We start from the raw sequence: 72,089 nt of genomic DNA, 5'->3' as shown, positions 1-72,089 counted from the left end.
TACTTCCTACGTCACGCGTACCTACAGCTGATCGAGCGCTCAGTGCGAATGCACTGACAGCAGTAAACAAATACTCAGTCTAATTTCTCCGAATAAATTCAGTATAAGGCTACAGTGACTTGATAAATTATGTTATTAACGTTCAGTATTTTTCAGGATACGGTTGTATAAAATATTGAACAACTTCAGGTAAATTCTGTGTGTGTCCGACGTTAAGAGGACTTGCAATCGAGAAAATTTCAGGAAGAATGTACTTTCGAAGAAGAAACTAATAAACTAAAAAGGTAACTATTAATTGAGTTTATTTTTCAGGTAACATATTTCCACTTAGGTACGTACTTTAGACGTAATTTGCTGCTTGCGATTACGTGATTTATACTTTGTGCTAAATTTTATGTACTATGAATTTACTTGTGAAGCGACGTGCTTGCGTACATTAACTGAGTTTGACAATGATTGATTAATGAACAGGGTTGTTACTTGTGTATATTATGCATCGCTTGGCTGCACTGCTTTTTCACTGATGTCATATTTTTCTATTATGTGCCTGCTGTGCTTATTTATTTAAATTATAATTGTCACCTGATTAATCGTGCTGATGTGGTTATGTATGTAGGTTACACTTTGTGATTTATCTGCTTGCGCCTTCGTGTTTACTTATTAAGATTACATATGAACATTTATTTGCTTATGCTGATATGATGCTAATGACCTGTTTATTATATAAGATACATAACTGCTGCTTGCGTATGGATTGCATATTTACACATTTCTGTTTGTTGTTATAACTACTCTTTAATGTGGTATATAGAAATGCTGATATACGGTGTACATACATGGAGCTTAGGTCACACTATGGTATTAATTATAGATTGTTTGGTTGGCAGAGCTTCGTTGTAGGAATTGTGCTGCATCCACTTGTTGACATTCTGTTCTCTACTGGTACATTTACTCGCTGTTGCATGTTTGCTTATGCTCAGTGCTTTATATTTTTAAGATAAGAAAATGAACTGCTATAATTCGACGAACGACATTAGTACAAGAAACTTCATAGAAGTCACATGAGCTGGAGGTTTTATGGAAGCTGCATAAATTTATGCTAATGCGAAGGAAGCTAACGACATGAAATACCAACACTAGGGTTAGACCATTGACAGTTATTACACTGCATTCTTCATGAGCAATTGAAATAGGAAGTGACACTTGACACAAGAAATACTCCACGTTTGCTTCTGTTTGCCATAATTCTTGAAGTGGTGTACACACTGAAATATCACGATTATTCACACTGCGTAATCGTACTTACTTACTGAAAGTTCTTCGAACTAAAGGCTGTTAGAGGTCATGTATGGATTTTTTTTATTTTATGATGGACAAGGTAACCAAAATGTATTTATAATTCATAATGAGTAGAAGATATGGGTCAGATGGATTACACAGAGGTTGTGTGTGGACATTGTGTCTACGGATTGTATGGGATGATGAAGTTTGCACTAGGATTTTATCTGTACTTGTTCGAGGAGACTGACTAGAAGAAAGAGTTGTTATGGAAGGGAAATGATATTGGCGATAAGGTTTATATGTGTCGACGTATTGAAGAGATATTATTGAGGTATTGAGATTGTGTGAAGTTGATGATTATTGGAGTTTTGGTGGACAACAGGTAAGGTAAATGCTATTGATGATAAGGTTTATATGTGTCGACGTAAGAGGTATTATTGAAGTATTAAGATTATGTGATGCTGATGATTATTGGAGTTTTGGTGGATAAGAGGTAAAGTAAGTGAGGAGCATTTTTTTTTTTTTTTTTGTTGGTCAATATGGAACAAGGAGGATGAAGATGGCAGACTAGAACACTCAAGTAGAAGGAAGATTGTCTACACACACACTTCGTTAAATCACTAAGCAGTATATACTTTTTTTTTGAGAGAGGAAGCATTAGCATATCTTGGCTCACTGACAGTTGTTCAGCAACTGTACATTTGACTTGGTTTGGCAAACATTGGTCTTGACATGATGACTATGACGTTGACTAACTATTATTGACTGTTATACACTGTGCCACTACTACTTGATACACAAGTTGAACATCAAATTTTGACAGAATTGCATTTACACAGTTAACACTATTCAACTACACAGTAGCACTTAATGTGGATGAAAGATGAGTGAGTATGTTTTGTGTTTTTTCCCTTCCTAATCCCAAATAATTGGTACCGACCTATCTCCTAAATATTATTTTACTTGTTTGTTGTGGCTTGCACTGACACACATAAATATTATAGGTTTACTGATATTTGTGGATTTGTTATAGTTAATATGACAATCATCTGATATCATTTGTGTGTTTATTATAATTTGTATGTTTAGTGTAAGAGCATTGATAATAATTTTGTAAAAGCAATTGTGTGTGCATTCAAATTGTTGTTCACACCCGCACCTGTTCAACATTGATGTGTGACTCATAGAAATGTTTCATTTCTGGTGATGAACTGTGTGATTAGTGATAGTGAATATTATGGACTGTTACTTGTACTTTTTCTACATGATTGGTGCCACTAGGACATGTCTGCTGATAAACTCTGATGAACAGTGTGATTAGTGATAGTGAATATTATGGACTGCTGTCTGCACCTGTTCAACATTACTGGGTGTCACTAGTGGAACTGCTTATACTGAAATGATGTCACTTGTTGCTGTCTGCACCTGCTCAACATTGCTGGGTGCCACTGATGGACTGCTTCTACTGAGATAATGTCACTTGTTGGTGTTTGCACCTGTTCAACAATGCTGGGTGCCACTGATGGACTGCTTCTACTGAGATAATGTCACTTGTTGGTGTCTGCACCTGTTCAACAAAGCTGGGTGCCACTGATGGGCTGCTTCTACTGAAAAGATGTCACCTGTTGGTGTCTGCACTTGCTCAACATTGCTGGGTGCCACTGATGGACTGATTCTATTGAGATAATGTCACTTGTTGGTGTCTGCACCTGTTCAAAATTGCTGGGTGCAACTGATGGAACTGCTTCTATTGAAATGATGTCACTTGTTGGTGTCTGCACCTGTTCAACATTACTGGGTGCCACTGATGGACTGCATCTATTGAAATGATGTCACTTGTTGGTGTCTGCACCTGCTCAACATTGCTGGGTGCCACTGATGGACTGCTTCTACTGAAATGATGTCACTTGTTGGTGTCTGCACCTGCTCAACATTACTGGGTGCCACTTTTGGAACTGCTCAACCAGTGATGAGATGTCACTTGTTGCTGTCTGCATCTGTCAACATTACTGGGTGTCACTAATGGAACTGCTTCTACTGAAATGATGTCACTTGTTGGTGTCTGCACCTGTTCAACATTGCTGGGTGCCACTAATGGAACTGCTTCTGCTGAAAGATGTCACTTGTTGCTGTCTGCACCTGTTCAACATTGCTGGGTGCCACTGATGGAACTGCTTCTACTAAAATGATGTCACTTGTTGGTATTTGCACCTGTTGACCACTGCTGGGTGCTACTGCTGGAACTATCAACTACTTGTTTTTTTGAATCATTGAAAGCATTTTATGTAAACATTTTTATAAACTGATTTTTTGTGTATTGTGTAAACTTTTATGTAAAGTCACATGTATGAAAGAATTTGTATTGCTTACTGTATTTTATATATTAGGTTATTGAAAGGTCAGTGCAAAGCCAAAATTTTATCTAATTATGTGATATTTACGTATTAATATTATCTTTTATTTTTGTGGACGAATTTGGGGGTATTTTCACCACCAATGCTGGCAAAAATACCATCAAATTCTGGCCCGTGGAGGAAGGGCATATGAAAGGTGGCTACACTGAGCCACAGTGCCAGAGAGTTTTATTCCGCCGCCTCCACTGGCAGTGCTTGTCGAGATGTGGCAGTAGTCAGTGCTTGTTGAGATGTGGTAGGAGTCAGTCGGTGTTGATATGTTGTAGTAGGGACACCACATTTCTCATGTAAAACCATTTATTGACAGATAATCTGCCTTTTAACTTTGTCTTTGCCATAAAACGTTTCACTTCACGTTACTAGTATGCTTTAGAAACTGTTACCATGCAACAATGTTTGAAGTTAAATATCCAATCAAGAACCAAGAGAACTTATTTAAACAGAAATGACGAATGCATTGTTATAGTAAACAGACGTCACAGTGTTATTGTGTGTGTACATTCTTGCTTGTTTGTTGCACGATTACGTAACGTCCGCCGCCTCCACTGGCAGTGCTTGTCGAGATGTGGCAGTAGTCAGTGCTTGTTGAGATGTGGTAGGAGTCAGTCGGTGTTGATATGTTGTAGTAGGGAGTGCTTGTTCCATGTTTTATGCAGTTGTTTGATGGGCTAGACAGCAGATGTTGTTCGAATGGAGATATTGTAATGATCAGAGTGCTTTTCGTCAATATATATGAAGGTAAAAGAATTCCCTTTTTTTTCAATATTTTAAAATGTCTTAAATAATGCGTCATTACAGGTTCAGTCAACAAAGCATCTGGCTTGTGTGCTTGTATTAGAGTGTAATTCTGGTTTCCTTACGCAATATAGTATTTCTATTTTTTTTAATTACTTCAGTATAAATGGTATTTAAAATTTCTTCTCTTATTGAAGAAGAACCGTGCCAGATGTGCACGTTGAATCAAACTTCCACACACAGAACAGTTACACTTGTGCTTTGGTTTCGTACGTTTTATAGTTGCTGGGGACTTAATTAATTAATTGTGTTAGCGGAAATTTTCATTTCATTCTTTGTTGTTGTTCTATGCAGTCAGATTGCGTACAAATACTAGTCAGGGCCAACCGTTTACGAGGCTTCGTAATCGGACTTACAGCTACGAAAAATAAAAATTATTTGCATTAAATATAATTAAGCCCCCATGCAATATCATTGGAGACCTGAATTACGAGTTTATCGTTAAAATCTTAGTGATCTAGTTCAAATACTTTTGGAGATTTAACATTTTCAGTCTTATAAACACGGCCAAAAGATCCTGTTTTTTCCGACTAAGATGTTTTCTTTCTATAAAAGTGCAAGTTCTACTGTTATTGCCGGCCGGTGTGGCCGTGCCGTTCTAGGCGCTTCAGTCTGGAACCGCGTGACCACTACGGTCGCAGGTTCGAATCCTGCCTCGAGCATGGATGTGTGTGATGTCCTTAGGTTAGTTAGGTTTAAGTAGTTCTAAGATCTAGGGGACTAATGACCTCAGATGTTAAGTCCCATAGTGCTCAGAGCCAATTGAACCATCTACTGTTATTGAATTTTAAATGCTGCCTCATCACAGCATATAAATCACAACAATAATAATACAACATGAGAAAAAAATAATACTGATTTGCTTACCTCTCAAACAAGATTATCTTTAAATTAGACCGTAGGAAGTACTGCAGCCAGCCACAAGTTTTTTTCAAATGATCTTAGTGTACAATTACTAGTTTCGGGCTTGAGCCCATAGTCAGCTAAAGGATGTCTTTCCAGGCTGACACAAATGTAAAAGAAGCCCACGCCACCATGAGACTATGCGATCAGGACCGAAACTGGTAATGGTGTAATAAAATCATTTCAAGAAAACTTGTGGCTGGTTGCAGTATTTGCTAGACTGTAATTCACAAAAACAGCAGCGGTGTTCTCCAACCAAAATGGATAAAATAATAAGACTATTATTCCCCGGTGAATTCGGTGGGCCGGCCGTAGTGGCCGAGCGGTTCTAGGCGCTACATTCTGGAACCGCGCGACCACTACGGGCGCAGGTTTGAATCCTGCCTTGGGCATGGATGTGAGTGATGTCCTTAGGTTTGTTAGGTTTAAGTAGTTCTAAGTTCTAGGGGACTGATGACCTCAACAGTTGAGTCCCATAGTGCTCAGAGCCATTTGATTTTGAATTCGGTGGTAAAATTGGTCAGATTCGCAAGATTTAAACGAATACTCATCACGCATTTATATTCTCTGTGTCTTGTTTGTAATTGATCAGCAGTCCAAATGGGTCTAACTGTTGCCAGTTGGGAGTTACCTCGGAACGAAAGAGACAAATTTTGCCACGGAATTAAATGGGGAACGTTTTCTTAACGAGACTACTAAATGAGTACATAGTACTTGTATGATTTCTATGCAGCGACAAAACAACAGGAAAAATTTAATACGTGTAGGAGTAGCGATTTTCGAGAAAGGTAACATTTTAGTTACAAAAACAGGACTTTTTAGTGTTAGTGTTTGTATGATTTCTATGCTGTCATAAAACAGCAGGTAAAAATGTCATAACTGTAGGAGTAGCAGTTTGCGAGAAAGAAAACATTTCAGTTAGAAAAACAGGATATTTTAGCTCTGTTTACAAAACGGTAAAACATTCCATTATTAGAGCTAAAAGTAATTTAGGGACACGTACGGATTCAACGAAATTTAGGCCTGTTCTAAAATTTCCTGAAGCTCTTTAACAGACCAGATTTATTTTTCCTGAAGGCAAAGAAGCGGAAACCACTGGCAGAATGAAGCAGTCTTTGAAAATCTAGAAAATTACTTATTGTCTTCCGTGTTGAACTGTACCCGGGAAACCTAGTGCTCATACAGAACTCATTTCTTTGGTTTCACTAACACATTTGATTCTGTTCCAAGTATTCTTTTTCTTCTGTTTCTATGACGTGAATCCATAATGTTTGTTCTATGTTCTTGAAAATATCACTTAAGTGCCATGAAGTTTTGAGTTATTAACAATAAAAATGTAATAGCTTGATTATCTTTCTTTGGGTTTTTAACAACGGGAGAATCTTTCGCATCTCTGTTACTTTCCTTCCGAATCTCTACAGAATACACCGGCAGAATTGTGGAGGAAGTACTGTGCGCATTTATCTACAAACTTTCTCCTATTAATTTCCAGTTCCTTGAACAGAAAAACTTTTGGAACAACAAAGGAATTGTAAACCAAATGGCAGTTTTCCAATTGCGATGGTGCTGGAAAAAAGCGCCCTTGCACTTATGATGGGTTAAATCTAAAGACACTGATAGTGAGAGACTAGCTAGCTTCCTATGAGTGTCTCATTGCAGTTCTTTGGGTAGACATCATGTGACAACACCCGTTCGAAAACCTCAGTCGCGCGTCTTTCATTGTACCACTTGTCACTGGTGCAGTGCTGCGACGACATAAGCACCAGCCCCGCGTCGCAGCCCAAACTTAAACTGCGCATACGCATACAGGCAGCCCCTTTCAAATGGTTCAAATGGCTCTGAGCACTATGGGACTTAACGTCTATGGTCATCAGTCCCTTAGAACTTAGAACTACTTAAACCTAACTAACCTAAGGACATCACACAACACCCAGTCATCATGAGGCAGAGAAAATCCCTGACCCCGCCGGGAATCGAATCCGGGAACCCGGTCGCGGGAAGCGAGAACGCTACCGCACGACCACGAGCTGCTGACGCAGCCCCTTTCATTGTGGTAATTCCTGTCACTGCCGCAGGTCTGTTTCACCTTGGACAACGCATCTTGACTTGTCAAGTGTTCGTATCTTTATCACTAGGGCACTAGCTACACTTAATTGGAATTCCTAATTCAGTTCCATTACTGAATTTTCTTAGAGGAAAATAGGAACTCCTACTAACTTTCCATTTCTGAATTTTCGTGCCCCTTGTAAGACTATTAAAGAAAAACGGTATTGCTCAAACTGCTGATCACGAAGTGCTGAATTGACTGAGTGCCTACATGTGCGTTGGATTTTTCCTAGTTTCCGTTTTCCGATTTAATTTGAGATAGTGTGATTTTTCGCCCACGATCCCATCATGTTCCCAATTTCTGCCATTTCCGATCTGTACATACGATTATTTTAACAGTCAAATAACACCGAGCATACTCATTACCAACGCACATGGGAAATTTCTTACGGTTACTGATGTAAGGGTTTTTATCCCTATGTGGGTACTGTTTATGGGAGTATCTCTTCAGGCGCGACGCAGGTCACTAACACAATTGTTCTCTGCCCACGGGAATCAGAACAGATTTCAGGGTAACTGTTCATGGTTTCAGCATGTGGATATAAGCAACTGAATTGAGTGCATCTTGCTTTTTCTCTAATATGTCTCCCCATTTACGAAAGCCAGTCTAATACCTTCTCAATGTTTTGCAACGTACATAATTCAATGCAATCACTTATAACAAGGTTAGCTGTAGAGTCCAGGTGTTTGTCGAATGACATTACCTTTTACACCCATGATTGTATGATGAGGTGGCTCGTAGTTGCTAAATCACTAAATTCATACTGTGACATGTGAATCTCAATCTATACAAAAGTATCCCCAAACTGTACATCTTCAAACGGTAATTCATTTCATAAGATGCTCAGAAGTACTGATGAGCACAGTGCCTGATATTGGGACAGAACAATTTAGTATGCTCACAAAACACACGCCGTCTGTATGTCAGCATCCATTTTCCTCAGAGGCATGTCGCGAAAAAAAAATTTTTATCCAAGTTTCCATTGCGCGTAACAAAATTAAAAGAACTTTGATAATTCGGCAGGTTAAATTGCTCCAACACATATCAACTGTCATGGGCATGATTGACTGTGTATGTGACGGTCACGATTGCCCAAGACGTCGGGATATTATCCCCAGAGAAGTACGACTCAATAGTGGATTCAAATCTGTAGTTCAACCATGGATAGACGGTCAATAACGTGTTTCGAATGCGTCAGCATTATTACTTCGTGCCAGGAAGGGCTCTCAACAAGGGAAGTGTCCAGGCGTCTCTGGGAGAACCAAAGCGATGTTGTTTGGACATGGAGGAGATACAGAGAGACAGCAACTGTCGATGACATGCTTCGTTCAGGCCACCCAAGGGATATAACTGCAGTGGCTGACCGCTACCTACGGATTATGGCTCGGAGAAACCCTGACAGCAACACCACCATGTTGAATAATGCTTTTCGTGCAGCCACAGGACGTCGTGTTACGACTCTGTGCGTAATAGGCTATATGATGCGCAACTTCACTCCCGACTTCCATGGCGAGGTCCATCTTTGCAACCACGACACCCATTGTGGTAATGATGGGCCCAACAATCGATGAGTATCGCATATGCCTTCAACCAGACAATCGTCGGAGACGTGTTTGGAGGCAACCCGGTCAGGTTGAACGCCTTAGACACACTGTCCAGCGAGTGCAACAAGGTTTAGGTTTCCTGCCGATTTGAGGTGGCATTATGTGGGGCCGACGAACGTCGCTGATGGTCATGGAAGGCGCCGTAACAGCTGCACGATACATTAATGCCATCCTCCGATCGATATTGCAACCAAATCGGCAGCATATTGGCGAGGAATTCGTCTTCGCGGACGGATATTCGCGCCCATATGGTGCACATCTTGTGAATGACTTCCTTCAGGATAACGACATCGCTCAACTAGAGTGCCCCAGCCAAGCCTGGGATGGACTGAAATGGGCTGTTTATGGACGACGTGACTCACCAACGACTCTGGGGTATCTTCGCCGAATCGCCGTTGAGGGGTGGGACAATCTGGACCAATAGCGCCTCGATGAACTTGTCAATAGTATGCCACGACGAATACAGGCATGCATCAGTGCTAGAGGACGTGCTACTTACAGGGTATCAGAGGTACCAGTGTGTACAGTAAACTGGATCACCACCTCTGAAGGTCTCGCTGTGTGATGGTACAACATGCAACGTGTGGTTTTCATGAGCAATAAAAAGAGCGGAAATGATGTTTATGTTGATCTCTCTTCCAATTTTCTGTACAGGTACAGGAACTCTCGGAACCTAAGTGATGCAAAACTTTTTTTGATGTGAGTATAAGACGTAGCAAAATTTTTTGTATACTTCCCCCTTTCAGTGAGGTTAGCAATAAGTTAATCAAAGAGGGCTGTGAATGTGACGGAGGCGGTTACGAATAATATCCTAGGTTATCCAGGACGTCAGGACATCATCCCCAGAGAAGTGCTATTAAACAATGGGTTCCAACAAGATATATAAAAAAAGACGCAAAACATTTTTTAATTTCTCCCTTTCCGTAAGGTTAGCAACAAGTTTAAATTAAAATGCAGTACTGTGTAGTAGATGAAGTGTTGGAAATCACTTATCTTAGAACCAAATTAACGTTTTGAAGAAATGAAGATACAGAAAGGTGACTAGAACAAGTAAAGAGGGAATTCGTCGCGATAAGTCCTCTTGTATATAACGTAGTCTTATATTTGATAATTAATTTTCTGGAAATGTACTTATGGAGAACTTCTGAACGATGGATTGTGGAAATACCGGAGAAGAACAGACTCTATGAGTTTGAGATGTGATTTTACAGGAGGTTCTGAAAATTATAAAAACTGATACGAAAAGAAATGAGAAAATTCAAGAATCGTCAGGAAACTGAATGTTTGGGAAACAATAACTAGAAGCGCAGGATGGTCGGACATGTATCAAGACATGTGTCAAAACATCAAGGAATGGTTTCCATGCTACTAGAGGGAGTCGTATTGAGGAAACCCTGTAGAAGAAGACGGAGACTGAAATAATCCTAACAAATAGTTGAGAGTGTTGGATGTAAGTGCTACTATGGGATGAACAGGTTGGCACAGGAGACGAAGTCATGGCTGGTGGCAAATAACAATTTCATATAATAATGACAATAACCTCCGCCCCCTCACCCCCTCCTCATACGCATGGAACTGCTGAAATCAACTATGGTCCTGCTCCTAGTAGCTGTGTCGTTATACCGAAGACGTAGAAAATATGAATTAAGCCTCCTAGGCATTACGAAACGGGGAAATCTTCCAGTCTAGTGAGACATAACATTTAAACCGAATTTTGGCACTAATAATATCGTACATATGTCATACGCTAGTCCTGTGTAAAACAGTCCAGCTCCAAACAAAGACATGGATGAATCTATTTGTGGGACATGTATTTTAGTAATATACAGCAAAAAATATTATAATACTAGTACACAGGTGAACTCATTCAGCATAACGATGATCCTCTCTTCCTAGTTTAGGTGTGATTATGTCACTACTCTGCAGTGTACAGTCAAGTCTACTCTCGAATTGAGTGCTGGAAAAACTAACGCCTAAATTTTCCGTGCAAGTTATTATACCTCTTATTTTGTCAATGATCATCACTCTGTCTGTAGATGGACCCCAAAAAATATTTTCGCGTTTGGGGGAAGCGATGTTGGAATGTCGGTAAAAATATCCTGCCGAAATCAAAAACGCCTTTGTTTTGATGATTGGCATCCCCTCTTGTGTGTCATACCTGTGACTCTTTCATCCATGTTTGGCGATAATACAAAAAGAACTGCAGTTGTTCTAACTTTTCCGATGTCCTCCATCAATCCTGTCTGATGATCCTGTCTGATGCGCAGCACTACGCCAGAACAACATGGACACGTGCAGTGTAGGCAGTCTCTTTAGTAGACCTGTTGCATCTTCTAACTATTCTGTCAACGAAACGTAATCTTTGGTTAGCTTTTACCACAACGTCATCTATGTGACCATCTCAGATTAAGTTGTTCGTACTGTAATTGACAGACTTTAGATTCGTGTGATGTGTCGTGTAACCGAAATTTAGCGCATTCCTTTTAAGACTCACGTGAGTCACTTCCCATATTTCATTACCTGAAGCCACTTTCCACATTTCCCACCATACGGATATCTTTGCCTAAATAATTTTACAAGTGGTTTGGATCCTCTGGTGACTTTCAGGGGAGGTAAATGCAACCATCATTTGCAAACAATCTTATAGGGATGCACAGATTGCCTCCGGAATCGTTTACATAGATTAGGAACAGCGGGGGCCTATACCACTTCCCTGGGGAACGATCACATCTGTTTGACTCGTCATTTACGACGAACATAAAAACTATTTCTGTTGTTGCCGAAAGCTTTTATAAGACACATCGCTGATAAAATTTTTAGTGTTCCGCAAATAGTTACTACATGTCATTGCCAGGAAGATGAGGTCATACTGTCCAAACTTTACGCAGAATGCTAAAACTTTTGCAGCGTTGTCGTGGTTACACATCAAAACGTCATAACTACATTTCGAAGCCAAGTTAGAATATTTTCTGAATCTCATGGAGTTTCTTCATGGAAAAGAAAATGAAATTAATGCTCCAGGACATTCTGAAACCAGATGACTGCGAAACTGAATAAATTCGAATAATTCTTAGAAAGATTAAACTGCAGTTTAATAACGGGCTACCAGTACATACACGTTTTTATGTGGCTCCGAGAGAGATATAACAGCGTGGAATTTCAGTCACTCTTACTTGATGCACAGCAGACCGGCTCTATTCCGCTACCGGAATTGTAGACGCAGCGTGACTCTTAAATGTTTGTAATAATTTATGTGTTCGACCACAGGGTGAAACAGCGAATGCAAGTGTTGTCTAGTGGATGTGTGACCAGTAGGTTGCTCCTGTGCATTACTGTGGTTGCGAGTGTTTACTGTCATTGACCACAACAGGAAACTCCTCAATTTTGTTTCTAGCTATTGCTTGGATTTTAGGGCAAAAAGCACTGGTGACTCTAGAATTGTAAATAGAGGCACATTTTGGAAGGAAACTCAGCCAGGTGTGGTTTGGTGATGTGAAATGAAACTGAAAAAATATCATCAGATTTACAATGTGTTTATGTGTAAGAAATGCATTCCTTAAAATGAATATACATTCGTATGGTGACATGTTTGTCCGCACGACACCTCCATAGAAGTCAAAAGTAAAAATGTTAACCCATATGATATAAACAGTGAACATATGTTAAGAATAGAAGAGTGCAGATAGATGGCAGGAGTTCGTCGAGCACCGAGCGAGGTGGCGCAGTGGTAGCACACTGGACTCGCATTCGGAAGGACGACGGTTCAATCCCGCGTCCGGCCATCCTGATTTAGGTTTTCCGTGATTTCCCTAAATCACTCCAGGCAAATGCCGGGATGGTTCCTCTGAAAGGGCACGGCCGATTTCCTTCCCCATCCTTCCCTAATGCGATGAGACCGATGACCACGCTGTCTGGTCTCCTTCCCCAAACCAACCGACCAACCAGTTCGTCGAGGACTTGCACAGTGAAAAAAAATTAGTCTTATTGTGCGGTGGAAGTAAAAAGGAGGATATTTAGGTTATGACGTCCCATCAGAGACGATGTCATTAGTGGTCGAATACAAATGGAAACAGGTACTGCAGTAACGAGGTCACAGTTTGACGTAGATCAGGTATAAATGACATCAGATTTCCAGAAAAAGAATTATCACCAAATATTCGAAGAAGATACGAAGAAATAAACTGTCTGACGAGCAAACTGAAATATCCCGCGTGTAAACTCTTAACCTGAACAATGGACATATGATTAGAAAGAAAAATCTGAGAGTAACTACATGAGATTAGGAGAAGGAAAGTGTGCCAGAGAAGCAATTCATAAATATTGCTTCATAATGGAAGTAAAAATAAAGAAATTTCTAGCATTTGTGGGCCTACTGGTTACTTTCGGTTACGTGAGATGAAATAATATGTTTATATATGAGAGATGAAAGAGCTAAGCTTCAGAGAGGTGCAAGTAATCTATAGCATTTACAAAGCCTACTATCATAGGGTAATGGGAGAACAAGAAAGATCGCATTAAGAATGGTGCGCTTCGGATGCGAGGTTTACTATCACTATTTAATGAACAGTAAGATAAAGACGCAGGAAACAAAGCACTAGGAAGTTAGAAATAGGAATGCAAGTAAACTGGAGACATGTATTGTTGTAATAATAACCGAATACAGATGAGTGTATAACACAAAGCTGTGCCTGTTCTACCTCCAATCAGGGTTATTTATCTGCAAAACTCCTCAATTGTGTGCAGTCCATGTTTGAAGGATAACGAATCTAAATATCTGAGAAGCATAAGTCACTGATAAAATAATATCCCGTACCAGATCCATAAAAGACGTAAATGAAACACTATATGGATAAAAACTACACTAAATCTGCTGTAAGCAATATTATATATTAACAGATGCAGTACGTAATATTAACAGATGCTGTACATACCTCTCCATATTTTCAAAACTAGTAGATGGTGTCTTGTGGAACGTTTTTCCCATATTCGTCATAAAAAGTTCAAATGTGGAGTTTCAATGAAGTGACTAAGGCTCAACGGAATGGACCATCATAGTCACCACACTCTCAAATGATGCGAAAGGAACATCAACATCGTATGTGGACCTCTACCACGCATGTGTTGACATAGATCTATACCTATGTTCAAAAACTTGGCTGTAGATAACAGATTGATGGCGGATGATGAAATATGGATCATGTAATGTGACCTGTGGTTTGTCAGTTTGCGTACAAAATGAACAAGATGTCTGTAGCAGAGTTTATACAGTCTAAAGAAGTATATATCGCAGTATGTGACTCTCTTTGGGGACAGTATCCGTAAACATAATACTCTGTTTGGGAAAACATTCTTCTGTCAGACTGTAGTCTTGGTTCCCTGATCAAAAATATCATAGACCGTTCTCACCAACATATTCATAAAGGACCGAACTGAAAAACGTTTTCAGGTACTCATTTTCCATTTTTTTTCAGGTTTGCTCTCTTCAATATGGATGTTCCGTAGCCACATTGGTGATACTTGCATGCAACCTGCGGACCTATGTTGCCTACTTGTTCAAAAATGTATCATCCATCTACACAGATACATCCATTGCGTAACCGTGTGCCCTTGTGAACAGACTGTGCTACACCATGTGTTGAGTTTTCACCGCTGTGTGATATTGGAATACATTAGAACTTAAAAAATTCCCTCTTGACAGTAATCCACACAGGTGCTTTAACAATGTTTCTGTCTTTAACGAACAAGTTTATATCTGCCACAAATGTTTCTGCAGTTTTCTCATAATATGATCTTCCTCAATCTCTTTGCGAGCTATGGCCGCTGTGATAAGTCTGGTAGAAATGATATATTACTCTTTGGAGCTATTAAAGAAATGCAAAGATGCTTTAAATTTTCCTAGAGCAACTGCTCTAACAGCTTCCAGAGCCTACGCTTGAATGTGCCAGTAGTGGACTACTGATGTATATAGTCTCTGGATTTGTCAAACTGTGCTCTGATACTTTCTTTTACAGCCGTCAGTTACGATATTTTTTGAGTCGCCTGGGATAGATTTCGAATGGCTGCAGTTACAATTCTTCATAAGTTTCCTGTTCAGAAATAAATACTTCTTATTAATATTGTCCAATGTTCAGTCATCAATACATTGTAGCACATGGCGTCTTGATAGTTTTTGGGGTGCAGGTACGTATTTACTATGGCCTACAGGTCCATCATTAGCGGGCGACGACGTTCCCGAACTGTTTGAACTCCCATACCCATGTGCAGTTCTTCTCCACCGTCGGACTCACAATCATTAACACCATTCATTGTGCCAGTGTATATTCCTGTTAAATCTCCATAGAATTTTTGCATTATGATATCTCGTAACATGCATGCAACCTGCTCATCCTCCATTCCAATTACATCCTCATTATCTGGTCTATAAGTTCGTTCGACGTCTTTCCGCTCAGCATGTTCACAACGTTCAGGAGATTAATTGACTACAGCTATGTTTGACGTCAGTACCTGCAGTTCAATGCCGCACGCTATAACGGTCACGCTCGTACTGCCTAAAGAACTACGGCACACAGGGGCTAGTGAGCTGAACGTCAGATAGTGCTAACCGACGCACGCGTAGATTTAGCGATGAATGACGATTACAGTTATTATGAAACTACAATATTATGTTTGAAACGTGTTTCCAGTCGGTTTTGGCCGTACGAACAGAGGTACACGTCTTGTAACAATAATATAAGGAACAGTTAGACATGTTGAATGGTATAAACGATATGCTCAGCGCAGCATATGGTTTAACCGTAATCACTGCTAGGTGATGTGAAAGTAAGACTAGAGTAAATAGCAGAAGCAGAGGAGATGTAGGTAGTATATGTGCGCATTTGGTAACAGCATTCATCAGTAAAAGAGCTCTATTGGTGACAAATATTGATAAGGAACCGAGGGGAAACTATCTCGAAATATTTGTGTTGAAGTGAATCGAGATATGAGGGAGCAATTGGAAACTGCCACAATTTTAAATACAGTGCTGTCGAAGGGTGTTAAAAGTTAAGGGACATCATAAGCGTGAAGTAAAGAAATACTAAAAGGGAAGGTAAAGAAATAATTTCACTAATGAAACATGGCGTATGCTATTAACGTTTTATGCAATCCGTGATGTTATAGTGGGCCTTCGTAAAGCATGAGCGAGATTTCTATTTTTTTCTCGTTACGCTCAAACTATTTGTCTTAGAGAATAGTTAACAGGACCTTTTTGTAGGACATTTCATGTAGTTGAATTTTGTATTGGGATAAGTTTCCGTGTAATTATTACAAAAATGCAGAAGTGACCTTCAAACGAGCCTTCCCCCCTGCCCCCATCTCTCGCCAGTCACGATTACTAGTTCGTTGTTAGTGGCACTCCACCCTACCACTGTACAAATATTTCCGACTACACGAACTATTCCCGATTCCCCGACATTTTTTGGTCGGTATTGATTGGGCTGTTAAGCCACAAGCACATTCGGCTGTTTCGTTAGCAATATTAATTCAACGAGTCCACGAGAGTAATTAGAGAAAACTTATTTTTGTAAACATTACGTTAAAACTAAGTACAATGTCGGTAGTTGTAAACGTAATACTTTAAAGTACAGTAGTTTTGAAGTCAGAATGCCAGGCGAATAAAACGATGTAATTATTTTATGCTGTTAAAATTCACCAAATTGTTAGGTAAAATTTACAGAAATGGCAATTTTACAAATTGTACGAGCGCGATTAAGCCGGTGGCGTAAGAAGATCAATCATGAACATGAAAATAGGGAGAATACGGGATATAATTCATGCAGTCTCAAATTTTTTTACAGTGTGCACAGTGATTGGGAGGAGTGCCGTGAACAACATACTAGAATTCCCTAACGATGGGGGAATGAGCGTGGGACAGCGAATGGATGTTTCTCTTGAGTAACTCTAGAACTACGGCCTCTAGCAAAACCATCCCACTACAAAATTTAATTTCACTACACTTCCTGCAAAATCTTGCTGTGGATCTTTTTGTGTAGGACTAATAGTTTAATAGTAGCAACAGAGAGCACATGAATATCTCCTGTATGGTTCATGAAGGCCAGGGATAACATGGCGGGTTGCAAAATAACAACATAGATAGGGGCAAGTGAATCACCCTTCGTGTATATGTAAGGCTATTTTAAAATAGGAAGGCATGGGACACAACCTCACACTGATTGAGTAATGAGTGCTTCTGCAGTGTAGTTTGACTTCGCGTTCTTACACTTCTTTTAGAAATGAACATGATGAATGTTGGTGCTATTTTATAGCTTGCACTTCTGGAATCGCATCGAGGGATTAGTCAGGCAGAATGTCCCCGCATGATCGATGGCTCATCACCGAAGCGTAATGCATTCATTCCACAGTGTTTAATCCTGATAACAGGCGTGGATTCTATTGAAAGGGACACGAATGTTACCTTTCCTTTTTCTTGTCAGCCAAGTTATAGTGAAAATCCATTCCAACGATTTGATTTGAACGGTACCGCTACCGCACTAGCATTGGCCGGCAGGGTAGGTTACTAAGGTTTCGAAATAAATCATAGCAGCCATTTATTAATACATTTTTATTAGGTCGCTTTCTTGTCTGTTTAACTGTTCGGTACCAATTTTGCAGTTTATTTAAACTAACTCTCCCATGAGACAAGAACCTGAAACTTTCAGCATATTTCAGAACCTGTTGACAAATATTAACTCGCTCTTTTGCCTGGTGGGTGGTAGAGGCTACTTTGTATTTCGGTCTCTCTGTTTAGTACAAATTGGGCAATTGATTTTAAACCAACTTCTTGACGAGCTACAGACTTTGAAGTTTCAACGTACCTTAGAACTGGAAAACGATGTAATATCAAATCACTTTCATGTCTGTTGTTTGGCGAAGGCCCTTCGATTTCCTGTCTGTTCGCGTCCTTGGTACACGTTTTGCAATTACTTTCAAACTAATTTCTCGATGAGCTAGAGACTTGAAACATTAAATATAACTCATAAGTATCCAGCAGTGTGATGCTGAGTAAACTTTTTGTCTGGAGTGTGGTGGAGGGTGTTTTGTGCACCACAGCTACTTTTACTTTTCGTGTTCCAGTAACCAACGTTTCACGTTATGGACGATTGCTGGGAAGCCTCCTTATGAGTTCAGGTCTCTAATTTTTGCTGTCATGGTCTTTCCGTAGGATATACGCTGGATTAAGCAATACATTGTTTGATCGAGGTGAAAAACTGCCGGCCGCAGTGTCCGAGCGGTTTTAGGCGCTTGAGTCTGGAGCCGTGCGACCGCTATGGTCGCAGGTTCGAATCCTGCCTCGGGCATGGATGTGTGTGATGTCCTTAGGTTACTTAGGTTTAAGTAGTTCTAAGTTCTATGGAACTGATGACCTCAGATGTTAAGTCCCATAGTGCTCAGAGCCATTTGAACCATTTGAAGATAAAGTGAAATAAAGCAGAATTTTGTCACGAGTCTCCGCATCTCTGCAAAATGTTCGAAATCGAGTGGAAAGATTCACACATACAAGACCAAAAAATCAGAAAATACTTAATAAAATAAAACTTTGTCATAAAATACGTCGTCAAAATGGATTAAAAAGTACTGAATACTTCTTTACTAGTCCCATGGAAAGGTCGTGAAATTTTGTTTTTGCAAATTCTTAATAGCTATGACAGTACATGTAAAATTTGGAAGGAAAAGTGGAGGCCGCATGGAGTAGATAAATGATGTATGAATGGTTCACCCTATTCATTGAGACATTTATTGTATGTTTGAAAATGTGTGATTTTTCTCAACAAAATCATGTGCCCCATGTTTTACGTTTTAAGTTTTTCGAGTACTCTCCTCCCTATTAACAATTCGCAAGCACATATTTTCAGGACTACTTGTATAGGTTAGGAATCTGTGTAGGGCAGGAGAAAGTATTTTATACATTTTAATAATTTCCCAAAACGTCTTATATTAAAAAAGTTTTAATTTATATAAATATTTAATATAATGATTATTTTCATGTGTTTTGGGGATGTATAACCGAAATTGGTACTAAGCACATCCTTAGTTTCAATGGAGTAAGAAGTAATTTAGGACAGGTCTTTGCTGTATAATCTAATCATCCACGTTTGTTGTGATCCTGAAAATTGAATCGTAGACGATAAATGTTCTGAAATTTGGTGATCTCGCACCAGCAAGGTTCACTGTAAACATATGCTCTATGACGTTCGACAACTCATTCAAATCATAGGAAACGAGACTGCAGAAACTCTATAAACTTAAACGTAGCAGGTCAAATTACTTATCGTAAAATATTTCATTTCTTTATAAAGTTCTGTTCAAAGCTCACCTTAACCAAACAATATTACAATAACTATATCCAAAACCAGGCTACGATTGGTTCAGGAAAGAGAAATCGTGCCTAGTAGAAATTGTTAATCTGAAAATTTCAATGAAACAGTTTTGCAAAGCTGCTAATAATAGTCACGTGATTACGTTTGTGGAATTCAAGAAGTATGAGAATTTTACGATCACTAGCCGAATTCTGATTAAACCAAAGGCAACAAATATTGTCAAGTAAACACGACAGGGGAACAGTGTATCCCATGTCCTCTTCAACTGTACCCTTCAAAATTTTTTTAAAGAATCTGTAAGAGCAGGTTTTTCAAAATGTAGACTAGGAATTGAATACAAAGGTGCACAACTAGACTGTACAGTCTTAGCAGATGATATAGTTCTAACTATATCTAATGCACAGCAACAACATTCCACGTGTAAGGAAGGGAAGCTGGGCTATTGATTTCATCTAGCAAAAATCACTGGGTGCGCTCAAATTAGTAATGACAAAGTATGCCGCGTAAAATAACTTCAATACGTAAGTCACTGTATCACTGAAGACTGTAACAAAATGAAGGCAATAGAATCCCAAAATTTAAACTTTTATCGTCTCTTCTGTTGCTAGACTAAATTTATTATTATTTTTCTTGTTGATTTAAAAGAGCCGTTTCCAGTACGAAGTTTTTAAACGATGAAGGACCTCGACTTGTAAATAGGCCAACGTTTGTACTCTGTTTGCAAACTGTAAACAGACATTTGGCATTTAGATTCAGAACAATATTCTACAAGCTGCGCATAAAAAAATTAAGTATAGGTGCACAGTATAAAGAAACAAATATCCCTTCATGACGTAATGCCAAACGAGATTTACAAGCCTTCGCTCGAAAATAGTACGGGATTAAACCATTCACTGACGTCTATAGCAAAACTTAATATTGAACGATATTTTTGATGGATTTGAAGCAACTATATACAAAGAGGAACCACGTACGGAATTATGTGAATTTCCATTGAGAAAATGGTTGCTAAATATCTGTCGTTAAAATTTTACAGACATGTAACATGAAGAAATTCCTCCAGAGCGTCGTCTATTTAATTTCACATGGCGCTACGGACTTCTGCAATTAAGAAATCTCTTGTGCGCGAAGGAACTTTGACGAAAGTGAACTTACACTTCACAACTTTTTATTAGCTCTCCTTTCCTCAGATAAATCCCCTTTTGACCCCGTTATTGACGAACTTCGTCTTCGAGTCTGTGACTGTATTTTAATGGTCGATGGCGAGAGACCCTTGGGGCACAGATGCCGCGTTTTGTGAAGAAATGTTAGTCGGCGCTTGCTAGTGGAGTTTGTTCATAGATGTCTTCATGAGAAATATTACTTTTTATTACTTTACACCTGTTTACTGTTAGAATGCTAAGAAATAAGAATACCAATAACTGCAGTACGAGTAAGAGCCATAGTTGTTACTAATATTAGCCGAAATGGCTAGAAATCGTTTGGCCTGTATCTTTTCGCCTGGATGTAAGGACTTAAAGCTGTCAGCATCTATGAAAGACACACTATAGACTATCCCTCTTCTATTTTATCCATGCGAGATTCGAAGCCAAATGCTGGGACAATCAGTAATTGAAACAGTACGATGTACTTGTCAAAAACACTCGAAAGATTTGTGAGAATATTAAGTATCAAAGCTTTGGAGTTATATAGTATAACCATGTGCAGATATATGAGTATCGTTGTGGTCTTGCGGGTTAGATTCTCGCTAGATGCAACATTTTTATTGCTTCTCAATGTCAAGCTTCACCAACAACCGTATACTGTAAGATATTTTGTTTTATTCTGAAAGAAACCAGTTTCGGCAATTTAATTTGCCATCTTCAAATGAATTGCCGAAACTGGTTGCTTTCAGAATAAAATAAAACATCTTAAAGTATACGTCTGTTGGTGAAGTTTGACACTGAAAAGTACTTACCGATGTCCACTGACCATGTTGGACTAACAGAGATTTTTATTACTTTTCTTTGAATTCCATATATAATATCTTATTCATATTTTAAATAACACATATTGAATCATAAATTCCAATAAACGTAACACTTTTAATTACTATCTGTGTGACAGTATCACTGATAAATTAAATATCTGTTAATCGATTGCAGTTACTGGCTGAATTACTGAACAATATTAAGTAATTAAAATGTAGATCATCAAAGGCAAAATTAAGCACAGGGCTACTATAAATGATTTAGTCGTTCTCATGGCTCAACATTACAGGTGCAAATATATTTTATGCATGAACAGAATCGTAAGATCACCTTGTTTGTATTTTACACTCTACAAATTTTCTATGAATGCCCCTTTGGCCACACCGCACACGTCCAGGTAGTCAAATTTATCTGTACCTAATAACCGACATCCAGAAAACGGTCATCACAGCAACGTTGATAAGTTCTCTGAGCCTTTCCGCTGTTCTTTGTAGTGAGGGTACATAAACACGGTCCTTAATACATCCTTAAAGAAGAGATGTTACACCAAGCGACCTGGGTGGCCAAGGGAAGAAAACCGTATTATCCTCACCAGCCCAGAAACCGATAGTGGTTTTTATGGACCAGACTTCGGTGTGTCACAGGGGCACAATTGTTGGCGATTAGGTTCAAAAACACTGTACAATTCGAACGACTGATTTTGCCACCCAGATCTCTCCACGTGAAGCCCAACGACATTGATGGGAAATAATGGAGAGGTCCGTTCGTGACAAGACTCTGCGCTGGCAACACTTTCGTAATTATTGACGGCTCTGGAGGCAGCGTGGCTCAATATTACTGCAGGGGACTTCCAACGACTTTTTGAGTCTACAAAATGGTTCAAAGGGCTCTGAGCACTATGGGACTTAACTTCTGAGGTCATCAATCCCCTAGAACTTAGAACTACTTAAACCTAAGGACATCACGCACATCCATGCCCGAGGAAGGATTCGAACCTGCGACCGTAGCGGTCGCGCGGTTCCAGACTGTAGCGCCTAGAACCACTCGGCCACACCGGCCGGCTTTTGAGTCTACGTCAAGCCGACGTGCTGGCCTGCACTGGTCATGTTGCAATTTATCCCAAGACTTTTGTCATCTCATTGTATATAATTGAGGCAAATGTAAATCGTAGTTGCTTCTGGATGGATTAACTAGCAATTTCATGATTACAAGACTTCTGATACACAAAAAGCTACAAATATTAGCACATCCATTCCGCACGGTTGTTTCGGCAGTAGTCTTCAAATGCAATAAGTACAAAGGAAATTAAAGGCAGCCAATCTATACAGTTCTCTACTAAGTTACAGTAATATACTGTAACAGCATTCAGTCATAAAATTTATAACAAACTGATCATTCAAAATATTAAGAGCATATTGGTTACCATATAACTCAAAATGTGTAGAGCAGCGTCGGAACAAAATATGGTATCAACGGAAACACAACAAGTTACCATGCCTAATATGGTATAGAAGACCCGTAGGCATTAAGAACAGCTTCCATTTATCTCGGAATGGATCAAAACAAGTCCTTTCCTCCTTTTAAAGGCATCTTAAAGCATACTTCCTGCAAAATAGTGGCCAGTTCAGGTAAGGATTGTGAAGCTGTAATGCAATCTCACATCCTTCTCACCGAATTAGACCTCATAGTCTCAGTAATATTGATATCTGATAACGGGGATGGCACAATTCATTCTTATGATCATAAAATCAAACCTGGATGATGCGAGCAGTGTGAACGCAGGCCCCGCCATCTTGGAACGCAGCATCACAATTGGGTAACAAATATTGTACCATGGAAAAGATCTAATCAGCCAAAATGTTCCACAATCCTTAGCAGTAATAGAGGCTTGCAGGCTAACCATGGGTAACATTCAGTACCACGATATGGCTGTCCAAATCATCCCAAACTCCCGCCATGTCTCACTCACGGGATGTAAACTGTGACGGAAGTTGGAAACAGCGTGAAACAGGACTCATTGGACCAAATGACCTTGTTTCACTGCTCCTTAGTCCCGGATTTCTGGCTTGTCCGTTATGGGCATTTTTGTCAGTGATAACCGGTTCTGGAATTTCAGGTCCCTTGAAATTTCCCGCTTATGAACCTGCCTTCATATTGTTTCGATGCCGACAGAGTTCGCGAGAGCGATATTCAGTTCTGCAATGATTTTCACAGCTGTCCAGCGCGAGGCGACACTCTTATTTTTCGTCACAGTCCTCTTCAGTGAGCGTCGGTTATGATCACTCAACAAGCACTTTCGCCAGCGTTGTGACTTAGTGGATGATGTGTTTGTGCTTTCCTTGTATGTCGTACTAATCTTCAATAGGGTGACTCTTGAAACACGAAACAATTTGGCTTCCTTGGTGACGGAAGTTCCCTCACATGGGCAGCACATTCGTATTCAAGCAGCTTCTACGTCATGCACTCACAACTACACAGAACAGAGTTCTGACAACTAGTGACACTTGGGGATTATCATGTAGTGTACGTTCTCTCGGCTGGTGGTGACATTACTTAAGACTTCGTCCGTTGTCAGATACTAAGGCGCAGCCTGCCGGCTTCGCCAGCATCGCGGTATATGTCAAGCACGCATTTCTCAGGGTGTTTTCATATTTTTGTCCAAACTTGATACATGGTTTTAGTGTGATGTGAGGTTAGTGTAAGTATTTTGAAAGGTACGAATCTCATACCTGTACTAAGACTTGTGAGGAGACTATCACATTGCAAAAGACTAACATCCAAATATACTAACAAAAATTTTCAGTTTTATGACTGCGTCAAGTTAGACCGATGATTCGGCGAGAAGTGTAAGAGACCATCACGAGGATTGTGTATCCGCTAGAAGGAAATGCGACAGAAACGTTTATAAAATCCTCGACATAAATAAGTAGCAATGTACCCGATCACTTTTCATCGGATCTAACAGCGGCAAACCTGATCTTACGACTGCCAGAACATAATGAATTAAGTAATCAGTATCTTTGCCTTCATGCACAAGCCATATTGTCCAATTTCATCTGTTGTCTTCTTCAGTTAAGTTAGTGCGCTATCTGTAATGACATTTCTGAGCCGCCATGTAATGAAATTTTTCCCTAACAAATTTTCATTACAACACCCTGTAAGACATTGTTAATATAGTATAGAAATTCCTGAAGTTGATGGACAATAAACCGCAGTGCGAAAACGTTCGTTGCAGCGATATTATACGAGGTTTCTATGAAACAAGTAATGTCTGAAGATTATTTCATCGAAATAAGCAGATTTTTGTAGGACTACGAGATATTTTTGATCCTTAATATCGGAGTAGGTATTAAAATCCATGGAGAAGAAATAAAAACTTTGAGGTTCGCCGATGACGTACTTCTGCCAGAAACAGCAAAGGACTTGGAAAACCAGTTGAACGGAATAGACAGTGTGTTGAAAGGAGGATATAAGATGAACATCAACAAAAGCAAAACAAGGATAATGGAATGTAGTCGAATTAAGTCGGGTGACACTGGGGGAATTAGATTAGGAAATGAGACACTTAAAGTAGTAACGGAGTTTTGCTATTTGGGGAGCAAAATAACTGATGATGGTCGAAGTAGAGAGGATATAAAGTGTAGACGGGCAATGGCAAGAAAAGCGTTTCTGAAGAAGAGAAATTTGTTAACATCGAGTATTGATTTAAGTGTTAGGAAGTCGTTTCTGAAAGTATTTGTATGGAGTGTAGCCATGTATGGAAGTGAAACATGGACGACAAATAGTTTGGACCAGAAAAGAATAGAAGCTTTCGAAATTTGGTGCTACAGAAGAATGCTGAAGATTAGATGGGTAGATCACATAACTAATGAGGAGGTATTGAATAGGATTGGGGAGAAGAGGAGTTTGTGGCACAACGTGACTAGAAGAAGGGATCGGTTGGCAGGACATGTTCTGAGGCAGCAAGGGATCACCAATTTAGTACTGGAAGGCAGCGTGGAGGGTAAAAATCGTAGAGGGAGACCAAAAGATGAATACACTAAACAGATACAGAAGGATGTAGGCTGAAGTAGGAACTGGGAGATGAAGAAGCTAGCACAGGATAGAGTAGCATGGAGAGCTGCATCAAACCAGTCTCAGGACTGAAGACCATCTACAAAAATATTTTCGGTTGTTAATATCATAATTTCTAGAATTTTATTTACATATTAATCATTTTATTTTTCGTGGCATAATGCGCTCTACCTATGTCCCATAGGTCATTGTAACGCACGTCATGTAAGAAGTAATACATTTAATATGTGATATAGCAGTTAAGAAATAATTATAAGAAACTTAGTAGAAACAATAGTAAAAAAAAGAACAGTTTACATTGTTTCGTGAAAGAACAGCAAAAAAAGTATAGAAAATAAGATTTAAACTGAGCAAAAGTGGCAGTGGACATGAGTGTGAAGGTGGTGGAGGAAGAGAAAAATGGAAAGCGATGGAACGCTAGTGAAGATAACAAGGGAAAATAAAGCAGCATGACCGCCTGGCAAATGAGTAGAGAAAGATGTGGAATAGAAGAAGATGGGAACATTGGCTTTATTATTTAACGGAGGGCAACTGGTGATATATGTTAATATAAGAGAAAATTTTTTGATGGCTTCAAGATGAGTGGTTAAGCATTTTAAAATACGAAAGAGCTCTCTATTGTGCGCAGAGTGCAGGATACTTTGCTTCAGAGGCCGACAGCAGCAACAAAAATGATTGAATCGATGCTTCTATGGATGGGAACCGCTATGATGTGTGTAAGTGCTAACTTGCGTTGCGATTTCGACTACGAGGTCACTGATATTAGGTGTTTAGGTACCCGTGCAGTGAAGACCTGACGAAGACGGAACTGCATATATGGTAGTCATGTAACTTGTCCGGCCGAAATTGTCCCACCTCGGTGTCTGAAGCAATAACGTGGTATGACAAACTGACGTCGCAGGTAGCGCAGGCATACTACTTCGTGTTAGGCTTGTGGGCATCGAGGTTGGACTGGTGAAGCAGTGACATTGCAAGTGTCGGAGGCCGTGCTCCGAAGGTGATGCATGCTTCATCCTGAAGCCCGATGGAACCCGGGAAACATATGTGCTGCAGGCTCAGGCGTCATTAAGGAGTGGAAGACATAGCACTCAGGTAGCTCACATAGCTTGCGGCAGGTCAGGTACACCGCCCGACAGCGAGGCGTCACACAGACACGCCTCTGTGGATACGATGAGCCTCAGCACTCTCGAATGCGGACGTGTAATTAGACCTGTGCCCAAAACATCTTTTGGTTATCAGTTATGAAGGCAGAACCCAGAACTCCCTCAGCACACACGCCATACAGCCAGGGAGGCAGTACACATACAGTCTGGGGGCAGCCTCCAGATGCCCACCTAGCAAGCAAAAGATTGCAGTTTAATTTAAGTCGGTTTGACCCAGTAGGTCTGCATCTTCTGTCAGTCAGGCTGCGACGCGTCGGTAGAGGCGGCATGGACCAGTGAAGTCCAGCTACATGCGCCAGGCTGCAGTCTCGCAGTTGCAAACAGGCAGCTAGCAGCACATATGTTTTTGCCAGTAAAGTTAACCTGGAAGTAGCGAGACTCCAATTCTGTTTAGATCGTTGATGAAGATGAGATGACTAGAACCTTAGGACGATATGTCTGGAACAGTGGTTATTAAAGCCATGTGTCACGTCACTGCAGCAGCTTTGGCGGCACTTGTCCTCATTTAACCGGAGGTGTAAGCAGTCCTGTCCGCCGCGGGGTATTTCAAGTAGGAATGATTTTTCCTGCCTCTGCATTTGTCATCGGTACTAAGGTAACATTTTATGTGTATGATAAGCTGAAGTCAGTAATTTGAAAGCTACTTTCTTCTTATTATATGAAAAATAAAAAAGTTACTTTTTCTTCTTGTACTTCAGTGATCTACATTACTATTCCTTCGAAACGGTATTGAATTTTGTGCAGCATATTACACGATGAAATTAATATACTATGGTAACGTAGTCAGCATGTTTAACACTTTAAACCGTGTCTAAGTGATGGTCGAGATTAAGCACTGAATGCTTTTATTCATTTTGTCCAGCTAAATTCCAGTCGTGGAACGGGTCCTTCCGGATGCCATGAAAGGCACAGGGTGCAGGCAACTGCAAGTGGTGGCTCCTGTCGGTACCAACGATGTATCTCACATTGGATCGAAAGAGATTCTCTCTGGTTTCGAGGGGCTAACGTAAGTGGTAAAAGTGGCCAGTCTTGCTTGCGAGACGAAAACAGAGCACACCATTTGCAGTGTAGTCGAGGGGACCATTTGTGGACCTCTGGTACAGAGCTGAGTGGAGGGTCTAAATCAGAAGCTCAGACGGTTTTGCGACCGTGTAGGCTGCGCATTCCTCGACTTAAGAGCCATAGGTTGGTTCGGTTTCGGGTTCCAATGAATAGGTCAGGAGTCCGCTACACGTAGGAGGCGGCTACACAAGTAGCACGTGCTGCGTGGCGTGGACTGTGCGGTTTTTTAGGTTAGAGGTTCGGGAAAACAAAAAACGGGCTTAAGTCTCAAAGGGCGCAGGCCGAACACAGTAAGAACGTAGATACAGTAATCATCGGTATAACAGTTGTGAATTGTAGCTGTGTTTGTATAGTACCAGAGCACCTGCGCTAATAGAAACCACTGATGCTCAAATTATTAAAGGCACCGAAAGGTGGCTGAAGTCGGAGATAAGTTCAGCCGAAATTTTTACGGAGAACCTGACGGTAGGTTAAACATAGTTGGCGGAGGCGTGTTTGTTGCTGTTAGAAGTAGTTTATCCTGTCGCGAAATTGAAGTAGATAGTTCCTGTGAAGTAGTATGGGCAGACATCATTCTTGGCAACCAGAATCATATAATAATTCGATCCTATTATAGACCTCTCAAATTGCTAAAAGGTTCCTAAAAACTTTAGTTTGATTTCAGACACGTGCACGTTTCAACAATTATAGTTAGTGGTAATTTTAATTTATCCTCTACACGTTGACGAAAATGCACTCCTGGAAATTGAAATAAGAACACCGTGAATTCATTGTCCCAGGAAGGGGAAACTTTATTGACACATTCCTGGGGTCAGATACATCACATGGTCACACTGACAGAACCACAGGCACATAGACACAGGCAACAGAGCATGCACAATGTCGGCACTAGTACAGTGTATATCCACCTTTCGCGGCAATGCAGGCTGCTATTCTCCCATGGAGACGATCGTAGAGATGCTGGATGTAGTCCTGTGGAACGGCTTGTCATGCCATTTCCACCTGGCGCCTCAGTTGGACCAGCGTTCGTGCTGGACGTCCAGACTGCGTGAGACGACGCTTCATCCAGTCCCAAACATGCTCAATGGGGGACAGATCCGGAGATCTTGCTGGCCAGGGTAGTTGACTTACACCTTCTAGAGCACGTTGGGTGGCACGGGATACATGCGGACGTGCATTGTCCTGTTGGAACAGCAAGTTCCCTTGCCGGTCTAGGAATGGTAGAACGATGGGTTCGATGACGGTTTGGATGTACCGTGCACTATTCAGTGTCCCCTCGACGATCACCAGTGGTGTACGGCCAGTATAGGAGATCGCTCCCCACACCATGATGCCGGGTGTTGGCCCTGTGTGCCTCGGTCGTATGCAGTCCTGATTGTGGCGCTCACCTGCACGGCGCCAAACACGCATACGACCATCATTGGCACCAAGGCAGAAGCGACTCTCATCGCTGAAGACGACACGTCTCCATTCGTCCCTCCATTCACGCCTGTCGCGACACCACTGGAGGCGGGCTGCACGATGTTGGGGCGTGAGCGGAAGACGGCCTAACGGTGTGCGGGACCGTAGCCCAGCTTCATGGAGACGGTTGCGAATGGTCCTCGCCGATACCCCAGGAGCAACAGTGTCCCTAATTTGCTGGGAAGTGGCGGTGCGGTCCCCTACGGCACTGCGTAGGATCCTACGGTCTTGGCGTGCATCCGTGCGTCGCTGCGGTCCGGTCCCAGGTCGACGGGCACGTGCACCTTCCGCCGACCACTGGCGACAACATCGATGTACTGTGGAGACCTCACGCCCCACGTGTTGAGCAATTCGGCGGTACGTCCACCCGGCCTCCCGCATGCCCACTATACGCCCTCGCTCAAAGTCCGTCAACTGCACATACGGTTCACGTCCACGCTGTCGCGGCATGCTACCAGTGTTAAAGACTGCGATGGAGCTCCGTATGCCACGGCAAACTGGCTGACACTGACGGCGGCGGTGCACAAATGCTGCGCAGCTAGCGCCATTCGACGGCCAACACCGCGGTTCCTGGTGTGTCCGCTGTGCCGTGCGTGTGATCATTGCTTGTACAGCCCTCTCGCAGTGTCCGGAGCAAGTATGGTGGGTCTGACACACCGGTGTCAATGTGTTCTTTTTTCCATTTCCAGGAGTGTAGATGTTTAAATCCGGAGATACATATAAAACAACATACGAAATTGTGCTAAATGCGTTATCTGAAAATTATTTCGAGCACCTAGTTCATGAGCTCAAGCTAACAGTAAACGGTTGAGAAAAAACACTTGGCCTCTTAGCAACAAAGAATCCACAACTAATAAGCATCGAAACGGATGCAGGGATTAGAGAACACAGGTTTGTCATAGCGAGACTGAATATTGTAACCCCAAATCCTACAATAATAGATTCAAGAAGTCAGATAAAAATTCGCTTGACGCCTTCCTGAGAGACAATCTCCACTCCTTCCAAATTAATAATGTAAATGTAGACCAGATGTGACTTGAATTCAACAATCGAGAGATTTATTCTAATTAAATTAATAAACAACGGAGTTGATCCTCCTTCACTCACAAAACGGGTCAGAACACTGTTGCAGAAGCAACGAAAAAAATATGCCATATTTAAATGGACGCAAGATCTCCAAGGTTGGCAATCTTTTACAGAAGTTCGGAATTTAGCCCGGCCTTCAATGGGATTTGCTTATAATATTTTCCATATCGAAACCGGGCAGATAATCCAAAGAGTGTTTGGTCGTATGGGAAGTATGCTATCGGCAAGACACAGTCAATGTCTTTTCTGCGCGATAGCAACGGAAGTAGTATTGACGACAGTGCTGCCACAGCAGAGTTACCAAACACAGCCTTCCGAAATTCGTTATCCAAAGAAGGCGATGTAGATATTGAAATCGAATCAAGAACAGCTGCCGACATGAGTAACGTACAAATAGATGTCCTCGGAGCAGTGAAGCTACTTAAATCACTCAACAGAAGCAAGTCTTCTGATCAAGACTCCATACCAGTTAGGTTGCTTTCAGAGTATGCTGAAACAATAGCTGCATATTTAACAATCATGTACAACCGTTCGCTCGACGAAAGGTCCGTATCGAAAGACTGGAAACTTACACAGGTCACAAAATATTCAAGAGAGGTAGTAGGAGTAATCCACTACATCACAGGCCCGTATGATTAACGTCGATATGTAGCAGGATTTAGGAACATATATTGTGTTCGAAAATTATGAGTTACCTCGAAGAGAACGGTCTATTGACACACAGTCAACACGAATTTAGAAAACACCGTTCTTGTGAAACACAACAAGTCTTTACTCACGCAAAGTGTTGAGCGCTATTGACATGGGATTTCACACTGATTCTGAATTTCTAGTTTGTAGCAATTGAGTGAAAGTCAAGGAGCAAAACAGAAGTGATTTCTGGCTTTCTCCAAGGTAGTGTTATAGCTAGTGTTATGGGCCTTATCTATACAAACGATTTAAGAGACAATCTGAGCAGCCGCCTTAGGTTGTTTGCAGATGATGCTATTGTCCATGGACTAGTAAATTCATCAGAACAACAAAACAAACTGCACAGCGATAAAAAAGATATCTGTATGGCGTAAAAGTTGGCAACTGACCCTAAATAACGAAAAGCGTGACGTCATCTACATTAGTGCAAAAAGGAATCCGTTAAACTTCGGTTACACGATAAATCAAGTAAATCTAAAGGCCGTAAAATCAACTAAATACTCAGGAATTACAATTACGGGCAACTTAAATTGGAGGGAACACATAGAAAGGGTTGTGGGGAAGGCTAACCAAAGACTGCGTTTTGTTGGCAGGACACTTAGAAAATGTAACAGAGCCACTAAAGATATTGCCCACACTACGCTTGTCCGCCCTCTTTTGGAATACTATTGCGTGGTGTGTGATCCTTATCAGATAGTATTGATGGATTGCATATAGAAAGTCCAGAGTAGGGCAGAACGTTTTGAATTATTGCGAAATAGGAGAGAGAGTATCACTGAAATGATACAGAATTTGGGGTGGACATCTTTTTTTTTTTTTTTTTAAAAAAAGGCGTTTTCCGTTGCGGCCGAGTCTTCTCATGAAATTTCAATCACCTACTTTCTCCTCCAAATGCGAAAATATTTTGTTGATGCCACAGGGAGAAACGATCATCATAATAAAATAAGGGAAATCACAGGTCGCACGGGAAGATATAGGTGTTCCCTCTTTCCGCCGCTGTTCGAGAGGAAAAATAGGGAATTATTGCGAAGGTGGTTCGATGAAATCTCTGCCAGGTGTACTTACATGTGATTTGCAGAATATCCATGTAAATGTAGATGAAAATGAATCACTCCAAAATACGAGTACATCTCCATTGGGTATTCTTGAATGAAACATTCTACTCTTCGTTGAGATGATACAGCCTCTATAGTACTCCACGTGAGTCCCGTTAGATCTCCCACATTGTGTATTTGCGAACTTACCCCGAGGTACCCCGTCCATTCCTAAATACCAGTCAAGAAATTATTCCCATTCGCCTAGTTCAGCGGTTCGTGGGGATAGTGTATCATATTTTTTCCTTACCGAAACTGGAACAATTTCTTTTTGTATATCCTTTACATTTAGTTTATGGGAAGCCTGCAGTTTTTAATATTTGTTGTAATGATAATAATTGGCAACCGTTTAGCAGTGACCTTGGGAGAAGACGTTTCGGCACCTCGGAGTTATATGTCCGCATTCACAAGAAAACTTAATCTTGTGAAAACAGTCAGGAACAAGTGCAATAAACTAAGGAAAGTGGCTCATCCACCAGATAGTATTCAAAGTGTGGAAGCATGGTTAGGTACCAGTATCACTATTCCTAAAATCCATACCAATTCAGCGTCACTATATTCCACATCTAGAACTCTGACATTGAATCTGAAAATAATAAAATGTTATGTCCTAGCCAGTAATGCCACCCGAGCCCGCTGCCAAAAGGTTGGCAGCATCAAAGTCCGGACGCCGTCCGCATAAGCAGCGCCAGCGAGACAGGAAATCGCCGCAAGTCTGCGCGCGCCACCGCTGGCTTCTGGGTTCTTAAGCGCTGGAGTCGCGAGCGCTAGGACAGTTCTGTATTCGCCGCTCAGTTGTATACTCGCCACCGAATTGTGTACTTGCTAGTGAGTTGTTGTTTGTCGTCAGCCGACGCTGACCTAGCCGCTCCGACTCGAACTAGCCAGATTTCTGTAGACACAGAGTTCACTACTGTGTCTCTGTATCTTCGTTAATAAAGATAAGTACCGACTTTTATTTAATCAGAGTGTTTGGGTTTTCATCTTTCTGTTCACTGTTCCAGCGGACCAGTCGACCCACTATTAAAAGTGTGGCGGTGACTTCGTAAGCCGTTTCTACAGCGAATTGCTTGTCGCTACGAACGCCGCCACAAAACTGGCGACGAGGACTTCCGAACTCGTGTGCAGGGCTGGTTCAACTTGTTTCTGGTTATACTAATTATAGCGATAAAATTTTGGGGGCTGGTTTAATTTGTGTTCACTATGTCTGCCGACTTACAACAGTTGATCTTGTTACAGGGTCAGCAAATACAAAGTCTGGTGGAAGCAATCGCCAAACAAGCGGCTAATCCTCCAACACAAAAGGAACAAGCACAGGCAGCACCACCTTTCCGTGCTTTTGATGCATCACGAGAAGAATGGCGAGAATATTTCGCGCAGTTGCAGGCGCACATGACAGTCTACAAAATCACAGGTACTGAGCGGCAGCTTTATTTAATTTCCACTGCAGGCGTGGAAGTCTATCGACTACTTTGTAAGTTGTTCCCGGAATCCCAGCCAGAAGCTTTAGACTATGACGTTGTTGTTAACAAGCTTGCTGAGTATTTCGAGTCGCGAGTTCATGTGGCAGCAGCCAGATTCAAGTTCTTCAGATTACAGAAACTGCCACATCAATCTAATAAACAGTGGTTAACAGATTTACGGGGCCTCACCCGTCAGTGCCGATTTAATTGTGTGTGTGGAGCTTCCTACAGTGATGTCATGTTACGAGACGCTATTACTCAAAACATTGCAGATTCTCGTATTCGTGCTGCTATCTTAAAGTTGCCTGACCCGTCATTAGAGACTGTGATGAACATCATTGAAGCCCAAGATACTTTTGACTATGCTGAGTGTGAGTTAGATCAGCCATGTATTTCTCAAATTGCCTGTGCTAAGCAAGTTATGTCACGCCCGCGGCCCCACCGGCAGAGTCAGACTGTAAACACTAGCCGGCCGCGTCATGTTAAACACATTCGTCAGCCGCGTGTGCAAAATGATAGAGTTAAGTCTTGCCCTAAGTGTGTTCTTGCTCATCCTCGTGAACGTTTCCCGTTAAGAAACGCGGTTTGTCACTTTTGTCAAAGGAAAGGACACATCCAGACTGTTTGTTTTCGTAAACGCAAGAACAATTCTAGTGCTGCCCAGCCCATGGATATTCATGTTCTTCAAAGCCAGCCCGCCCAGAAGGTCGCGTTTAAAGACTCTTCCACGGTTCGTGTGGGTAATAAACTTGTTCGCAATCAGCCACCCACCCAGCCCTCTGCTATGCGACCCAAGCGTAATTCAAACGCTGTAAAAAGTAATGTACAGACTGCAAGTGAAGCGGGAGTTGTTGTTCCACCCGCCCAACCCACGAGTTGTCGTAAGCAGCGAACACGCGCTAAACGCGCTGATTTTGTGTCTTCCGCCTCCACTGCACCGATCCAGAGACAGTGTAATAAACTATTTGTGAAGCTACGCATCCAGGATAAGACCTTCAATTTTCAATTAGACACTGGTGCGTCTGTGACTCTCATAAATAGTGCTACGCATGCGGCTATCGGCCGCCCTAAACTTTCAGCGGCAAAACATTCTTTGGCTACTTATAGTGGAGAACAACTTCCTGTGTTAGGTGTATGTAGCGTGCCAGCCACATTCCGTGGCACTACAAAAACAGTTTCATTCACAGTGCTCCGCGCTACAGACAGTGTAAACATTTTCGGATTGGACTGTTTTGACTTGTTTGGCCTGTCTATCCAAGACAATGTATTGCAAATTAATTCTGTTGTTGTTCCTCAAGACAGCATAACCGATTTGTGTAAACGATACAGTGACATATTTCAAGACGAACTAGGTTGTGCTGCGAACTTTGCCGCTCATATTACGTTAAAAGATAATGCTCAGCCTCGATTTTGTCGTGCTCGTCCGGTGCCTCACGCCCTCCGGGCACCTGTAGAAGATGAACTTCGTCGTTGGCAAAACAAAGGTGTTATTCAACCCGTTTCAGCGATCCAGTGGGCTTCTCCCTTAGTTATTATAAAGAAACCGTCTGGCAAGTTACGTTTGTGTGCTGATTTTAAGTCGACAGTTAATCCTCAGACTGTCATTGATTCTTTTCCTTTGCCTAGACCGGACGAGCTGATGGATAAGTTAGGGGAAGCTCGTTTCTTTTCCAAAATTGACCTCCGTGAAGCATATTTGCAATTGCCCCTCGACGAGCAATCACAACAGTATTTTGTCATAAACACGTCGTTGGGGTTGTTCCGTTTTCTGCGTTTGCCTTTTGGTTGTGCGTCAGCTCCAGCTGTTTTTCAGCGTTTTTTGTCACAACTTCTGGCTAATGTGCCATCGTGTTGCAACTATTTAGACGATATTGTTGTGTCCGGTCGGACGCCTGCTGAACATTTCCGCAATTTGGAGTGTTTGTTTAAAGTGTTGTCTCAGGCAGGCCTACGTTGCAACATCGATAAATGTTCATTTTTCCTTACGGAGATGGAGTATCTGGGACATGTTATTAATGCTCAAGGCATTCATCCCTCCCAGTCACATTTAGCAGCTATTTGTGATTTGCCCGCCCCTCGCAATCTGAATGAATTGCAGCCAGTTCTTGACAAATTGACGTATTATATTAGGTTTATACCTAATGCATCACAGATTGCTGCACCGTTGCATCGTCTCCGCCGTAAGAATGTTCCGTTTGTGTGGTCAGCTGATTGCCAATCAGCCTTTCAGCGGCTTAAAGAGGCTTTATTGAATGATCGTTGTCTGGTCCATTACGACCCTAACAAGCCTCTGGTGTTAGCTTGTGATGCCTCTTCTTTCGGCCTCGGTGCTGTGTTGTATCACCGAGTCGGTAACACCGAACGTCCTATTGCGTTTGCATCTACATTGCTAAACAAAGCTCAGTGTAATTATAGCCAATTGGACAAGGAAGCGTTGGCTATTGTGTTCGGTGTCACAAAATTCCATCACTACCTCTATGGTAGACCATTCTATTTAGTAACAGATCACAAGCCCCTGACGTCACTGTTTCATCCATCTAAACCAGTTCCTCAGCGGACAGCTCAGAGACTACAACGTTGGGCTCTTTTGTTATCACAATACCAGTATGAGATACTGTATCGCCCTACAGCTCAGCATGCAAACGCTGACGCGCTTTCTAGATTGCCGATTGCTGCGGATGATGTCTTCGATTCCTCTGAAGACTCTTGCCATCAGATTGACGCCGATGAGCATCAATCCCTCCGGGATTTTCCGATTGATTATCGTCAGGTGGCACGTCAGACAGCTACGGATCCTCATCTGAGTTTACTATTACGTTTTGTTCAACGTGGTTGCCCGTCCAAGGCAAAGGACATATCGGATCCTGTGGTTCGTCGCTATTATCCGCAACGTCATCTGTTGTCTGTTTCGCACGGAGTTTTGCTGTTACGCACCGAGAATGACCAGCTTCGTGTAGTGGTTTCCCAAGTGCTCCAATCCAAGGTCCTCGACTTGTTGCATCAAGGTCATTGGAGAGTGGTCCGCACCAAGCAGCTTGCCCGCCGTCATTGTACATGGATCGGCATTGATAAGCAGATTACGCAGATGTCTACAGATTGTTCGACGTGTGCCGAATACCAAGCTGCTCCGCCTCAACGCTATTTTGAGTGGGCACGCCCTGCCCTGGCAGCGAGTACGTATTGATTTCGCTGGTCCATATTGGCATTCTCGTTGGCTCATCGTGATAGATGCATTTAGTAATTTTCCGTTTGTTGTGCCCAAGCAGTCTACAACGTCTGCACAAACTATACAGGCGTTGACTTCAATTTTTTGTATTGAGGGTCTCCAGAAGTTTTAGTGTCTGACAATGGTCCACAATTTACCTCTGCTGAATTTGAAAGTTTTTGTTCTGCCAATGGCATTCGCCATGTTCATACTCCGCCGTTCCACCGCCTTCGTGCTACGCACTCTCGTCAGCAGGCCCTCATCACGTTCCTGTCGTCGTACCGGACCACGCCACGCGACGGCCCTTCGCCTGCGGAGCTTCTCCACGGCCGTCGTCATCGCACCCTACTACGGTTGTTGCACCCCCCGCATCGACCCGCCGCTTCTGAGCATCGCACGCGTTTTCAGCACAACGACGCCGTTTTTTTCAGAGTTTATCACGGTCGCCGTCGTTCGGAACGTGGTACCGTGATAAGTGTCCAGGGTCGCGGTTTTTATACTGTTCAAGGTGCTACTGGGGTGCACAGGAGGCATCAGAACCAGTTGCGCCGCGCTGGCCGCCCGGATTCTGCCGCTCGTTCTTTGTCCACAGATTTGGTCCGCGGCGGGTTCCAGCCGCGTCTTCCGACTTCGCTGCCGCCCCCAGGGCAGCAGCAGCAGCCGTCGCCGCTACCACGCCGACAGCCCGTCCCGTTGATGCCTCCCGCGCAGCTTCATCCGGGAGCGCCCCAGGTGATCGCTCCGGCGCCTGCGGTCCCTCTTCAGTCGCCACCGCCTTCGGAGCTGATGGACGTCGACCCCTCAGCCGGGCCGCCTTCCCAAGCGGTGGCTGTGCAGCCTGTCCTGCAGCCGCTTTCCTTAGGCACCCCCAAGGAGTCTGACCCCGCAGCGCCTTGTCCGGCGCCCACTCAGCAGCCGTCGACGCAGCGTCAGGAGACGCTGCCTCTCTTCGTGGGTCCCGATGCCCCGTCGCGTCCAGTACCAGAAGCTGCGCCCGTGGTCACAGGCATGCACCCTGACCTCGGTCTTCAGTCGGTGTTTCCCGAGGCCCCGCGCAGCCAATGCTGGGGTGCGGACCGGGGACTGCCGCCGACAACAGTCTCCGCCCCGGTCTCTTCTGCTACGCCTGCGGCCAGACCCCTCCCCCGCCGTCGACGCTCGCCACGTCATTATTCAACGACGGTGCGGCGATTTGGGGGGGGAGGAGTGTTATGTCCTAGCCAGTAATGCCACCCGAGCCCGCTGCCAAAAGGTTGGCAGCATCAAAGTCCGGACGCCGTCCGCATAAGCAGCGCCAGCGAGACAGGAAATCGCCGCAAGTCTGCGCGCGCCACCGCTGGCTTCTGGGTTCTTAAGCGCTGGAGTCGCGAGCGCTAGGACAGTTCTGTATTCGCCGCTCAGTTGTATACTCGCCACCGAATTGTGTACTTGCTAGTGAGTTGTTGTTTGTCGTCAGCCGACGCTGACCTAGCCGCTCCGACTCGAACTAGCCAGATTTCTGTAGACACAGAGTTCACTACTGTGTCTCTGTATCTTCGTTAATAAAGATAAGTACCGACTTTTATTTAATCAGAGTGTTTGGGTTTTCATCTTTCTGTTCACTGTTCCAGCGGACCGGTCGGCCCGCTGTTAAAAGTGTGGCGGTGACTTCGTAAGCCGTTTCTACAGCGAATTGCTTGTCGCTACGAACGCCGCCACAAAATAAAATATAGACCTTCTTAAGTAATATATACTGAAACATTTACTTTTGAAATATGACCGAGATCACATAACTGACAGAGGTCTGAAACACAACCGTTAGAATGGCAATGACATGTGATCGTGTATTTTATCTCGCCGCTTCTGCGCTTCGTCCTGTACTAACGTTTTCTGAGTGCGAGAATGTTAATTAAATTTAGCTCCGAGAATATAAACTGTCAATAACTTAAAAGCAAACCACAACTGCATGAATTTTCGTAACAATAAAACTGAATCTGATGCAACATTGTTGATTTGAAATTGGCTCGGATAATAAAACAAAATTTTATCAATTCGAAATTAATGCACCCTGTGTCTAATGAATGCTATCCCTGAAGCAATAAATCAGAGCGATGGTAACGCTCTTCACACTGTTCTCTGTTAGTATTTTAAATTCTATCTTTCTCGAGAAAAATAGTTAATCAAAACCGACATTGATCTGAGAACTGGTGTCGACTTGGGGCAAGAAACAGTATGACACTAACTTTAAAACTTGTATTTAGACTCTTTGAAAATTAATAATGCTCAGCCAACATATTCAATATGCTGATTATAAATTGACAATTAGCTTTACAAAATAACTGGATGTGATTGCTATACATCCACTCAATCATCACTTATGAATACGCGTATTGAATTAGTAACAAAACAGATTTCCTTACCTTAATTACTTCGAACTTCTGTTGAGATTCCTTTTACAGTTAGCAAACATCACAGTATCTTGCAAATAAAAATAATCGTTACTCCCCGCAGCGAGTAAGTATATATCCAGCACTCAACAGATACAACACGTTTTTACACTTGAGAGTCCTCCATACATCACCCGTTATAAAATCACTGTAATCCATTACCCATAACACCTTGAATCAGCGATCTCTGTGGAGAAGCGACGCCACTACACAATAGATACTGCATTTGACCATCTCTCGTTCAGTATAATATTTTCTTACAGAGCTTGAATTAATTTACCCGGATATATGCCTTTGAGTACCACTAAAGTAGAAATACGGATAGCAGTTTTTTTGGGTTTCTTCCCACCAGCGTTGCATTTACACCAAAGGTCTTAATTACTTACGGAATAAAATCTAATCTGTTTCCTTCTATAGTTTCTGCTTTTTACTACTCCTTCTAATACCATGGAAGTTATTACATGGTATCAGTACAGGTGTACCATCGACCTGTCCTATCTTCTACTTATTATTCACATATTCCTTTTCTCTAGAGAACCTGCATTTTTATCAGTTCCCATCATTTAAAGCATCATTACGTAACACTACATCACAGGCGCTGCCACTCTTGTTTTCAAATTTTCTCAGGAACTTTGTTTCAGTTCTGTACAGTGCGGTGTAGAGGACGAATATTCTCAGAAATTTGCTCCTCAGACGAAGACTTATGCTTAATAATAGTACTCTCCATTTTTGTGAAGGATGTCTCGCTTCCATACATGGCTACACTCCATACAAATACTTTCAGAAACGACTTCCTGACACTTAAATCTATACTCGATGTTAACAAATTCCTCTTCTTCAGAAACGCTTTCCTTGCCGTTGCCAGTCTACATTTTATATCGTCTCTACTTCGACCATCATCAGTTATTTTGCTCCACAAACAGCAAAACTCGTCTGCTACTTTAAGTGTGTCATTCCCTTATGTAATTCCTTCAGCATCACCTGATTTAATTCGACTACATTCCATTATCCTAGTTTTGCTTTTGTTGATGTTCATCTTATATCCTCCTTTCAAGACACTGTCCATTCCGTTCAACTGCTCTTCCAAGTCCTTTGCTGTCTCCGATAGAATTACAATGTCATCGGCGAACCTCAAAGTTTATATTTCTTCTCCCTGGATTTTAATACCCACTCCGAATTTTTCTTTTGTTTCCTTTACTGCTTGCTCAATATACAGATTGAATAACATCGGGGAGAGGCTACAACCCTGTCTCACTCCCTTCCCAACCACTGCTTCCCTTTCACGCCCCTCGACTCTTATGACTGCCATCTTGTTTCTGTACAAATTGTTAATAGCCTTTCGTCCTCTGTATTTGACTACTGCCATCTTCAGAATTTGAAACAGAATATTCTAGTCAACATTGTCAAAAGCTTTCTCTATTTCTACAAATGCTAGAAACGTAGGTTTGCCTTTTCTTAATCTAATTTCTAAGATGTTTTTAGGGTCAGTATTGCCTCACGTGTTCCACCATTTCTACGGAATCCAAACTGTTCTTCCCGAAGGTCGGCTTCTACTAGTTATTCCCTTCATCTGTAAAGAAATCGTGTTAGTGTTTTGCAGTAGTGACTTATTATGCTGATAGTCCGGTAAGATTCACAGCTGGCAACACCTGCATTCTTTGGCACTGGAATTATTATGTTCTTCTTGAAGTCTGAATGTATTCCGCCTGTCTCATACATCTTGCTCACCAGATGGTAGAGTTTTGTCAGGACTGGCTCTCCCAAGGCCGTCAGTAGCTCTAATGGAATGTTGTCTACTCCCAGGGCCTTGTTTCGACTCTGGGCTTCAGTGCTTTCTGAAATTCTTCACGTGGTATCCTATCTCTCTTCTTATCTTTATCTATGTTCTCTTCCATTTCCATAATATTACCCTTGTATGCACCCTCTATAAAAATTTTCCGCCTCTTTTTTCCAAAAGTCTCATTAATTTTCCTGTAGGTAGGATCTATCTCACATTTAGTGATATATGCTTCTACACCCTTAAACCTGTCTTCTAGCCAGCCCTGCTTCCTGTCGATCACATTTTTGAGACGTTTGTATTCCTTTTTGCCTGCTTCATTTACTTGGCGGGGAGGCTTTTGTGCCTCAGCAATAAGGATAGCCGTACCATAGGTGCAACCACAACGGAGGCAAGACAAACATGTGATTCCTGAAGAGGGGCAGCAGCCTCTTCAATAGTTGCAGGGGCAACAGTCTTGATGATTGACTGATCTGCAACAGTAAGGTCCGTGGTTCATGGGGGAGGTCCATTCTGATATCTAATAAAAGAATTAACGCCTGTAATTAATAACATCAATAATAATAGGATTTAGCCCTCTATATATTTATTAATTCCTTCTATATCGTGGTGGTTGTTTTTCATGTAATTATCCTTAGTTTGATACACGTTGAGATAGGCTGTGTCAGTGTGCCTCGGGCCTGTGACTTGTGAGGAACAAACCACCTGAAAGTTGATGCCCACCTTTCAGAGATAAGTGCGAGGGGATGAGAAGTGTTGACCGCTCAGAGAAGGTAGCGGCCAGCGAGACAGTTACTGTCAGTGCTGGCGTCCAGGAGTCGCGTTCCTGCAATTTTTCGCATTATTAGCTCTCCGTGACATGGGGTCCAGGCCTGCATTCACAGAACCCGTACAGCATGCTGTGACACAGACCTGCACTCATGGAAAGTTTCAGTTTTTGCTAGCAGGTTCGTTCATTCAAATCAAACCTCAAACGAACCTTGTTTTGCAACGAAGAGTTACCTTTCCAGAACGCTTGGCAGGGGTAGTCAGTGACAGATTGATATCGGCGTTCCATGAGAAGCGCCAGACTTGCATTGTGGATGAGGATTCTTTCCTCTATGTAATGCAGTGAGCTGACATCCACAGGGTGAATTACCTCCGGTCGAAAAAGTTACAAGTGTGGTCCTTATTGGCTACTTCAAAAAAAAGGAAAGAAAAATGGCAGAGCAGGAAAAGTCAGATCGCCAATTGCCGAGGAATAAGTACGTGGATTCAAATGGCTCTGAGCACTATGGGACTTAACATCTGAGGTCATCAGTTCCCTAGAACTTAGAACTACTTAAACCAAACTGAAGTAAGGACATCACACTCATCCACGCCCGAGGCAGGATTCGAACCTGCGACCGTAGACGTATGTGGAGTTCAACATACAGGCTGAAGTAACAAACTTAGATGAGTACTTTAAACATAGCTGCGCTACAGCAACGGTTCCACGTAAATCAGACTAAGAGCAGCCGACCAGTTGCAAAGGATAAAGTAATCTTTACCTAGGTTTCAATAGATATAAATCTATCTTCTTCAGAAGACGGCCTGGGGACAATGAACATCGTAATATATATTAAGGTATGAAACATGAGTCAAGAATGAAGTTTAACATATATTAGGAAAATATTGTATTAGAAGATGTGAGAAATATTCTTGGTACTTACAGTATTATAACAACATGAAGTGATATGTCCTTATCGTTTAGGCAAACATCTGCATAGTTACATTAATCATATAAAATATAGCCCTGAAAACAGGGTTTTGTCAGACAAATAAAATAGGTACATAGAAGTTGCAGAGCGCCTAAGCGACTGAGTAAAATCGGCCAGCGTAGTAGCACAGCGGCCAGGGCAGGTGGCGCTCATGTCGCGAACTATGTGCCGATAGGCGTACTGAAGTAACATTTGAAACATCAATATTAAATGCGTTCTTAAATAGAGTGATAATAAATAAAATGGCAAGCATTTAACACTCCGGTTATGACATTGTGGGAGGTATAGGAACAATAACGTAGATACATACATCAAAAAGACAGGTGGCGCTTCCGCCGTGAGTTACATGCAGTGGTCTATATAGCCAAAATATAAAAGTTATATTACCATATTAGTGAAGCCCATAGAACGTACATAAGTCAAAACATCATGAACAATCAGTAATGGCTTTTAAGAAAATTACGAGACCTGGTCTACAATCCAGTTACTACGTAATATAGAATAAGAGAAAATTACATGAGGGCCGCTGTAGTGGCAGCCATACATTGTGAGAAGAACACATTATATAAACGGTAGTAAACTGAAAGATTTGAAAGTGCATTATAGCTTCCTGAGGAAATAGACTACTGAGGTTACTAGCATTAATGTTATATATTAAACAGTACGGGTTTAAAGCCTTCGAAAAATTGTTTACAGGCAAGGTTCAACTGATCATTCAGTATATTGCCGTCTTTGAGCTCTAGATGTTTATTTTTAAACATGAACCATGAACCATGGACCTTGCCGTTGGTGGGGAGGCTTGCGGGTCTCAGCGATACAGATGGCCGTACCCTAGGTGCAACCACAACGGAGGGGTATCTGTTGAGAGGCCAGACAAACGTGTGGTTCCTGAAGAGGGGCAGCAGCCTTTTCAGTAGTTGCAGGGGCAACAGTATGGATGATTGACTGATCTGGCCTTGTAACACTAATCAAAACGGCCTTGCTGTGCTGGTACTGCGAACGGCTGAAAGCAAGGGGAAACTACAGCCGTAATTTTTCCCGAGGGCATGCAGATTTACTATACGGTTAAGTGACGATGGCGTCCTCTTGGGTAAAATATTCCGAAGGTAAAATAGTCCCCCATTGGGATCTCCGGGCTCGGAATACTCAACAGGATGCAGTTATCAGGAGAAAGAAAACTGGCGTTCTACGGATCGGAGCGTGGAGTGTCAGAGAACCCTTAATCGGGCAGGTAGGTTAGAAAATTTAAAAAGGGAAATGGATAGGTTAAAGTTAGATATAGTGGGAATTAGTGAAGATCGGTGGCAGGAGGAACAAGACTTTTGGTCAGGCGAATACAGAGTTATAAACACAAAATCAAATAGGGGTAATGTAGGAGTAGGTTTAATAACGAATAAAAAATAGGAGTACGGGTAAGCTACTACAAACAGCATAGTGAACGCATTATTGTGGCCAGGATAGACACGAAGCCCACGCCTACTACAGTAGTACAAGTTTATATGCCAACTAGCTCTGCAGATGACGAAGAAATTGAAGAAATTTATGATGAGATAAAAGAAATTATTCAGATAGTGAAGGGAGACGAAAATTTAATAGTGACTGGAATCCGGCAGTAGGAAAAGGGAGAAGGAAACGTAGTAGGCGAATATGGATTGGGGGTAAGAAATGAAAGAGGAAGCCGCCTGGTAGAATTCTGCACAACTTAATCATAGCTAACACTTGGTTCAAGAGTCATAAAAGAAGATTATATACATGGAAGAAGCCTGGAGATACTGACAGGTTTCAGATAGATTATATAATGGTAAGACAGAGATTTAGGAACCAGGTTTTAAATTGTAAGACAATTCCAGGGGCAGATGTGGACCCTGACCACAATCTATTGGTTATGAACTGTAGATTAAAACTGAAGAAACTGCAAAAAGGTGTGCATTTAAGGAGATGGGACTTGGATAAAGTGACTAAACCAGAGGTTGTACAGAGTTTGAGGGTGAGCATTAGGGAACAATTGACAGGAATGGGGGAAAGAAATAAAGTGGAAGAAGAATGGGTAGCTTTGAGGGATGAAGTAGTGATGGCAGCAGGGGATCAAGTAGGTAAAAAGACGATGGCTAGTAGAAATCCTTGGGTAACAGAAGAAATATTGAATTTAACTGACGAAAGGAGAAAATGTAAAAATGCAGTAAATGAAGCAGGCAAAAAGGATTACAAACGTCTCAAAAATGAGATCGACAGGAAGTGCAAAATGGCTAAGCAGGGATGGCTAGAGGACAATCTTAAGGATGTAGAGGCTTATCTGACTAGGGGTAAGATAGATACCGCCTACAGGAAAATTAAAGAGATCTTTGGAGAAAAGAGAACCACTTGTATGAAAATCAAGAGCTCAGATGGAAACATAGTTCTAAACAAAGAAGGCAAAGCAGACAGGTTGGAGGAGTATATAGAGGGCCTATACAAGGGCGATGTACTTGAGGACAATATTGTGGAAATGGAAGAGGATGTAAATGAAGATGAAATGGGATATATTATAACTACTGACAGCCTTGGGAGAGCCAGCCCTGACAAAACTCTACCATCTGGTGAGCAAAATGTATAAGACAGGCGAAATACCCTCAGACTTCAAGAAGAATATAATAATTCCAATCCCAAAGAAAGCAGGTGTTGTCAAATGTGAAAATTACCGAACTATCAGTTTAATAAGTCAAGGCTACGAATGGAAAAACTAGTAGAAGCCGATCTCGGGGAAGATGAGTTTGGATTTCGTAGAAATATTGGAACACGTGAGGCAATACTGACCCTACGACTTATCTTAGAAGATAGATTAAGGAAAGACTTAGCGAAAGCTTTTGACAATGTTGACTGGAAAACTCTCATTCAAATTCTGGAGGTGGCAGGGGTAAAATACAGGGAGCGAAAGGCTATTTACAATTTGTACAGAAACCAGATGGCAGTTATAAGAGTCGAGGGACATGAAAGGGAAGCAGTGGTTGGGAAGGGAGTGAGACAGGGTTGTAGTCTCTCCTTACTGTTATTCAATTTGTATATTGAGCAAGAAGTGAAGGAAACATAAGAAAAATTCTGAGTAGGTATTAAAATCCATGGAGAAGAAATAAAAACTTTGAGGTTCGCCGATGACATTGTAATTCTCTCAGAGACAGCAAAGGCCTTGGAAGAGCAGTTGAACGGCATGGATAGTGTCTTGAAAGGAGGATATGAGATGAACATCAACGAAAGCTAAACGAGCATAATGGAATGTAGTCGAATTAAGTCGGGTGATGCTGAGGGAATTAGAGTACAATTTTTAAAGTAGGAAATGAGATACTTAAAGTAGTAAAGGAGTTTTGGTATTTGGCGAGAAAAATAACTGATGATGGTCGAAGTAGAGAGGATATAAAATATAGACTGGCAATGGCAAGGAAAGCGTTTCTGAAGAAGAGAAATTTGTTAACATCGAATATAGCTTTAAGTGTGAGGAAGTCGTTTCTGAAAGTAGTTGTGTGGCGTGTAGCCATGTATGGAAGTGAAACATGGATGATAAATAGACAAAAATAGAAAAGAAGCTTTCGAAATGTGGTGCTACAGAAGAATGCTTAAGGTTAGATGGGTATATCACATAACTAACGAGGAGGTATTGGAGAGGATTGGGGTGAGGAGAAGTTTGTGGCACAACTTGACTAGACGAAGGACTCTTTTGGTAGGACGTGCTCTGAGACATCAAGGGATCACCAATTTAGTATCGGAGGGCAGCGTGGAGGGTAAAAATTGTAGAGGGAGACCAAGAGATGAATACACTGTGCAGGTTAAGAGGAATGGAGGTTTCAGTAGATACTTGGAGATGAAGCAGCTAGCACAGGATAGAGTAGCATGGAGAGCTGCATCAAACCAGTCTCAGAACTGAAGACCACAACAACAACAACTGCTTTCGCTACGGTCCTCTCAACTGAGTGCTGAATATTCTGAGAAACTGGAGCCTGGTCGAAGAGGGTGTGAGAATTACGTGCATTATTACGTGGATTGTTAGCATTTCCTACATACCGCGATTCTAGCACTTTTCTGTAGTGAGTGAAGGCTCATTCATGACTCGGTGGCGATGTTGTTTGCATGTATTGTGATTTATTCCTCTGGTGAATTACCACAATCACTTATTGACCACGATTTAAGTCCATGTAATTCCTGTACTGTTTACCACTTCTTCCTTTAATCTAAACCATCCAATTGTTGCTGGGGCAGTCAAGTGTTGGGTTAGTACTACCCTATGTCAAAAAGAGTTATTTTGTTCTCTGCACTTTTCGTAGGTGAACAGTTCCTGTAATTATATGTTATTCATATACGACAGCAGAGAACTTTCTGATAAACAGAGATTAATGTTGACCACTGACGAAATATATCTCGGGTGAACAGCCTGATATGAGTGTGCATAGGACACAGCGTACCTGATGATGGAAACGTGGTCGATTGCCGAAATACTGTGTCCTATGCACACTCATACCAGGCTGTTCACCCGACATTTATTTCGTCATAAAATACGGCTGTAGAAATTGAAGAATCACAATGTGGACCACTGTTGCATTTTATAATTAGGATATCATCGTGGTAGTTATCTTTTGTGAGTGAATACACTCATATCTCATGTTTACTGGGGGCCACCTCTGTCCTATCACTTACCCCGGCGCGGCACTCCTTTTGATAAATTTGTAAGATCCCACGGCTCGCCATCTGACTAACAGTTACTGCAAGTGTTGCGGGTCTTTCTGACATCCACAGGGGTATGTCGAAAGTACAGCTGAATCCTGACAGTACCAGCTATTGGACTGACTGAACATTTCTGTGACATTTTCACGCTTACTAAATAAACCTGTAATGTAACTCGTTGCTTTTCTTAGAATATCGTTTCCTCCATCAGTCCTGTCTACTATGGATCCAAAACTAAGGAGGAATGTTCAAGTACTGATCGGACAAGATTTCTGTAAGCTATCTCCTTTGCGGATCCACTACACTTGCTGAGGATTGGAATCTGTCTCTTTGGTTCCAGTTTAAATCGCACCGTATACGTATTTCCAGGTATGTATAGATGTAGCTGTTTCCTCTGACTGTTCTTAAATGGCCAAAGCGTATGTGCCATTCTGTCCATTAATGAGAAACACATTCAGTTTCTTTATGCTGAGGGCCTACTGCCAATTTTAGCACTAAATACCAATTCTCTTCAGATCTTCTAACAGGTCATTTCGGTTTTCAAGTGTTGCGAATTCTGTGTATAAGTGATGTTTGAAATCCTATTCAACGACCGTTCTTGAACAATGGAATTTGCCTGTGCTTTTTTCCGGTCATCAGGAACACTTAGCTCTCCAAAGACTTGCAGTACACCGCTGCTAGAGGAGGGGCAAGTCCTTTTCCATACTCTATTGAATCGTAATCGTGTTCCGGTTGGCTGAGTGCCCTACCCTCTGTTGAGCGATTTCAGTTGCTTTTCCATCCCATGGTCACTCACATTGATACCAGCCATTGTGTAATTCCTGCGTTGATTTGGGAGACGCTTCAGTCCCATCTCCCTCTTTGAAACAGTTTTGGAAGAAGACGTTTAGTACTTCAACCTGTTCTATGTTGTCCTCCGTTTCAGTGCCATTATGATCACAGAACACACCATCTGATCAAAAGTATCCGGACAGACCCCAAAACATACGTTTTTCATATTAGGTGAATTGTGGTACCACCTACTGACAGGTACTCAACATCAACGACCTCAGTAGCCATTAGACATCGTGAGACAGCAGAATAGTGTGCTCCGTGTAACTCACGGACTTCGAACGTGCTCAGGTGATTGGGTGTCACTTGTGTCATATGTCTGTACATGAGATTTCCAAACTCCTAAACATCGCCAGGTCCACCGTTCCCGATGTGATAGTGAAGTGTGAAGGGGCACGTACAGCGCTAAACCGTACACCCCGACCTCGTCTGTTGACTGACAGAGACCGCTGACAGTTGAAGAGCGTCCTTAAGTGTAATAGGGAGACATCTATCCAGACCATCACACAGCACCTCCTTGCTTCCCACTGTTGAAGAGCATTTCGGGGATGGCGATTGCATCTTTCAACACCATCGAGCACCTGTTCATAATACACGGCCTGTGCGGGAATGCTTACACAACAACAACATCCCTGTAATGGACTGGTCTGCACAGAGTCTTGACCTGAATCCTATAGAACACCTTTGGGATGTTTTGGAACGCCATCACCGTCTGACATCGATACCTCTCCTCACTTCAGCACTCCGTGAAGAACGGGCTGCAATTCCACAAGAAAGCTTCCAGAACCTGATTGAACGTGCGCCTGCGATAGTGGAAGCTGTCATCAAGGTTAAGGATGGGCCAACACCATATTGGATTCCAGTATTACCCATGGAGGGCGCCAAGAACTTGGAAGTCAGTTTCAGCCAGGTGTCCGGATACTTTTGATCACATAGTGTATGTGGACAGGTAACTTGGATCCGTTTACTGAATTAACATCGGACCAAAACTGCTTAAGATTTTCTCTCAAGTCGATAGACAGAATTTGGCTTTCGAATTCGTTCAACATTTTAGCCAGGGCTCTTACGATACTTCTGGCTTCGTTTGATTTGTGCTTCTCTGTGAGATTTTAATTACATTTGTAAAAAGAATACTTTTTAAAAAAACAAGAATTTTATCGCTGCTGCTATGGGAAATTTGTTGACTGTTATTCTCATCCCGGATATTAGAAATAGATGCGAAAACCTTTTATAACCGAGAAGAAACAAACACTGATTATTCAGAACTAAAATACCGGTATCGGTTTTAAGCAATCTGTTTCTCCCATCCCTATCTCCAATGGAGTTATTTGCATTTCGCGGTCTTTGTTTTATAGATTCTCTTGTATCCTTTAGAGGAGATTATTGCTCTCCAGCAATGCGGTAAAACGCGATCATAATACGTGTCCCAAAATTCGACCACACTCTCAGCGATAAGGGCCTATGTTTTTGTATGTCTCTTCCATAACCCTTCTTAGAAACCGAAACGATCTCTGCTTTTTGCAGTCACTAGGAATACTCCGCTCTGGCAGAGATCTACGGTACACACAAGAGGAGCAAGCTCTTTCGCATACTCTGTGTGATTAGTATTGGTAACTATCAGATCCAGTACCCATTCATATGTATAGCGAATGGATCTACTTTTTACTCAGTGCTCACTTATCTCGAAATAGGTTATTTTGATGTTCATGTGGTGAATTAAAGGAGGAACAGCAGTATTATTGTACTTAGTGTAAGAGTTTTTGGAAGATAAGGTTGACTTTTCGGCTTCCTGTCTCTCATCTTGTGCTTCGAAGCCTTTGAAGTCAAATGGTGCAAATGGCTCTGAGCACTATGGGACTTAACATCTGAGGTCATCAGCCCCCTAGACTTAGAACTACTTAAACCTAACTAACCTAAGGACATCGCACACATCCATACCCGAGGCAGGATTCGAACCTGCGACCGTAGCAGTCACGCTGTTTCGGCCATTGTAGTCACAGAGTTTTTGAACAGATGGCTTCAATCCGTTTGCTGATTTACCGTAAGAATAAACCTTCTTAGAAAGTTCTAGCAGGTCATTAGACACAATTTTGCCTTCGGATTCGCTGGGCGCTCAGCGCACGACGTTCCTACTCTAAGTTTCGCTTAGTTCTGTTTATGTTGGTGTACGAAGTTTTGTGCATTTTTAAATCACCACTGAACCTATTGATTTCGGAGCAGCTTTCTAACATGGCTCTCGATCCACGACGAGTCTTTGGCGAGTCACGTCTTTTCTCGGTATCCAACTGCATCAGGTTTACTCTTAAATCATGTCTATTTACACTCGACCTTTTCAGTGCTAGGAATGAATGTTTCGCCTTCAGCGTCTTGCTCACCAGAAATATGTACCTACCTCTTTTATTGCTCTATTTATAGCCAAATACAGAGATGCTGTAACGACCTTATGATCACTGATCGCTGTTTTACTTAGGTGAAAAGTTCTGGCCTGTTGGTAACCTTAACTCATAGATGTTATCTTCACTGATTGACTGCTCAAGATAATTTTTTGAATAAGACAATTTGAACAACATCACACTATTCCCTGTCCCTCCCACCCTCCCTAATCACTTGAGCCTCCCGGCCTAGGTTGAAATCTCTTCTTAATACTACAAAATGAGTAGGAAATTTACGCTTTACGTTTTCTAGTTTTCCCTAAAATGGTCTGTACTATTGCTCCTAATGCCGGAGGGTGTGTAGTAAGTAAAGCGTCCGGTTATCACAGTGTGAGTGAATCTGGTCAGTACCGCCAACTTGTGGGCGTTCCAGCTTTCATGACGGTTGGCAGGCTATATTGATTTTAAAAATAGTTTCTTCGGGTTTTCACAAAATTTCCACATAAATTATTTGGTAAGTAGTAATTATTATATGCTTCGACATGATGCTACTATGCTTGATAAATTCAATAAAGTAACGTTACTTCACCATTACTGTGGAACCGGCGGGGGTTTAGAAAATTTTATTATTAACAGAGATACAAAAGTGGGCGGTAGGCACACAAACTCGGCTATCCCTGGATTACTATGTTTGTCCACCTATAATGCTTATTTTCATCCACGTTATTTAGCGTTAGAATATGTACTAAACTCACTAGGCGTTATCTCTTTATTAAGTTCAGTAGCAATTATTTCTACGTCATTAATTTCTTGGCATCTCACTTCTTTGTGCCGAGCAATGTTGCTACCTAGATACAGAGCGGATCCACGAATGTGCGACGGCTGTGCTGCGACCATCCTGTTGCCTGGAATGGTGCATGCTGTTATGCGCTCCTGTACTTGATGAATTTCTTGGAGTGCTATGATGTCGATTTTATGATCGTTAACCAGCTTGCTTATGTAGTCACATTTATCCCTTATCAGGCCTTCTCCATTAATTTGCAGAACATGGACGATGGGTCCAATATCTTTAGTCTATTGGCTCTCAGAAGAGCCTTTCTCGATGATAGCATTCTTCTTTTTCTTGTTTTGTCGCTGTGTGTGGCCGTGAGAGATCAATGATCTAGTTCGGCCGCCATTTGTGTAGACTTTCTGCCGTCCTGCTATCGCAGTCCGTTGCCCGGGGCGCACCACCTTGGAGGTTGTCTACACGTCGCACTAAACACACACAGAAAATACAAGTGGCAGGAACTCACGTCCCAGCTGAATTTTACACATTCCAGCAGAAAAGCCTGGTCATTATTGGGGAAACATGGTAACTCCTCTTCAGCACGCCACCAGGAACCTAAAATAAAACCGTTGGAGATGGCACTGTACATAAAGGCGCGTGCTGAGAAAACCCCTCTTCATCCAACAACTGAAGCAGAAACTAAAGAAGAACTACAAAAACTTGATAAAACTCTGAACATCGCTTTCGTCACCATTTAGCGAAGAGGAAATCAAGGGTGCGATAAAGACCTTAAAAACACGCAAAGCGGCGGGATTGGACGGTATATTCCCAGAATTGATAAAGCACCTCGAACCAAATGGGAAAGCGTGGCTAAGAAACTTTTACACCAACATTTTAAACACTGGAATAGTTCCACCACAATTTAAAATAGCCCACACGCTAGGAGTCCTTAAACCTGGAAAGCTACCAGAAGATCCAACTAGCTACCGCCCCATCGCCCTCTTGACTGCTTGCTTTAAGTTGTTAGAACGCCTAATACTTAATAGAATTCAGGACATCGTGGATGGAATAACCCCTCCATATCAGGCAGGTTTCAGAAACAAGCGCAGCTGTTGCGAAAACGTTTTAGCCCTAACATCATATGTACAAAGCGGATTCCAGAACAGGATGACGTCAAGTGTAGCTTTTGTTGATCTGTCGTCGGCATACGACACTGTGTGGCTCCAGGGTCTTATGCTTAAGTTCAAGAGACACATACCTAGTTTAAAACCGGCAACCTTAATGAACAACATGTTGACGAACAGGTCTTTCGCCGGTCACGGTGGCCGAGCGGTTCTAGGCGTGGAGTCCGGAACCGCGCGACTGCTACGGTCGCAGGTTCGAATCCTGCCTCGGGCATGGATGTGTGTGCTGTCCTTAGGTTAGTAGGTTTAAGTAGTTCTAAGTTCTAGGGGACTGATGACCTCAGCTGTTAAGTCCCATAGTGCTCAACACCAGCACATCGTATAAAATAAAAAATGGCCTTCCTCAAGGATCTGTGTTGGCTCCAACCCTTTTTAATTTGTATATTAGCGACTTGCCACATACAGTCAGCATGAAATTTTGCTGAGCCGATATTTGGCACTAGTTGTACAAACTAAAACACGTGGGGAAGGAGCGAATGTACTCACAGAAGATCTGGAGTCCTTGAATTCCTATTATAAAAAATGGCGACTCTACCCTAATCCAGCCAAGACTGAGGTGTGTGCTTTCCACTTGAACAATAAAATGGCCCACCAGAAACTGAATGGGAACTTCTGTGGGCCGCCCGGTGTGGCCAAGCGGTTAAAGGCGCTACAGTCTGGAACCGTGCGACTGCTACGGTCGCAGGTTCGAATCCTGCCTCGGGCATGGATGTGTGTGATGTCCTTAGGTTAGTTAGGTTTAAGTAGTTCTAAGTTCTAGGGGACTGATGACCTTAGAAGTTAAGTCCCATAGTGCTCAGAGCCATTTGATTTTTGAACTTCTGTGGACAAAGAGTCAAACACAACTTCAACCCTAAATACCTTGGCATAACACTTGACCGCTCCCTGACTTACAAAAAACATCTAGAAAACGTAAGCCAAAAGCTAAAGAGTCGCAACAACATCCTGAGAAAATTGGCTGGCTCGACTTGGGGAGCTCAAGCATCCACCTTACGTACTGCCGCAGTAGCCCTGGTATATCCTGTTGCTGAATATTGTTCTGCTGTCTGGGATTCGAGCACTCATACAAAGAAAATCGACGCCCAGTTGAACGAGTGTATGAGGATAATAACGGTACTATTAAATCCACCCCAGTCCCTTGGCTGCATACTCTAAGCAATATCCCACCTCCACAATTTAGAAGGCAAGAAGCAGCAGCAAGAGAGTGGTCAAAAATTCATGACTCAGATTACCCACAGAATCTACCAATCCATGACGTTTTGAACGAAATACCATCGACCCGCTTGAAGTCACGGAAGCCTATACGGGTTAATACACAAGAACATAAACCTGACATCAAGGAGCAATGGCGGCACTTTTGGGAATGATTCTGGAATTAATAAACAAGGTATCCAAGATCCTACTCTGGAATGACCGGGCTTTGGCCTGAAGAGATGTACCTGGACTAAATTAAACCGTATCAGAACGGGCCATGCAAGATGCAATGCATATAAGTACAAGTGGGGTCTATGCGACTCACCAGGCTGTGACTGTGGAGCACCAGAACAGAACGTCCGCCATATTATTGAGGAATGCCCCTTAAGAAGATACGCCGGACCTGTCTCTGAGATTATATATGTGAAACCCTCTGCTTTGGATTGGCTGTGCAATCTAGATATTGAGCTCTAAATATATGAATGAGTTTCTAGTCTGGCTTGCCAAGCTTTTAACGTGTAGTTATTTGGTCTTGTGTGTTTGTACTTTATCATTTTGTGCCATTGCTTGTTTTGTACACATGTACTATTTACACATTGTTTTGTTTTATACATTTCGTTTACATGTTGTTGTGCTTATATAAAATATTGTCGCTGTATTGCCGTACGCAAAATAAATAAGTAATAAAATCTCGTTATTTACGTACGTAATAACGCTCCACTACCGGCTTGCAAAATACATTTAGCAAATACAACCACAGAAAAAAAACTGCATCACTAGAATGATTAATGCGGCATAAACGAAATTTCGTAGCCGTGTTTCTACATCCGAAAGATCATGTCTATTTAAATTGCACGCCATTCATATTACGAGTGACGATAGTAGCGCTACTATGAGGATGCAAATCAGTCAAAGTTTGAACGAGGTCGTGCACTAGATCTAAGAGAAGCTGGATGTTTCTTTTGCGATACTGCAGAAAGACTTGGTAGCAATATAACCGCTACACATGACTGCTGCCAGTGGTGGTCCCGAGAATATACGGTCGCAAGAAGACCAGGCTCTGGACAGCCACATGGCACTACCAAGTGGAAATACAATCGTGAGCAGCGTATGGCTTTGGTGCATCGCACTGCAACTGCATCAGTAATTCGAGCATCAGGTGGCATCACAGTGCTGCAAAGGACTGTTACACATCGGTTACTTCAAGTACAGCTCCGAGCCAAACATCCTGTAGCGTGCATTCTACTGACTCAAAAGCATCGCCTTTTGGTATTTCAGTGGTTTCAAGTGAGAAATCATTGGAAAACAGAATGAAGCCCTCTTGTTTTTTCTGATGAAAACTGGTTATGCTTCGGCTCCAGTGTTGGTCAGGAGACCAACTGAGAGCCTGCTACCAAGCTACCTGCATGGTAGACACATTGGACCTACAACCACAGTTATGATCTGGATTGCGATTTCGTATGACAGCAGGAGCACTCTCTTAATGATCGCCCTCATACTGACTGCAAATTTGTACGCCAGTCTGTTGATTCCGCCTGTTGTGCTGCCATTCATGAACAGCATTCCAAGGGGTGTTTCCCAGTAGGGTAAAGCGTGCCCACATACCGCTGTTCTAACACAAAGCCATACAGATGGCCGTACTGTAGATGCAACCACAACGGAGGGGTATCTGTTGAGAGGCCAAACAAACGTGTGGTTCCTGAAGAGGGGCAGCAGCCTTTTCAGTAGTTGCAGGGACAATAGTCTGGATGATTAACTGATCTGGCCTTGTACCACTAACCAAAACGGCGTTGCTGTGCTGGTACTGCGAACGGCTGAAAGCAAGGGGAACCTACAGCCGTAATTTTTCCCGAGGGCATGCAGCTTCACTGTATGGTTGAATGATGATGGCGTCCTCTTTGGTAAAATATTCCGGAGGTAAAATAGTTCCCCATTCGGATCTCCAGGTGGGGACTGCTCAAGAGGACGTCATTATCAGGAGAAAGAAAACTGGCGCTCTACGGATCGGAGCGTGGAATGTCAGATCCCCTATCCGGCAGGTAGGTTAGAAAATTTAAAAAGGGAAATGGATAGGTTAAAGTTAGTTATAGTGGGAGATGGTGAAGTTCGGTATCTGGAGGAACAAGACATTTGGTCAGGTGAATGCAGGGTTACAAATACAAAATCTAATAGGGGTAATGCAGGAGTAGGTTTAATAATGAATAAAAAAACAGGAGTGAGGGAAAGCAACTACAAACAGCATAGTGAACGCATTATTGTGGCCAAGATAGACACGAAGCCCACGCCTACTACAGTAGTACGAGTTTATATGCCAACTAGCTCTGCAGATGACGAAGAAATTGAAGAAATATATGATGAGATAAAAGAAATTATTCAGATAGTGAAGGGAGACGAAAATTTAATAGTCATGGGTGACTGGAATTCGGCAGTAGGAAAAGGGAGAAGGAAACGTAGTAGGTGAATATGGATTGGGGGTAAGAAATGAAAGAGGAAGCCGCCTGGTAGAATTCTGCACAACTTAATCATAGCTAACACTTGGTTCAAGAGTCATAAAAGAAGATTATATACATGGAAGAAGCCTGGAGATACTGACAGGTTTCAGATAGATTATATAATGGTAAGACAGAGATTTAGGAACCAGGTTTTAAATTGTAAGACATTTCCAGAGGCAGATGTGGAATCTGACCACAATCTATTGGTTATGAACTGTAGATTAAAACTGAAGAAACTGCAAAAAGGTGTGCATTTAAGGAGATGGGACTTGGATAAAGTGACTAAACCAGAGGTTGTACAGAGTTTGAGGGTGAGCATAAGGGAACAATTGACAGGAATGGGGGAAAGAAATAAAGTAAAAGAAGAATTGGTAGCCTTGAGGGATGAAGTAGTGATGGCAGCAGGGGATCAAGTAGGTAAAATGACGAAGGCTAGTTGAAATCCTTGGGTAACAGAAGAAATATTGAATTTAACTGATGAAAGGAGAAAATGTAAAAATGTAGTAAATGAAGCAGGCAAAAAGGAATACAAACGTCTCAAAAATGAGATCGACAGGAAGTGCAAAATGGCTAAGCAGGGATGTCTAGAGGACAAACTTAAGGATGTAGAGGCTTATCTGACTAGGGGTAAGATAGATACCGCTTACAGGAAAATTAAAGAGACCTTTGGAGAAAAGAGAACCACCTGTATGAATATCAAGAGCTCAGATGGAAACATAGTTTGAAACGCGTACGTATTCATTACCAGCGATGGCGAGGCATGACAGAATCTCTGACCAGCGAGTTATTTATCGTTGCTAGTCTGCGCTTGACCGCGCGAGAGTTCAGTAGTGTGTCGGCAGAGGGAGTAGTTCAGTTGCGAGTGGCGCTCTGTCGGCAGTAGCACTCAGTCGGCAGTAGTTGTAGCGAGTGGACGGTTGTACTGAGCGGGCGTCGGCATGCGTCGGCGGCGTTCTCTCCTTCCATCTCTGGTCACGATTTAGGACGAGGTATATTGTTTTAGAAGGTAATGAAGCTGCATTGTGCTCAGCTAATAACATATGTTAATTGTAATTAATTTGTTCAAGAATTGCCCCAATAATAATTTTCTTATAAAGTAACTGTTTTAAACAAAAAGATTCATTTCAAGTCAGGTAATACTTCCTATGCATTCCCTCCAAGAATTAAAATTAAACATGGGCCAGCATTGCACGGAGCTGTGCCGAAAAATAAGAGCAGATATTGATGCAGTTTACTGATGTAAGAATTTTGGTTTTTGTGTTCTGGTTTAATTACTGCACAGGGCCGAAGGTCAGCGCCGATGCCCTTATAAAATTTGTCAGCTTTAATTATTTGTGTTCAGATGTTACACATAGTTTATGCTTCATTATTTAATTAATTTTATTGTGGGTTTAATGAGCAATCTTCATTAGTTAATGTTTGTGGGGAGTTTACATTTGGGCCATTATTCTTAATTTTGCAAGCAGGTTACGCTTGGCTCATTTTTAATTATTCAGTTTTGTGGGAAGACAACACGTCACTTAACATTGACTTTCATATTCTTGCTGGGAGGTTACAATTTCACTATTATTACACTTTTAAAATTTAGCGGGGAGGTTACAAGTTCTAAGCAAAGAAGGCAAAGCAGAAAGGTGTGAGGAGTATATAGAGGGCCTATACAAGGGCGATGTACTTGAGGACAAAATTATAGAAATGGAAGAGGATGTAGATGAAGATGAAATGGGAGATATTATAACTACTGATAGCCTTGGGAGAGCCAGCCCTGACAAAACTCTACCATCTGTTGAGCAAGATGTATGAGACAGGCGAAATACCCTCAGACTTCAAGAAGAATATAGTAATTCCAATCCCAAAGAAAGCAGGTGTTGTCAAATGTGAAAATTACCGAACTATCAGTTTAATAAGTCAAGGCTACAAAATACTAACGTGAATTCTTTCCAGACGAATGGAAAAACTAGTAGAAGCCGACCTCGGGGAAGATGAGTTTGGATTTCGTAGAAATATTGGAACACGTGAGGCAATACTGACCCTACGACTTATCTTAGAAGCTAGATTAAGGAAAGGTAAACCTACGTTTCTAGCATTTGAAGACTTAGAGAAAGCTTTTGACAGTGTTGACTGGAAAACTCTCTTTCAAATTCTGGAGGTGGCAGGGGTAAATTACAGGGAGCGAAAGGCTATTTACAATTTGTACAGAAACCAGATGGCAGTTATATGAGTCGAGGGACATGAAAGGGCAGCAGTGGTTGGGAATGGAGTGAGACAGGGTTGTAGTCTCTCCCTACTGTTATTCAATCTGTATATTGAGAAGGAAATGAAGGAAACAAAAGAAAAATTCGGAGCAGGTACTAAAATCCATGGAGAAGAAATAAAAACTTTGAGGTTCGCCGATGACATTGTAAGTCTCTCAGAGACAGCAAAGGACCTGGAAGAGCAGTTGAACGGCATGGACAGTGTCTTGAAAGGAGGATATAAGATGAAAGTCAACAAAACCAAAACGAGGATAAAGGAATGTTGTCTAATTAAGTCAGGTGATGCTGAGGGAATTAGATTAGGAAATGAAGACACTTAAAGTAGTAAAGGAGTTTTGGTGGTTGGGGAGAAAAGAAACTGATGATGGTCGAAGTAGAGAGGATATAAAACGTAGACTGGCAATGGCAAGGAAAACGTTTCTGAAGAAGAGAAATTTGTTTACATCGAGTATAGATTTAAGTGTCAGGAAGTCGTTTCTGAAAGTAGTTGTATGGAGTGTAGCCATGTATGGAAGTGAAACATGGACGACAAATAGTTTGGACCAGAAAAGAATAGAAGCTTTCGAAATTTGGTGCTACAGAAGAATGCTGAAGATTAGATGGGTAGATCACATAACTAATGAGGAGGTATTGAATAGGATTGGGGAGAAGAGGAGTTTGTGGCACAACTTGAGAAGAAGAAGGGACCGGTTGGTAGGACATGTTCTTAAGCATCAGGTGATCACAAATTTAGAATTGGGGGGGCAGCGTGGAGGGTAAAAATCGTTGAGGGAGACCAAGAGATGAATACACTAAGGAGTTTCAGAAGGATTTAGCTTGCAGTAAGTACTGGGAGATGAAGAAGCTTTCACAGGATGGAGTAGCATGTAGAGCTGCATCAAACCAGTGTCATGACTGAAGACCCCAACCAACCAACACAAAGTGCTCTACAGAATGTCGACATGCTGCCTTTCCCTCTTGGATCACAAGATGTGTCTCTAACAGAGCACATGAAGGGCATCATTAGACAACAACTCCAGCGTCATTCGGAAAGAGCATTAATTTTCCCATACATGACAAGTACAATAGGCATCGAACTCCATCCCAAAAACTGATATTCGGGCCTGTAAAAAATAATGCATGCACGTTTGCGTGCTTGCATTCAATATTCTTGCGGTTACACCGGTTTTTAAAGTACTGGCATTTCGCTTCTCCAATGGTTTAGCTTGTCCTTACGTTAAACTGTGATCTTGCACTATCAATCACTTCAATATGTTACCTAGAAAACTATTCCAGATATTTGGTGTCTCTACATTATTTAGTTTTTGATGTTGAGATTTTTTTCTGTCAACCTACATTCCACAGATTTAGATCTTCATTGCTGTTGTACACATGGGTTCAGCCTCGTACGATGTAGGCGTTCATACAGTTTTTATGAGAGACTGATTTTGGAACTTTCCACAGAAGCCCCTCCAGTTAACGTTAATGTTTTCTTCCCCAGATCTGCCATTATGAACGTTACTTCCTGTAATGAATGATGATGATAGTCTTCCCTGTCTGAAATCAATACGAATCTTATCGGGCCTGTGGAAGAAAATCTGTTTCCTAAAATTCCGACGTATTTACGCCACACATACTCCGACACAATTGTAAGTGCCTCATGTATGTAAAGCGGGAAGGAGGGGGCGAGGAATTGTTACCATAATCCTTCACTCGCTATCGGAGATGGAGAAATCCTTATCCAAGATCGTCAAGGAATCATCTGATCATAAGGTTTAAATGTTCGGCTCTTTTGTAAACCAGAGTACCATGCTTGGTTCTGGGAACGCAATGGTTTGTTAAAGTATTACTGATTCCACTTCCTCATTTGATTTTAAAAATTTCAATGGAATGTTGTAAATTTTTTTGGCTTTGTTTCAGTGAAAAACTTCCAAAGATCTGTGAAATTCTCACTCTAATGATGAATCCTGAAGCATCCCCAAGTCGCTTGTGGTTCTCTTTTAAGGTAGTCCACGTCGACGTCTTCTCGGAGATACGTATCGTCGGTAGATTTCCTGCGTTACTTCCCGACGTGACAGCGTCGACTCTCCGATTAGGTGATGGCCTTGTGTTTTGCTATTACTGCGAGTCTGGTAAATATCGCTTTTATTTATTAATTTGCCCGGCTAAAACTCTCCCCTTTTATGATTAAGACAGCCTGCGCCACCTTTCGGAGAGAGTGGGGACGTCAAAGAGTCACAAAAGTTCATATTAAGCAGTCCGTAAAACACGTAAACGTTCACTTCAGTTAGCGTGTTAGTTAATGCCTACGCTTTCTGCTAGATGGTGCTGACTTACGGCTGAATAGCTTTGGTTCCGTAAAACCTTCACTGATTAGTGCTAGGTAAATGAAATAAGTACAACACTGTTGTATTTCACTTTCACTCTATATTCAAGGATTAAAATGGTGATGAATGATGGTCTATTTAAAAGGTTCCTAGCCTGGAGGAATCTAAATAGTCCGCAAATGCCGATATGCATGCGCCCTACGTCCAGATTCGCAACTAACGGCACACGACACTTTCAAAAGTCCACACGTTAATATCTGAATACCGGTACCTCTCAATTCACTCGTATCAGCAGATAATTTGATTTTCTGTCTTCTATATGCCCGTGAAGTTCCAATCTAGCACTTAAGTCCTAAAATCCCCTTAATACTCCGTTGCTACCAACAGTCAGAGATCGTACAGTACAATACTTTTAATCTCAGTAATATTCTAACAGTTTATCGTGAATCTTAACACGATAAAGTCTTATCTAATTATTGTCTTGCTGACTGACACGGGTTCCCCGCCCCTTAACGAAACAGTCAAGGAAAAAAGGCCGCAATAATGACGATCATGCCTTTTTATAGGTTTTTCATCAGAAGAGTAACGTCACTGCCTTCTGCATGACGGAGCTTCCGTGTCTTTGCAGTACTTAGACGTTAAACTACTTGCTGATATACTATAATTTTGATCTGCTATTACCGAACTCTGATTCTACACTATTTTCCCCTCTAAAAATTCTATTGTTAATTTTAAATTATTCTTTCTATAGCTTTTATTACTGTAAACTGAACCGAGGTGTTACAATCCCCATAATTTTGCAAACCGGCATCCAGTTCTTGTACCACGGTGGTAGACAGTTCTGGCCATTCGTAGAGGTCCGCATAACTCTTTGCCCGTAGTATACAAACGAACATGTCCAAAAAAGCGTTGAACGCCCAACGGGACCGACCAGTCGCAGTATCATCCTCACTGCGAAGGCATCACCGGACGTGGATACGGAGGTGTATGTGATCAGTACATCGCTCTTCCAGCCATTGTCTGTTTTCCTGACCGGTGCCTCTATTTCTCAGTCAAATAGCTCCTCAACAGTCGTCACAGGGGCTGAGTGCACCCCGCTTGCCAACAACTTTTGGCACACCTGTATAATATAAAAATCTGTGAAAAACTTTGCCTACAGATGAATATGTTTTCTTCTTGGCTACTCAAAGAAGAGAACGGCTTAGGTACAGGATGAGTTGGCGGTCGGAAGTTTCTGTTTCTCCGGTTCTCAGAGAACGCAAGGCAAAGTCGGAGAGAACTGCTTCTCTCGTGGCAGCTAAAGTACGGACGGTCGCCGTAAAATTTTCTGGAAACACTTTCACAATGACAAGGTTGAACGACAGTGGCAGTATGATACCTTTTTACTAACAAACTGATCGCTGAGGGAACGTCTTAACACACAAACTGACGGCGAAACATTTCGCGTCGTTCGGACAGTTATAGTAGGAAATTCGCCCAGTACTGTTAATTTGCGAAGCAGCCACTATGAACTGCATTGCAAAACACACATAGTTTGTAAGGTCCGGGACGCAACATCGAGTAAAAAAGTAGACTATATTTACCTTCTTTTTCACAAAATTTTTTATTCTTGATAATTGCGATTACTAGTTGTCTCTTCTCTGCACTTCACATTACGTGTATATGCAAACGATGTACCTGACCCCAAAAGAACAATGTTCAATAGAGGCATAGATGCTCTTTTTCTCAGCAAAGATCGTTGTTGCCTCAGTTACGGTAGCAAATCCTCGCTGATACTCGCAGCCGGAGTATTTAAATGATATTAGTTAAACGCACCGCTGCGTAATTAATACTTTCGTATCTTGTCATTGTAATCGCCACAATACATGATTTGAGTCCGTGTCGGTTATGCTCATTTAATAAATAACGCATCCGTTTCAATCACGTAACAGATATGATGTAAGTAGAGAGGGACGAACTGAAACACATAACTGTTTCAAAAAAAAAAAAAAAAAAAAAAAAAAAAAAAATGGAACAATGTAAACTTAAGTTTCGAAACAATTGGTGTTTTATAATAGTATAGGCATTCACATTGTATCATCTTGAGTGTCTGCTGTTTAAATATTGTCACAAAAACACAAACCGCAGAAAGTATGAAACTTTTACTTAGACGTCTTGACAATTTCGTATTTCCTGCAGCAAATGCGCTGCTTTCGTGTCTGGCTGAAGACAAACTTTGTATGTCTGACATAACACGTTTTGCTAAACTCGTTCCCCCGTATTGTAGTGCTAATTTTGACAAGTTTCAAGAGTGATAATCTGTATGTGCGCTTGGAAAGGCATATCATGAGGTATCATTTATGGAGATAGCATACTGGGAAGCGAGGTACTGAATTAACATTTATGAGTGTGTGACTCACACTTTCTTTACTCAGAGTTAAATTTCCATTTTTTTGTCACACAGAGCAGGATGCAAAGTGACTGATGCACACAAGTCAAAAAATTACCATAACAGACTGGAGCATACAGCACATGGTCAGATATGGCAGTTTTTCATCAAACATTCACAAGTTAGTTGGATACAGCTCATAATATGTGCACTTGATAGAACTGGAAAACATGATAAAACAAATAAATTTGTTTGAGGCACAGGTATATGGAGCTCCCTCTAGTACTCGCAGCAAGCAGATATATTATCATTTTATTATAAACTTCCCCAGGAAATCAGATATGAACTCGCTGTTGAAATGTAATTTTTATCACAGTATCTGAACGCCATAAACAACAGTATCCAAGTACCGCTGTTGATCTGCCTGAGAATTATTTACGATACACAAGTATTACGATACCTATAGCGTAATACCAAACATAACCCATTTACAAATACATAATCCGATAATTATGCTCATACACATAAATGAATAACAAAATTTAAAAAAAATAAACTCACTGTATGGTGACCAAAAACGTGTCTTCTGCGTACCACATATTTGAGAAAAATGTTCTTGTAAGGTAGCTACATGTAAGATGTAGTGGTCTAAACGAAATTCAGTCAAATACAAATTAAGTGCACATTGTCCAGAGAAGAACAAAATCAACTGAAATTTTACTGTTTCATTTTTGATACGTTTTCGCTAAAAAGACCGGATCGTCCGTCTCTTATTGTCTGCCCCTGCTTTGAAAATATGCCCTCGCATGGAACAGAGGTGGACGTAATACAAAGAAGTCGTTTCATTATTTCAAATAGAGCAGGTAACAGCATATGATTTTCTTTCTATCACAGCAATGAATCTTCTGATATGTGTATCAGAGGCATCTTCATATATTTATCAAACTCGACTATACTTGGAGCAAGTGGATTGTCTACACTTTGGATCAACCCCCCTACAGCTTGGTCAAAATCTTGCCAAATGTTGCCACTGCTAGAGTTGAATGTGCTCATCACAACTGGTTTGATTGGTCGTGGATTGTCTGTAGAACACTACTTGTTAATTATGGCATCTTTTGTTTCTTTTAATCGATGCCCAGTTTTTGGAAATCCATGCTCCCTGAAGCGAGGATCAAATAATGTTGTTTCACAAGCAATTGCTTTATCTGCAAACTTTTGAACGAGCTGGGTACAGATTCCATTCTTAAGTTTAGCAGTTACAGTATTAATGGCTTCAACTGCTGTAATCTAAGTTTTTCAGACTCAGGCAATGACTTTGTAAACCTTTGCTTGTTTCGATGTTAAAATAGGGAAGCCCATTTGCTTCTGAATATTGTGCCATTTCACAAGAGCTTGAGGGGTTCCTTTGAAAAATATCACTATTGACTTTACTTTTGTTCTTGTGTCTGTAACTGGTTCAAGGCTTTCTTGCACAACTAAATTCTGTTTATGTGAAAATAAGGTACATGCACATCATCACTGCCTTCACCGTATTAGGTGCATTACTTGTAGAGCAAGCTACAGTTTTATTGGTAATGCCCCCAGTTGAGATCACATTTTGTAATTCCCTGAAAATGCCTTCAGCTGTATGTTAATCACGGAATTTAAAATGAGATAACAAATATGACTTCAGATTGCGGTTTTCATCAATGAAGTGAGCAGTCACTGCAAAGTAATTTTCGTTTTTCACAGATGTCCATCCATCAGTCATAATACAGATGTAGGATGCAGCTTTCACTGCAGTTCTTACTCGCACTATTGTGTTATCGAACACTTGAGAGATTAAACTATTGGAGAGTGTTTTTCTGCTGGGAGGTGCATAGTTTTCATTTAATAAATTAGTCATTTTTCTAAACTCTACACTATCAACTACATTAAATGGAAGATATTCTATAACAACAACTCTTAAAATCTGATCGTCTATTTTCGCTCGTTTGGATGGTCTTCATGCAAATCCAGTAATCTTTGTTTGTGTACCACACCTACCCAGAACTGAATCGATGGAAGTGCTGGGTATTTCCTGCACAGATTGTTCATCTTGACGCACAGGCACTGAAATGGCGGATTCCTGAACAGTTGCTGTGGAAACTGAACTGGCATCGCCACTGCCCACATTCATAATAAGTGATTTCGAACGAGTTTCACTTAAATTAACTGTTTCAAATGTGTCTTTAAGCAAGAAGTTGAACTACGTTTAAACGACAACACTGCGGAGCGCATGTCAAATTTAATTTTTTCAGGATTGATCTTCATAAAATAATCCCACACCAGGCTTCGTAACGCCATAGCTGAAGACAGTAGAAACAACACGAACGGAAATGGAGGCGAGAGTAAACCGCAGAAACAACGTACACGGTACTGGTATTCTCACATTCCGTTAGTGTGGATAATATAACAGTCCTGCTAATTTCCATGCACCCAAAAGGAACCACTGTGGAGAATAGGCACATTAACTATAGACTCACAAATAACGTCACGTAATTCGAATAAACGACAAAATATACGTGAAAAGGTTTTGTTCCCCAAGGTGTTTCGACCCATTACTCTGACTCCACCATACTTCCTTCCAGTTCACCACCACACCATCAATGATCCGTCAATCATATTGCTTGCAAGTATAAGTACATCCTGTTTAAGTATATGTCTAACAACTGCCACTCTATGCCTTTTTTTATTCAAAATGTTGTAGGTTTACCTGAGTTTTTTAATATGATTACTGTACATGAATAATGAAGCGTATGTTATAATCGGTGTAATTTAACTGAATGTTTTTCACACTTTTATGATTTTAAATGCGAACAGTGTGCGTTATTTTATTGTTTCTTAGTGCTTATAAAGCAGTTATCACGCCATTTCGGAACAGCGCAGTCAATTAGAGCCGAAGCTTTATTTTCGGAAATCTTAAGTTTCATACTGTTTGTGTGTCAAAAAGATTTATACACTCTTGCAAGTGTTTTATGAAGTACAAAGTTAAACATGTTTCAGTTTCTGTGCCGTGCCCGAATCTCGTCCGAGAGAGAGAGGAATGAAACATCCCTGTCTCGATACAATTAGCACAAGTCGACTGAAACAGCGTTATTTTGAAACATCGATACAGTTTCTGTGCCTGGCTTGAGATCGAATCGAACATAGCTGCTTCGAAACACTGAAACAGTTCCACGAATCGGCACACTGTATCGAAACATAGAAACAGTGCTTACAGTAAGCTGAATAGAGGATTATAAATACAAAATTAAATATGGGTATTGCAGGAGTAGGTTTAATAATGGTAAAAAAGTACGAGCGCGGGTCAGATGCCATAAACAACATAGTGAACGGATTATTGTAGCCAAGATATACACGAAGCCCACATCCACCACAGTAGTACAAATTTATATAGTTACTATCTCCGCACATGAGTAGGAGATTGAGGAAATGTATGATGAGATAAAAGAAATTATTTAGATAGTTAAAGGAGCCGAAACTTTAGTAGTCCTGTGGACTGGAATTTGATAGTAGAAAAAGGAAGAGAAAGAAAAGTAGGAGGTGAATAGCAACTAGGAGAAAGGAATGACGGAGGAAGCCGCCTGGTAGAATTTTGCAAAGAGTGTAATTTAATCGTAGCTAACACTTGGTTTAAGAATCATGAAAGAAAGTTGTACACGTTGCGTACACACGGAGACACCAGAGGGTTTCAGACTGATTAAATAATCGTTAGACAGAGATTTCGGGACCAGGTTTTAAATTGTAAGACCCTTCCAGTGGCAGACGTGGACTCTGACCACAATTCATTAGTTATGAACTCCAGATTAAAAACTGCAAAAAAGCAGGAGTTTAAGAAGATGGGACCCGGAAAAAACTTAAAAAATCGGGGGAGGCTGTAAAAAGTTTCATTCACAAGAATATAGGAAAGGGATACAGTAAAAGAAGAATGGGTAGCATTGAAAAATGAAATAATGAATGCAGCAGAAGAAGAAATAGGTAAAGAAGACGAGGGATATTAGAAATCCTTCGGTAGCACAATAGATATTGAATGTAATCGATGAAAGGAAAAAATACGAAGACGCAATGAATGAAGCAGACGAAAGGGAATACAAACGTCTAAAATATGAGCGACAGGAAGTGAAAAATAGCTAAGGAGGAATAGCTAGAGGGCAAGTTTAAAGGTGTAGAAGCATATACCACTAAATATACAGGGTGTTACAAAAAGGTACGGCCAAACTATCAGGAAACATTCCTCACACAAATAAAGAAAAGATGTTAAGTGGACATGTGTCCGGAAACGCTTAATTTCCATGTTAGAGCTCATTTTAGTTTCGTTCCACCTACGCTCAATGGAGCACGTTATCATGATTTCATACGGGATACTCTACCTGTGCTGCTAGAACATGTGCCTTTACAAGTACGACACAACATGTGGTTCATGCACGATGGAGCTCCTGCACATTTCAGTCAAAGTGTTCGTACGCTTCTCAACAACAGATTCGGTGACCGATGGATTGGTAGAGGCGGACCATTTCCATGGCCTCCACGCTCTCCTGGCCTCAACCCTCTTGACTTTCATTTATGGGGGCATTTGAAAGCTCTTGTCTACGCAACCCCGGGTCCAAATGTAGAGACTCGTCATTCTCGTATTGTGGACGGTTGTGATACAATACGCCATTCTCCAGGGCTGCATCAGCGCATCAGGGATTCCATGCGACGGAGGGTGGATGCACGTATCCTCGCTAACGGAGGACATTTTGAACATTTCCTGTAACAAAGTGAAGTCACGCTGGTACGTTCTGTTGCTGTGTGTTTCCATTCCATGATTAATGTGATTTGAAGAGAGGTAATAACATGAGCTCTAACATGGAAAGTAAGCATGTCCGGACACATGTCCACATAACATATTTATTTTTTTGTGTATGAGGAATGTTTCCTGAAAGTTTGGCCATACCTTTTTGTAACACCCTGTATATCACTAAATATATCATTAAATGCTGCCTATAGGAGAAATAAGAGACCTTTGGGGAAAAGCGAACCACCTGCACGAATATCAAGACCTGAGATGGCAAACCAGTCCTAAGAAAAATAAGGAAAAGCAGAAAGGTGGAAAAAGTATATAGGGGGTGTGTACAAGGGAGAGGTACTTGAGGGCAATATTACGAAAATGGAAGAGGACATAGATTAATATCAGAAGAGAGATATGAAACCACGTGAAGAATTTGAGAAAACACTGAAAGGCTTAAGTCGAAACAAGGCTTTGCGAGTAGACAACGTCCGTTAGACCTACCGATAACCTTGGACGAGCAACCCTCGGCAGATCTCTTCCATCTGGTGAGCAAGATGTATGAGACAGACGAAATCCCCCTCACCCCCCTCCTCGACTTCAAGAAGAATATAATCAAATTTCAAAGAAAGCAGGTGCTAGCAGGTGGGAAAATTACCGGACTATCAGTGTAATAAGTCTCGACTGCAATATAATGACACGAATCCTTTACAGAAGAATGGACCTCATGGAAGAGCAATTTGGATTTCGGAGAAATGTAGGAATACGCGAGGCAATAGTGACCCGACGACTTCTCATAGACGATAGGTTAAGGAAAGGGAAACTACTGCTATTGCATTTGTAGACTTAGAGAAAGCTTTTGACAATGCTGACTGGAATATTCTCTTTCAAATTCTAATGGGGATAGGAGTAAAATATAAGGAGCGAAAGGCTATTTGCTATTCTACTGAAGCCAGATGTAAAAAGTCGAGGGGAACGAAAGGGAAGCAGTGGCTAAGAAGGGAGTGTGACAGGATTGTAGCCTATCCCCGATGGTACTGAATCTGTATTTTGAGCAAGTTGGAAAGGAAACAAAAGAAAAATTTGAAGTAGGAATTAAAGTCCAGGGAGAAGAACTAAAAGCTTTGAAGTTTGTCGTTGACATTGTAATTCTGTCAGAGACAGCAAAGGACTTGGAAGAGCGGCGGAACGGAATGGACAGCGTCTTGAAAGAAGCATATAAGATGAACACCAACAAAAGAAAATCGAGGATAATGGAATGTAGTAGAATTAAATCAGGTGATGTTGAGGGAATTAGATTAGGAAATTGAACACTTAAAGTACTAGATCAGTTTTGCTGTTTGGGAAGCAAAATTACTGGTGGTGATCGAAGTAAGGAGGACATAAAATGTAGACTCGCAATAGCAAGAAAAGTGTTACTGAAGAAGAGAAATTTGTTAACATCGAGTATAGATTTCAATGTCAGGAAATCCTTTCTGAACGTATTAGTATGGAGTGCAGCCGTGTATGGAAGTGAAACATGGACGATAAACAGTTTAGACATGGAGAGAACAGAACCTTTTGAAATGTGGTGCTACAGAAGAATGCTGAAGATTAGATCACGTAACTAATGAGGAGGTGCTGAATAGAAATGGTAAGAAGAGGAATTTGTGATGCAATCTGACTAGAGGAATGGATCGGTTGGTGGGACACATTCTGAGGCATCGAGGTATCACCAATTTAATACTGGAGAGAAGCTTGGGTGTGGGGTGGAGGTTAAAAATTTTAGCGTTAGACCAAGAGGTGAGTATATTAAGAAGATTCAGAAGGATGTAGGTTGCAGTAGTTACTCGGAGATGAAGAGGTTTGCATAGTAGAGTAGCATGGAGAGCTGTATGGAACCAGTCTTTGGACGGAACACCACAGAACAACAGGCTGCCGATTATTCTTTCATTTCTTTCAATACTGCAACACCCGTTGTCTTTGGAGTTATGGAGAACTTTACAGCTAGCGCGGAGCATTCTCTACAATATCCCACGAGAGGCACACGCAGAGAGCCGCCTGTTGAGACATTTCCCCGACCTGATGACATATCAAATATTAAAACGTGAATCAGCGCTACAGCAGCTGCGCACACTAAAATTCCGCAGCTCTAGTAGATTATGGTAGTTTTACGACTGTGAGTCGGCATCTCTAATTGAGTAAGGTTCGTAACATTCGTAGTGGGATATCTTGCAGTGGCAGCACAGTGTAACACCCCTAGAATAAACGTCTGTTAATAGTTAATCCTCTTCCTTGAAAAGAATACCCTTGTTTTTCCTTCCCCAAAAGGTGAAAGTTACGGTTTTTTATTTGCACATTAGATCATTCTCTGTGAAATTAACTTCTGTACTTCGCTAATTAGTTCGGTAGTTTTTACTGACCATAACACAGAAGGCATAAACAAACGTATGGAAGTTCATATCTTTCCTACGATTGCTAGTCTGTCACTGTGGAGTACACTATATTTCAGATCTTTTCTTGCCACCTTTCTATAATGAAATTCTAAAATTTCTAAACATTCTGAATGGTGACAATTCCCAGCAGATAAAAAACTGTGTGCCGGACTGAGACACGAAACTGGGATCTTTTCTTTTCGTGGGCAAGTGTTCTCTCGCTTGAGTTATCCAAGGAAGACTCACGAGATGTCTTCACATCTTTAATTACGCTTGTACCTCAAATGAGGGAGAAAATTCTGATAGTGTATGTTTCTAGCACAGCTTCGTATGCTGGTGAGTCATGGACGGTGGGGAAACCAGAACACGAGAGTATCTAAGTATTAAAGAAGTGGTGCTACAGAAGAATATTGAAAATTGGGTGGACTAATAAAGCAAAATGTGAGGAGGTTCTCTGGAGAATCGGCGAGGAAAGAAAAATATTGAAAACACTTACAAGAAGAATGGTCAGGATGATAGATCATCTGTTAAGGAATCCGGAAATAACCTGCATGATACGAGAGAGAGCCGCAGAGGGTGAAAACTGCAGGGAAAGACAAGAATACATCCAGCAAAGGAGGAAGGGCGCAAGTTCTAGTCTGAGATGGAAAGGCTGATAGAGGAGAGTTGTTAATGGCGGGCAGCGTCAAAACAGTCAGAAGACTGACTAAAAAGAAGCAAAAGCAAAGAAAATGAAAAAGCTCGGTGCTGAAAAAAATTTCTTCGAATACTATTTGTCTCTGTAAGCCTAATTTATAGGAAACTCAGACATTCAGTATGCTCAAAACATTTACAGTCTTTTAAAAGTGGTTTGTTATTTGGGAAACCCAGTTTGATATTCTATAACGTACTTTAGCGTTTCTTCTGTAAGTTTTTCTAACGAAGATTTTCTGGTGCTGACTGAACATAGCTGACAAATACCTTCACAAAATACCATCTCATACAGTTTCACTGCAAGTTTAAAAGAACCGTTAACCTTCCAGTAACATCGACATTGCCCAAGCACTTCTAGGCAGAATGATATAAAACAAAACATACTTCAGTTTTTCAGAGAAACAAATTGGATAAAAAAGTTTCCCATCTGACAATTCTAGCAGCAAGCCTTAAAAATACCCAAGATTTCTGGAGTTGTTGAATGGAACAACAGTTAAAACGTACAGATTATGTATTGAGAGTAAGCCGAAGGATGCCGAAAGTGATGAGGAGTTACAGAAACGAGGTTAACGACGAACTTAACATCAGGATTGGTGACCACGATGTAGACGAAGTAAAGAAATTCTGTTAGCTAGGAAAATAACTAACACTTGACGAGCGAAGCAAGAAGATGATAAGAAGCTGACGAGCTCTGGAGAAGATGGATTTTCCGGCCAGAAGTAGTGTGTTAGTATCAGACATCAGCCTCAGTTAGAGGAAATAAATTATGACAATATGCGTTTGGAGTACAGAATTGTATAGCAGTGAATCATGGACGGTAGAATAGAAGAGAAGGGAAGCGTTTCAGATGCGTAATTACTGAAGGATATAGAAAACTAGGCTGTCTGATATGATAAGGAAATGGGAGGTTCTCTGTAGAATCAGTGAAGCAGGCAACCAGTGACAGGAAGAAGCGACAGGATAGTGCGAAATTTATCAAAACGTCGGGGAAGGACTTCCATGGTACTAGACAAGGCTGTGGAAGGCAAATGCTAGGCCAGAGACTGTGGAACTTCCAACAAACACTA

The 72,089-nt window shown here is 41.6% G+C and overlaps 1 protein-coding gene across 1 annotated transcript; it reads right to left on the bottom strand.

Annotated features, from left to right (window-relative positions):
* Positions 1–37,238: 37,238 nt before the first annotated feature.
* LOC124568125 (testis-specific gene A8 protein-like) lies at positions 37,239–47,382 on the bottom strand. The gene is made up of 2 exons (XM_047131049.1): positions 47,332–47,382; positions 37,239–37,715 (listed from the first exon to the last, which is right to left on the bottom strand). Exons 1-2 carry the CDS (start codon positions 47,380–47,382, stop codon positions 37,239–37,241), a joined length of 528 nt encoding a protein of 175 aa, XP_046987005.1.
* Between the last annotated feature and the right edge of the window lie 24,707 nt (positions 47,383–72,089).

This window comes from Schistocerca americana, chromosome 1 (assembly GCF_021461395.2).
Source record: "Schistocerca americana isolate TAMUIC-IGC-003095 chromosome 1, iqSchAmer2.1, whole genome shotgun sequence".
NCBI classification, from domain to species: Eukaryota; Metazoa; Arthropoda; class Insecta; order Orthoptera; family Acrididae; genus Schistocerca; species Schistocerca americana.
This window is presented reverse-complemented; position numbering and strand designations above follow the sequence as displayed.

Coding starts and splice junctions, on each gene's coding strand:
- LOC124568125 (XM_047131049.1), bottom strand. CDS start 47,382: ATGGCGAGCCGTGGGATCTTACAAATTTATCAAAAGGAGTGCCGCGCC. Junction 37,716..47,331: donor AAAAGGAGTGCCGCGCCGGG/GTAAGTGATAGG, acceptor CCACGGGCGCAG/CTTCTGGTACTGGACGCGAC.